The sequence below is a fragment of the Mauremys mutica genome, chromosome 4, assembly GCF_020497125.1.
Source record: "Mauremys mutica isolate MM-2020 ecotype Southern chromosome 4, ASM2049712v1, whole genome shotgun sequence".
Taxonomy (NCBI): domain Eukaryota; kingdom Metazoa; phylum Chordata; order Testudines; family Geoemydidae; genus Mauremys; species Mauremys mutica.
The window spans coordinates 154,982,383-155,036,605 of NC_059075.1; the positions used below are offsets into that span (position 1 = coordinate 154,982,383).

Here is a 54,223-nt window from a genome sequence, read left to right on the forward strand (position 1 = left end):
TGCGGCTCTCTGAACCTGACCCCTGGTGTTCTTGGTAACAGACCCTTGATCCCGGCCATTTGGTTTCTCTCTGGAGTCTCACTCCTGGCATTCCAGCCTGGCCTGGTTCCTCTGGCCCATGGCCAGTGCTAACCCCTAGGCTGCCCACAGCAGCTGGGCTAGCGTGGGTCACTTATAAAGGGAATTGAGGGCTTCCCCATCCAGCCCATATCTGATAGTTGAGCTGGCATGTGGTTTTAGAAGGGGAATTGACTCTTACTTTCAGTACTCCAAGCGACAGAGAATCAATGCACTTCCCCCACATAGGAATTTTCCCCAGAGATTAATGCTCCTCCCTTTTAAGGTGTTAATCGAAATGAAAAGATTAAAAGGTGTGGAATAGCAAGCACTCTGCCCACACAATGTATCTGATGTGTGTATTGGGTTTCTCTGGTACTGATGGAGATGGGGGGGGGCCCTCCCCGTCGGGCTGGGCGCTGCAAAGACACATAGGGAGAGACAGTCCCTGGGTACCTGGGGAAAGAGAAGAGCCCAGGGGAGGAGGAGGTGTGGGGGGCAGAAGGGTGTGTGGGGATACACCCCTCAGAAATGTCCATCTGTGCAGAGATCCCCAGCTGGCGCCAAGAAGCAGCCACCTCTGGGGCGAAGCAGCTGGAGAACAGCCACACAACAAGGCCTCACGGGAATGGGTCACCCAGCACTGAGCTGGAGCAAGGGACTCAAAGTGGGGATGAGTGAATCGCAATTTGGCCCGGACACCGGGGTTCAACCCCTGGCTCCTGGGAAAAGCGCCAGGGGATTTATGGCCATTTTATATCTTGAGAACAGGTTTTAAAAAACCAAAGACTAAAAAGGAAAGACCGTGCAGAAAGATAGAGGTATATTATACACAGATTTTGCAGACTCAACAGTGTTGATTCAGAAACAGATCTGGCGGAATTGGTAGAGTCCCCCTACCCTGAAAGTATTTATAATGCCACAATGGTGTTGTGGAAGTGGGAGTGAGATCTAGTGGTTAGAGTGAGAGAGGCTGCTGGGAGTCAGGACTCCTGGGTTCTATCCCCAGCTCAGGGAAGAGAGGTTTCCCGCATGTTTGGAAGAGAAACTGAAAAAGAGACTTTTCCATCCCATCGAAATCCAGTGGAGGCAGAGAGGTTATTTTATCTCTGTATTTGACACTGGTGCGACCGCTGCTGAACTAGTGTGTCCAGCGCTGGTGCCCACAATTCAAGAATTATGTTGATATATTGGAGAAGATTCAGAGAAGAGGCATGACAATGACGGAAGGATTAGAAAACCTGCCTTAGAGTGATGGACTCAGAGAGCTCCATCCATGTGGCTTAGGAAAGAGAAGGTTACAGGGTCTCCTGGTCACCGTCTATAAATACCTACACGGGGAACAAATATTTAGTAACGGGCTCTTCAGTCGAGCAGCTCCAATGGCTGCAAGTTGAACGCAGACGAAGGCAGCCTGGAAAGAAAGTATAAATTTTTCGCAGTGAGAGTAATTAACCATTGGAACAATTCACCGAGGGTCGTGCTGGATTCTCCATCTCACTGACCATTTTTAAAGCAAGACTGGCAGTTGTTCTGAAAGCTCTGCCCTAGGAGTTATTTGGGGGCAGGTCTCTGGCCTGTGTTATACCAGGGGTCAGACTAGCTGATCGCAGTGCTGCCTCCTGACCGCAGAATCCATGAACCTCCCAGGATAACCGTACCCTCATTGCAACCTGAGCTCTGCCGGGGCACTGTCCTTGGCCAGCTGTTCTTGACGCATTCAGCTGCTAACAAAACAGGGAAATGAAAATCACTCTGGGCTTCCCCCCAGTAACCTGGGAGGTTGCACGTTTTTATTGGGTTTTATAGGATGGCTGGGCTGGGGCAATTCCAGGCACAGCAGAATGAGAACGGTCACGCCCTCCTCGCGTGTTGAATTTGGAAGCAGAGCCGTAACTAGGCATTGCAGCGCCCGGGGCAAGCCAGCATATTTACACTCCCTAGAGGCGACACATGGAGGGGACCAAATTTCTGCCTTCCATTGAGCACAGAGGTTTTCAAATTTTTGCCAGCAGGTCAGAGGCTGGTGGGAGCTGCCCGGCCCACTCGGGCCCCAGGGTCTCCATGCTGTGGGAGCTCTGGTGCTGGCTGGCTGCCTTGAGGAGCTCTTGCCTCTGCCCTGATGGAGGCTGGCACTGGCTGGAGATGCCCCCTGGAGCTGAGCCTGGCTGTCACGCGATGCTCCCTGAGGTGCTTCCTGCAGTGCTCATCCCCGCTTGGGCCTCTGCCTCTCAGCAGCTCACCGCCCAGGGACCTGCAGCAGCAGAGCCTGGAGCATGTCAGGGGTGCAGCCCAGAGCTGTGCCACCCGCCCTGCCTGGGGAGCACCCGGACTTTGCAGAGGTGGCCCGGCTCGGAGAGCAGGGCAGGGAGGGCTGCCGGGTAGCCAGCCGGTGCCCCGGCTCCCACATCACAGAGAGGTAATTGCCAGAGTAGGCTGGGTGGCTCCCACCAGCTTCTGATCCGCCAGCTCCTGGGACGTGGTGACGGTGTCTCTAAAAGCCTGCTCTGGTGCGTCCACTCTCCACTCAGGGTTCAGTCAGTGCAATGGAGACAGCTGGGGTTGGGCAAGACAGGATGAGGTGAGGCTGGATCTTGGGTTGTCTCCACTGCCCACTGCCCTTATCATTTCTGGTGATGACTCTGGTGCAGAGTGAGGGTGGAGTGGGGATGTAGGAACCGGCCCCTACCTTCCATGGGGAGGGGAAAGAGAGACGGTCTGATGTGGGGAGGGAATTGGGCTAGTGAATACCGGGGCATGCAACCCTTTTGCCCTTCTTTGATCCCCCTGCCCATGTAGCCTGGATTTCTGCATTCAATCCTGAGCCACCTCCATTCAGGTCAGTGGGGATTGTTAACTCTGGAACCTACAGATGACAACTTGAATAGCAACAGTTCTAATATTTTTAACTGTTGCTGAGGATAGCAGGGCTGTTTCAGGAGAGTGGGTGGAGCTACTGGCAGCCATTCCCCCAGATACACAGTGAAATATCTGTGTAGAACCCACACCTCCCCTGCCTTCACACAGAGTAAAATCCTTCCCTTCTCTTCCTAGGTGCCCAGGGGAGTTGGAATCAGGCAGGTAAGACAACCACAGAGAAACACCAGCCTTATCTGCCCTGGGCATGTGGAATGAGAATGAGGTTGGGAGCCAGGACTCCTGGGCCCTATACCCAGTTGTGGGAAGGGAGCCTGCCCTATACCCAGTTGTGGGAAGGGAGCCTGCGTTTTGCTAGATTAAGTTTTAGACTTTTACATGTTTGTTTTCACTTTTATTTCCTTGTAACTCTTCCTAAGTTTAGTCCTTTCCCATTCACATCACTTTCCCTCTCTCCTATTGTTATAAATGCCTTTTATTTTATCACCCACCAGCTCAATGCTGTGTTTGCCGGGAAGGGTGTATCTACCCCCCAGTTAAGTTAATAAGCTGTGATGTGCTTTTGTGTCTTTAAAAGAACAAATGAACCTTACGATTTCTCTGAGCTGTCCAGGAGAAGGCTGGATGCTTCGGTTTGAGGGACATTTGGGAGTGGGGGTGTGTTGGGGTCACCCTTGCTGGTTGTAACCAAGGCTGGTGGAAAGCAGCGTGGGGCTGTGGGGTGTAGACAGGCTGCTAGGAAGAGTGCTGCTGAGCCAGGGCTGCTTAGCACATGGACATTCAGGGTGTGACCTGCCAGCTGGTAGGATGGACGTGAGCAGGCCAAGTTGGGAGGTAGAACCGCATCAAAGGTTACAGGTCAGGCAGTGACACAACCCCTCACTGGTCTGGATTTGCACTCCCAAGTCATCTGTCCCCCACCTAGACTGGGTTCATATCCCACACCAACCATTCCTTGCCCTTGTTGTAGATAGACCATGTCACCTCTGTTAGCACTGCAGTAAATCCCCCCTGAGTTTGTGGGCTGCAGTTTCCAGGATACCCTTGGGACGGGTGACAATCTGAGCTCAAATCCCTGCTCACCTGCTGTGACCGATATCGCGGCAGCCTGAGGGACTCTTGCTTCAACTTCAGACAGGTCTCTCTGGCCGTGGGAACCAGCATGGAAACGCTAAAGACCCTAACTTTGAGTTGGAGCAGATGATACGAGCCTAATAAATGGTCACCTCCCTCTGCCTCATTGCGAGTTCTATGCACATGGGGGTTTCTGGCTCACTTGCGGGGAGGGGGACACATCTGGATTTGCTTCAGAGTGATTCATGCCAAAGTCCCAGTGCTGGTTATGCAGCTCCTCGGTCTTTGGGAATGTCTACACTGCACGCTAAGCCCGGGTGTTACTCCCCACTCCGGGGTGCCACCCGAGGTACTGGGGTACCACTGAGCCCGCCTGTTCCACCAGCTTACACTGTCCTGCTGCGCCAGACCCTCAAGCCTCCTCCAGCGCACACACAGGTAGGGCCACACCCAGCTGCAGAAAGACACAGACACTGAGATCGGCTCTGCGTGGGAAGACTCAGCTAGGGAATTGTATTGTCTTTCTCTGCACAGAGAACTGTACAGCGTAAGCTCATGGAATTCACCCCCTCCCTCAATGTGGAGGAAGATATGCACAGATTTCCCCCCGCTCCCCGAGTTATGAATTCCAGAAACTGGTTTTCGAGAAAGCAAAAACAAGTTTATTAATTACAAAGGATAGAGTTTAAGTGATTATAAGGGATAGCAAACAGATCAAAGCAGATTATTTAACAAATAGAACAAGCACATAAACTAAGCTTAATACAGTAAAGAAACTGGTTACAAATAGAAATGTCTCACCCTAAATGTTGTTTTAGGTATTTCTTTCACAGGCCAGACACCTTTTCCAGTCTGGGCTCGGCTGTTCTCTCCCACTTTTGTCTTTGTTTCTTAGATGTTTCCAGCAGTCACCGTGGGCAGGGATTCAGTGAAGAGTGAAGACTGATTACATTATTCCCTTGTCTTAAATAAGTTGTACATATGGCAGGAACCCTTTGTTTGCCAGTGTGGTTCCCCTCCACCCCCAGTGGAAAAATACTGGTATTCTATCATGGAATCCAGTACCAGGTGACTTAATCACATGACCCTGCACTGTCAAAGCAGCCATGAGTCAAAGGTTGTTTCTAGCATCCCAGGAAGCTTCTCAGGAAGGTGGGAGATTAGCATCTTCAAAGTCCTATTGCTCCTCCTAATGACCCATCCAGGCTGATTGCTTTCTGTCCGGTGAGTATTCCTCAGGTGTAAACCCACTTATAATTGCTACATAGTCAATATTCCTAACTTCAGATACAGAAATGATACTTGCATCCAAATAGGATAATCATATTCAGCAAATCATAACCTTTCCAATGATATCTCACAAGATCCATCTTGCATAAAATACATCTTCAATACGCTATAATCATATTATAACCATTTTTTTATGAAGACTATGGGGTGTAGCGTCAACATTTTATTAACATTTTTATCAATTACCTGGAAGAAAAAATGATTGATAAAGATCGCAGATGACACAAATTTGGGGGAGTGGTAAATAAGGAAGAGAACAGATCATTGATTCAGATGGATGTGGATCACATGGTAAACTGGGTGCAAGCCAACACTATGAGAATGATTAAAGGATTAGAAAACCTGCCTGAGAGTGAGAGAGTGAAAGGGGGTTCCAAAGAGGATGGACCTAGACTTCTCAGTGGTAGCAGATGACAGAACAAGGAGCAATGGTCTCAAATTGCAGTGGGGGAGGTTTAGGTTGGATATTAGGAAAAACTTTTTCACTGGGAGAGTGGTGAAGCACTGGAATGGGTTCCCTAGGGAGGTAGTGGAATCTCCATCCTTAGAGGTTTTTAAGGTTAGGCTTGACAAAGCCCTGGCTGGGATGATTTAGTTGGGGATTGGTCCTGCTTTGAGCAGGGGGTTGGACTAGATACCTCCTGAGGTCCCTTCCAACCCTGAGAGTCTATGATTCTATGAATCAAGGAGCTCAGTCTATTTAGTCTATGAATCAAGGAGCTCACCTTAAGAAGGTGAAGGGGTGACTTCACCCCAGTCTATAAATACCCACATGGGGAACACATATTTAATAATGGGCTCGTCAGTCAGGCGGATTCAAGTGCTGCAACTTGATGCTAGACAAATTCAGATTGGAAATAAATTGCACATTTTTCACAGTGAGAGTAATTAACTTTTGGAACAACATACCCAGGGTTGTGGTAGGTTCTCCCTCACTGACATTTTTTAAAGCAAGATCGGTGTTTTTTTCTAAAATCTCTGCTCTATAAGTTAATTGGGAGCAGTTCTCTGGCCTGTGTTATACCAGGGGTGCGACTGATCACAATGGTGCCTGCTCACCTTAGAATCTATGAACCCGCTCATGCTAATCTTCTTCCCATTACAACCTTAGCTGTACCATGGCACTGTCCTTGGCCAGCAGTTCTTGGCACATTCGGCTGATAATAAAACAGCGAAATGAAAACCTTGATCATTGCACTTTTTGGTTGGTTTCCAGGACATCCATACTGGGGAAATTCCGGATAGAGCAGAACGAAAACAGTCGCACCCTGTTTGAGTGCAGAATTTAGCTGCACTTAGTTCCTTGAGTAGCTCATTGTGGGATCGGTCACAACTGTTCTCTCTAGATCTGGGAAGGGTGGAGGCAGAAGTCTTGTCTATAAAAATCTGCTCTGCCACATTCGTTCCCCATCTGGGCTTTGGTCGGAGCGATGGATCCAGCTGGGTTTGGCCAAGACAGGATCAGGCGAGGATGGATCATGGGGCATGTTTGCTCCCTCCTGGCCACGGCACTGCTGGCGATGAGCCTGGTGCAGGGTGAGTGTGGGATGGAGTGGAGCTGGGAGACGGGGCCCTACCTCCCATGGGGAGGGGAGAGAGATACTGGCTTGGGGAGAAGGGAACTGGGCTAGTGAATAACAGGAGGATCCAACACCTTCACGCTTCATAGATACCCCTCCCATCTAGCCCCTATTTCTGCATTCACTCCTGAGCCACCCCATTCAGATCAATGAGGATTGTTAACTCTGGAACCTAGAGATGGTGAGTTGAATAGCGACACTACTAAGACTTTTAGCTGTTGCTGTGGATAGCAGGGCTGCTTCAGGAGAGTGGGTGTGTAGTAGTAGGATTTTATGGTTGTATGTGACCCTTTTTAAATAGCAGGAAGGAATGGCCTAATGTGCCATTGGTAAAAATGAATGAGCCAGAATTTGTGTCTGGGCTGATTTCAAGGCAGTAACAGACCTTTTAAGGTCACCACTTTGTTGTAGCATTTTAAAATAAGTAAAGGAATGGAATTATTGTTGCTGGTTTTTTGCATTGCAACTTCATGTTTTTGTATAAAATGTTTTGTGTAATTTAGTTTTGTTTTGTGTGAATGAGGAATGTGCGTGTTAAGACATAAGCGTAAAGGCCATTACTGGACCGAATGTTCTAGGAAGGAACCAAAAAACAGACGCAGGGGTGCCAGGAGGCTGCAACACACCCCTATTGGAATGTCAAAAAAGGGCAAATCAACAACTCTGAAAATGAGACAGGCACCTATCAAGGGGGACAAAATAGCTGTAATCAAACCCAGCCTGGAATAACTCCCTAAAAAACTTTATTTAAAAAAACAAAAAAATAAAAAGAACAATTTAAAAACCAAGCACTCATCAAACAACAATTGATGACAGCATCATGGTGCAAAACTCATTGGTCCCAATGAAGAAAAATCACTATGTAAACAGGGTGCCTTGCCATAAAACTTTGGGTTCGTCCTGCCAAGACTTCCCTGGAGCATCGTGTCGTGACCGACAGAACCCGGTTCCTCCCTACCCATGATCAACTTCGCTGGCCACTAGATTGATCCGGACTCTGGACTGGTAACCATAATATCAACTGGTGAGATAGAGTGTGTGTGTGGTGTGATTCAATGCATATGCTAATTGTATCTTCAATCAACGTGGTGTATTGCCTTTTCCCCTGAAAAAGATCCTGTGTGCTTCTTACAAGCATAACATTTTTGCTGGAGAATTACGAAAGGGCGAAGACATGCACTGTAATTGTTGAAAATACTGCTAAATACTGCTAACAGGTATTCCATACGTAACAAGTGATCGATCATTCAGGTGTGCACACCCCGAGTCATAGACGTGCTGGGCAATAGGGGGAGCATTACAGTCCTCACTCCGACCCGGCTGGCGGGGAAAACTATACAAATAAGATCTATACAAACTGTCTAGGTATATCCACCCCTGGTCGTAGAGGTGCCAGGCCCTCAGGGGGAGAATCAGAGTCCTCGCTCCTACTCATCTGTCAGGGAAAATTGCCTAGGTGAATATACCCTCAGTCATAGCAGACTCGAGCCCCAAAGGTAGGGGGATTAGCGTTCCCCCGTCCGGCTCTGTCAGGCAGAGTTGTTAGTGGGTATAGACTGTGTTATGTAAGTCCCAGCACAAACGTGGGCAAATGAGTAGATTTCTGTAGGACCTCACTCTGAAGGATATAGGAGTGTGGGATAGTGTTGTGATTTCACAATTTAAAAAAAAATGGTTAAGAAAAGGGACCAGGAGGGGTGGAGGCTAATTAAGGAGCCCACCCTCCTGGCTAAATTGGGAGCGGAACAAAGCCCGTGTCCATGAAAAGGGACGGCTCAGCGAGGAAAGCAGGATCGGGCCCAGACGAGCAGGCAGGCAACAGATAAAGAGACTGGGAAACAAGCTGGTGGCCCAGAGGGCCTAATGGCAGGAGTAAGAAAAGGAGGAAGTGCAGGCAGATCCCTGAAACGATACTGGGAATGGAAATAGCTGAATCAATAAAGGTGCCGGTTTAAAAAAATAAGCAAGTAATTTCTTAAAAAAAAAATAAGATGTTACCTCTGAAGAGGCTGGAGGGAATTGAGCAGTTCAACTTCGTACAGATATTTAAAAAAAAAGGATTATACAAAAATGTCTTGGTTTCTTTGCAGCCATTCTGCAGGGAAAATGGGCCCTTTTCCGAAGGATTGTCTGTAAATAAGCCAGGCAAAAAGGCAATCTGCTTTGAATCATTTAACTATGAACATGTTAGTCGAATTTGCTAAAAAAACACAAGGGGTTTCAATTGGAACTGAACTGCCCCCAAATGTATCCACATGTAATCTAGGTACAGCTGTGTACAAGGATATTGTGTAAATATGTGGAGTGTTTAGAACCTAAACCAACACTCCTGGCTTGTAAAACTCTGCTTTGTATATTTAAAATAAATTGGTTTTTGTTTTGTTTTTAAATAATGCCACTAACGAAGTCACCCTTTAACTCCCCTGTGTGGCCAGTGCTAAAGGCAGACGGCCAATCCTGGCGTTTAACAATTGATTATAGAAGAATCAATAAGGGCACCATCCCTATGGCCCTATTGTGGCTGATATGACACAGGTCGTACAAAAAGTGCAAGCCGCATCTACATATTTCTCAGTTATTGATTTTGCCAACTGTTTCTTTGCCATCCCCCTACATCGGGACTCACAAGATCGGTTTGCCTGTACAATAAAGGAGCAACAATGGACCTGTTGTCGGTTGCCCCAGGGATATCACAACAGCCTGGCTATTGCCCACCGGCATGTTGTTGATTTGCTACACCAGTTGAGTCCACAAGAAAGGCCTTTTGTGTTTTCATATGTAAATGACATTTTAATATTTAGGGAAACTGAGGCACAAACTCAAACACTAACAGAAAATATTTTGGCACTAATTCAGGAAACAGAGTTCAAAGTAGCCTTAGACAAGGCTCAGCTGATGCTACCTCACGTTACATACCTGAGCATGGTCGTTGAACAAAAAAAAAGAACGGGTAAATCAAAGGAAGGTAAGGGCACTGGTAAAAATGCGGCCCCCAACTGACGCCCACTCTTTAAAAGTTCTACTAAAAGAATTACATTTTTTTAGACCACAAATTAAAAAATACGCTGCCATTAACTTAGAAGAAGAAGAAGTCATTCAGGGACATCTAGACCATGGATTGGCCCAGCATGCCGAGCTCCACACAATTGATCAGGTTTTAAGGCAATATGAAAATTCCCCACGGCCTGTGTATATTTATGCTGGCAGTGATTTTTGTGTGAAGGGGATACAGTTTTGGATACGTGATTGGCATAGGAATGGGTAAAAAGCAGCAAATAAAAAGAATATTGTATATTCATAGGAATGGAAATAAATTTACCAGTGGGTAGCAAAGAACCCTAAACAGTTAAAGGTGCGACATGTAATGGCACACAGTAAAGGAACGGGTTTGGAGGCCACCTGGCATAATTGGGTAGATACAATAGCCTGACAGCATGACATAGATAGATGGTTACAACTGGTATCTATCTATCTATCTATCTATCTATCTATCTATCTGTGCTAACACATCTAAGCCAACTAAACGCACTACAAACCTCCCTAACCAAGTTAAAAAAAAATAGAAAATCAGGAGTTACTTAATATTGTCCATCAGTTTATGCATAAAAAATGGAAGGGAGTTTAAAAAGGGTAAAGCAAATAGCAAAATAAAAGTGTATAAAAATAATGTTAAAATATGAGTGCGAAATTGTGTGCGATGCTTGCTGGAGGATTCTCTGCACCTTGAGGTCTTCAAACCACGATTTGAGGACTTCAATAACTCAGACATAGGTCAGAGGTTTGTTACAGGAGTGGGTGGGTGAGATTCTGTGGCCTGCCTTGTGCAGGAGGTCAGACTAGATGACCATAATGGTCCCTTCTAACCTTAAGTCTATGAATCTATGAAACCCATGATGCACCAACAAAGGCTTGAGCCATGGCACAGGGTTCAAATTAATGTTATTAATAAATTGCCAAAAGGAAGAATTCCAGAATTTATTGGTAATAATTAATTCCTTTTTAGGATGGGCGGAGGCAGTTCCTACTAAAAATAACAGCACCAGGGTGGTAGCCAAAAAGTTCTTTAATAAGCTAGTATGTAAATATGGCACCCCTGAAATAATCAATTCTGACAATGGGGGAAAAAATCTTTACGATAATAATACAAGTCTTGGGAATGGAACAAAAGCTCCATATACCACACCGGCCTCAGTCCTCAGGCCAAGCAGAGCGCATGAATTGCACTATGAAGGAAGCGCTCCAAAAGGTAGTAAATCACACACAAAAAAACCTGGCTGAATAAACTGCCTCTGACTTTGGCTGACATCCGCAGCAGTAATAAACTAAAAACAAAAATTCAACCCTTTCAAATTCTGTTTGGACGTCCAATGTGCCTAATAATTAATCCTAGTTACCTGGAAAAAAAAAAGCTGCTCTAATATAACCCAGCACAATTATTTTCAATGGCTCAAACAGTTACAAAAAAATAAAACCACCCTCCAGCATAGGGTTAATCAGACACATAAACAATAAAATTCAGAAACAAAAGCCCACAAAAGCAGCCCTGTAAGAAACAGGGAACCAGGTTGTGTACCTTAAAATAAAAAAAATGGGTCACTCACTGGAATCAAAACGGATAGGCCCTAACCCCATAGTGGACCGCCTCAGCCCATTGGTATAGAGTATTAAAAAATAAAAATAAAAAACCCCAAGTGGGAACACGTTTCACAAATTAAATTGTTTACATACATAATAATGTTTAAATTCTTTGCAGAAAAATATCCGAGGGGGAGCCGTGTTAGTCTGGATCTGTAAAAAGCGACAGAGAGTCCTGTGGCACCTTATTTCTGTTAGTCTATAAGGTGCCACAGGACTCTGTCGCTTTTAGAAAAGGACATCCCAGAACCTGAGCACGAGGCGCTGCTTAACCACCACAATTTTAATCCACAGAAAATGAGACTCCGGTGTAAGGTCTGGCTTCACCTGCTTCAGGGAACTTTTAGTGCCCAGATAATTAGAGCAATTATGGGAGAAGATGTAGCCGTCCTTATAAGCCGATATTTAAGGAATAATTCACTCCCCGCCAACCAATCATGGATTCCTACCCGTAATCAGGCAATCCTCATGGAATGGTATAATAAAAACGCTAGCCAAATCTTAAAACTCTTAAAAAATACCAATATGTATGCAAAAAAAAAAAATGGAACTAAAAGTTCACCTTATAAACACTACAAAAATACCAAACCACTGAAAAACAGGGGTTAAAATAAAAGGTCTTTCTGGGAATATCACCTGGAATTCCAGACGCTCACAATTACCATGTCAGTAAAATAAGCCTGTTAAGACAGGAACAATGCTAGCAGTTATTGTGGGATACTATCCAATATCCCATGGTACATTGAACCTATGGTTCCCGGACACGTGCACCAAAACCTGGACCAAAAACTATGCATTCAAAAAGGTTCCCCAATTAAAATAAAAAATAGACAAAATTGTTTGTGACTCAAAGTGATCCAGTAAAAGTCTCATTAAATCCACTATTAGTAAAAATAAAACCTGGTATAAATTGGACTCAGTTAAACGTGTCTAAAGTAAAACCTAAATGTTCACCCTCTGCCCTTCCTATTATAACAACCTAAATAATAACACATCAACCCTCCAATGGCCAAGCAAAACAAAATGTAGTTAACACCATATTAAAAAAAATGGTTTTAAAGCAAAAATTATAAATACTATAGACCTAAAGGTAATTCAAAATAAGTTACGTTCCTTGTCACAACTGCAAGATAGTCTCATTCACAAGCAGGTAAATACTACTACAAATTTGGTACGAATAAGTCTAAAAAACCTAAAAGCAACATAAAATACGTGGCGGTGGCTAAACGCCACCTCTTGGCTGCTCTATAAACAACAAAAATAAAAAATAAAACTGCCTTGGCCATAAAATGTACTAAAATGCAAATTCTTAGTTGAGTACCACTTAAACACAAAATATTTTGGGTCATATCTGGGAATGTTCGGGTGTTAACACGTCTTTTAAAACAACAAAAAAGGTCCTTGTTTAACACCTACAAATATAAATGGATGCAATATGTTTCCAGCATGGTTAAGCCTGATTTGTTATTAGGTGAAGTATTGTTAAAATTGCTCACCAACAGTCTGTAAAAACGAAAATATAAAAAGTAAGCCCACTCTCAAAATTGACCATGGAATCCTTTTGGCTACCCCGGATTATGGGTCAGTGGGCTAAAAAAAAATTAAAATTATTGGATACCTAAGTGCGTATGAAGTAAAGCTCTCAAAAATGGATGTGCTTGTCCCTACCTGTCACCACAAAACCATGCAGGAAAAACACATCATTGGAAATGTGTATAAAACAAACTAAAAAACGTGACACGTGGTTTGTACAATGAACAATGCGCATGTGTTACATCCTGGGAAACAGTATTTTAGGAGGATGCAAGTATTAGCCAACCCCCAATAAATAAATGTAAATATAATGCCCGTGTATTATAAACTAACAATCACACGTACTATTTACCAAAAATTAAAAACTCACAAAGCACTGTAATCGACACCCCGGTTAATTTCTGTTACCCTTGCCCTAAATGAGCATGATCTAACTAATCACTTGTCAAAACCAAAGGTGACTCAGATTTTACAACAAATACAAAAAAATATTTAAAAAGCCTGTCATTCAAATATTACATGCAAATAAAGACATGCTAAAAATTGCTAAATCTAAAAAACCCCACTGGTACGACGTTTTTATAGGCTGGTCCCTGACCTCTAAGGGCATATAGTCTATTATGTTTCACCCATTACTAGTTGTGTTAATATTGTCCTGTGTTTGCTTGTTAGAAATGTGTTATATGTGGTGTTACACAAAAAAAAAAAGTTTGTTAAATTAAAACAACAAGCTCAAATTGACTCTCAGTATATTGCTATAAAACTGTTTAATAAAATATGACCCACTCAAGAATTCTACATGTAGTAGTAGGATTTTATGTTTGTATTTATTTTATCCTTTTTAAATAGCAGAAAGGAATGGCCTAATGTGCCATTGGTAAAAATGAATGAGTCAGAATCTGTGTCTGGGCTGATTTCAAGGCAGTAACAGACCTTTTAGGGTCACCACTTCGTTGTAGGCTTAGCATTTTAAAATAAGTAAAAGAATGGAATGATAGTTGTTTGTTTGCATTGCAACTTGATGTGCTTGTTTAAAATGTTGTGTAAATTAGTTTTGGTTTGTGTGTGAATAAGGAATGTGTGTGCAAAGAAAGGCCGTCACCAGACCAGATGTTCTAGGAAGGAACCGAAAAACTGACGCAGGGGCGTCAGGAGACTGCAATACGCCCCTACTGAAATGTCAAAAAAGGTCAAATTAAGAACTCTGAAATTGAGACAGGCACCTAGCAATGGGGACAAAATAGCTGTAATCAAACCCAGTGTAAAATAACTCCCTAAAAACTTAATAAAAAAACCAAAATAATAATAATAATAAAAAAACAAGCACTCATCAAACAACAATTGATGACAGCATCACGGTGCAAAACTCATCGGTCCCAATGAAGAAAAATCACTATGTAAACAGGGTCTCTTGCCATAAAACTTTGGGTTCGTCCTGCCAAGACTTCCCCGGAGCATCGTGTCGCGACCGACGGACCCCGGCGCCTCCCTACCCGTGATCAACCTAGCTGGCCACTAGATTGATCCGAATTCTGGACTGGTAACTATAACATCGACTAGCAAAACAGTGTGTGTGTGGTGCAATTAAATGCATATGCAAATTGTTGTATCTTCAACAAACGTGGCTGTAGTAGGTTGAAGGCAGGGTACCTTGCCAGCTGGATCCGGGAAGGGCCAGTCCACCTCACTCGGTCCCTGGACTTCGCTTGCTGTGTGCGTGGGAGAAATCAGCGAGGCCTGTCAAAGTATGGCTCCAGCCTGCACTCAGACGGCGCTGCAATAGTCAGTCAGCCTAGGCCCTGGTGCAGGGCGGGGCAGCAAGCAGAGTCACTTGGCTCCAGCCTGCATGCGGGTGGAGCAGCAAATATTCACATAGTCCAGGCTCTGGTTCAGGGCGGTAAACAAAGTTGCTCTGCTCCAACCTGCCCTCAGAGTCAGTTAACTCAGGCCTTCACTCGGCTGGCCTGAGAGAGGGGGAGACTGTCGCCCACAGCTTGGGTGGCAAGGGGGACGCAGGTCCTCCCACTCCACTGCGTCCCGGCCCAGGGCCCTGAGGGTGGTGGAGGGGTCTGCCACCGCGTCAGCGGGGATCCAAGCCGCAACACGCTGACTCACCCTCTGCCAGCGTTGCAGCCAGACAGGGGTCTACCACCCCTGGGCCACTTCCACGCTCCCCCTCCCAGGGTGACTGCTGATCCGGTGAGGTGAGGTGATCGGCGGGGGCCTCAGTTGCCAGCAGTAGCTCTGCTGGGCTTGGGCAATCGGAGGTCCGGGCCAGTCATCTCTCTCCTGCGGGGCCGGGACATCCAGGGGTCCGGGTTGTCCGGGCCAGTCGTCTCTCTCCTGCGGGGCCGGGACATCCAGGGGTCCGGGTTGTCCGGGCCAGTCGTCTCTCTCCTGCGGGGCCGGGACATCCAGGGGTCCGGGTTGTCCGGGCCAGTCGTCTCTCTCCTGCGGGGCCAGGACATCCAGGGGTCCAGGTTGTCTGGGCCAGTCGTCTGTCTCCTGCGGGGCCAGGACATCCAGGGGTCCGGGTTGTCTGGGCCAGTCGTCTGTCTCCTGCGGGGCTGGGACATCCAGGGGTCCGGGTTGTCTGGGCCAGTCGTCTCTCTCCTGCGGGGCCGGGACATCCAGGGGTCCGGGTTGTCTGGGCCGGTCGTCTCTCTCCTGTGGGGCCGGGTCATCCAGGGGTCTGGGTTGTCTGGGCCAGTCGTCTCTCTCCTGTGGGGCGGGGCATCCAGGGGTCCGGGTTGTCTGGGCCAGTCGTCTCTCTCCTGTGGGGCTGGGACATCCAGGGGTCCGGGTTGTCTGGGCCAGTCGTCTGTCTCCTGCGGGGCTGGGACATCCAGGGGTCCGGGTTGTCTGGGCCAGTCGTCTGTCTCCTGCGGGGCCGGGACATCCAGGGGTCCAGGTTGTCTGGGTCAGTCGTCTGTCTCCTGCGGGGCCGGGACATCCAGGGGTCCGGGTTGTCTGGGCCAGTCGTCTCTCTCCTGTGGGGCGGGGCATCCAGGGGTCCGGGTTGTCTGGGCCAGTCGTCTCTCTCCTGTGGGGCTGGGACATCCAGGGGTCTGGGTTGTCTGGGCCAGTCGTCTGTCTCCTGCGGGGCTGGGACATCCAGGGGTCCGGGTTGTCTGGGCCAGTCGTCTCTCTTCTGCGGGGCTGGGACATCCAGGGGTCTGGGTTGTCTGGGCCAGTCGTCTCTCTCCTGCGGGGCTGGGACATCCAGGGGTCCGGGTTGTCCGGGCCAGTCATCTCTCTCCTGCGGGGCCGGGTCATCCAGGCCTCCAGGCGGTCTGCACTCTGCAGGCCTGCTGCCACCTCCCAGCGCGAGAGCTCAGGGGAAGCATCTGCTCCCTCCAGTGGCTGGCGCCCGACTGAGCTTCCGGGTCCCGCCTTTATACTTCCGGCCCCGCCCCTTGGCTACCAGGGGGTGGAGCTAGGGGGTAGGGCTCCACCCATGAGGGGGTGGAGCCACCCTCTTCCGCTGTGTCTGGGGCCAGACAGTCAACCTCACTACAGTGTATTGCCTTTTCCCCTGAGAAAATCCCATGTGTTTCTTATAAGCGTAACAGGTGGAGCCTCAGAACTGTGGGTGAAGCTATTGGCACCCATTCCCCCGGACACATCGTGTCAGACACCAGGAATGACTGTATAACCTCCCTCCCCCACAGACACACAGTAATGTCTTTCTTTTCTCTTTGTTTGCTCCACAGGTGCTCCAGCAAGTCAGAATCAGGCAGGTAAGACACCCACAGTAACATGTGAGGTTTATCTGCCATGGTCATTTGGAATAAGGATTAGGTTGAGTTTTTAAACGATACCTCACATGGCTAACTTTGTGCAGAGATGATTACAATAGCAGACCCAGGGGTATATTCTGTCATAATGTCTAAGTACTGGTGGTTAATGAGAGGTTTGTGAGGGGAAAGCTGCGAGCGGTGGGGAGGGGGTGCTGTTTCCACAGAGGCAGTGGATCGCTGCGCATTGCGGGTGTGCAGAAGACGGGGGACTGGGCGCTGGAGTGTAACTGAGTCGGGTGTGTAAATTGCTGCCTGCAGAGGGATAGAGCAGGGCTCACGGAGCGCCTGGGGTGCCAGCAGCTGGTGGCTGGGAGAGTTGCCCCTGGTGGGCACAGCAAGGGCTCCCTCCTGCTGGGAGAAGGGGGTAGTGGTGCAACCGGGACACTGTGGATCACCCTGAAAAGTGTCACAGTGCTCGTGGGAGTTGGAATGACACAGGCATAGGCGGCAGGTTCGTATAATTTTTGGTGGGGCCCAAAATGGTGGGGCCCCCCCCGCTCTCACCCTGTAAGCTGATATAAAATGAAGCTACAATGCGTCAGCACCACAAGATTACAAGGGTCAATTAAAAGTGGAAAGTCAGAAGCAGCACTTGCCTATTAATACCTAATATACAGTATTAAATTTTGTTGCACCTGTTGTGACAAAGTGGGAATGTTCTTAATGTTTTCTCTGAATACTGTGTGGGTGCCTCAGTTTCCCCTGCAAAGTGCCAACTGACGGTGTTGGGGACAAAGAGATCAGGTGGCCTCCTTGTCCGGAAGAGACACAAAGGCCAGATGGGGGAGTGTCAGTTTGGAGCTGGCTGGGGAAATCGGGAGAGGCCCAGAACTTGGGTCTGGGCTCCCCACCCCCCAAGATGGACCTGACTGAGGGGTCCTGTTTTCTGTACTTACAAGCTCTGTTTTAGACTGTATCCCTGTCATCTAATAAACCTTCTGTTTTACTGTCTGGCTGAGAGTCACATCTGACTGCGGAGTTGGGGTGCACGGACCTCTGGTTGCCCCAGGACCTGCCTGGGCAGACTCGCTGCGGAAAGTGCACAGTGTGGAAGGGCATGCTGAATGCTCCGAGGTCAGACCCAGGAAGGTGCAAGCTTCTTGCCCTGGAGACAGTATGCTCAGAGAGGAGGCTCCCCCAGAGTCCTGACTGGCTTTGTATGGAGTTGTTCCAAAGCATCCCAGCATCCCCTTCCACACCATGCGCTTCCCGGAAGTCTGCACAGGCACTGACACTCCCTCCTCTGGCCTTTGTCTCTTTTCCAAGCATTAGGAGGCCACCTGATCTCTTTGTTCTCCAACACCTTCAGTTGGCACCTTGCAGGAGAGTGGCCCAGGCCATCAGTTGCCTGGAGACAGGGTGTCAGCCATTCTCTGTGCAGACAGCATCACACTGGCCCTCTAGGGCTTTACAACAATCACACCCCCTTATCCCACCATCTAGATCCTTAAGAAATGCATTGGGGAAACTGAGGCACACAGACAGTATTCAGAGAAAACACCTGTATACGACCAGTTACATACTTTGAAGGGTGTAAAATAATCAAATATTGTGCTAAATACAATGGTACTCCAAACTGACCACCAAATTTAAGTTGCATGTTTTTCCCCTCAGGTGAGGGTTCTGGGGTGGGGCTGGGGATGAGGGGTTCACAGTGCAGGAGCGTGCTCGGTGCTGGGGGTGCAGGCTTTGGGGTGAGGCAGGGCTGAGGATGAGGAACTTGGGGTGCAGACAGGCTGCCCCAGGGCTAGGGCCAGAGAGGACTCCCCATCACCACCACTGGCAGCAGCAAGCTCCAGGGGAGGGTCTCCTCCTGCCCCCCATGACACACACACTCTGCACATGCTCCTAGAGCCCTTCTCAGGTCCAGAAAGCTCACTCCCCTCCCCTATGATGGGTACTGGGGGGGGGGCACAGGTGGCCTTCCATGTTGCTGCCCCTCACCATAACTTCACTGTGGATGGGGGATGGGGCTGCCCCTTGCCCAGCATGGGGCAGAAGTGGGGTAGGCAGGGTGGTGGCTGGCTATGGGGTGGGGGAGCAGGGTGTCATAAAATTCACCCAAGCCCCAGCTGCTCAGGTCTAGGAAGCCTCCCTCTCCCATCCCTCCTGTGGCGGGTGGGTTGGTGGGTGCTGGGGGAGGGGGCATTGCCTTCACATGTGGCTTCCTGCCTCCCCTGTGCAGCCTGCTGTGCCTCACTGGGGGGCTGGGACTGGGGCTGGGGCAGGGGGGGAATCATAGGGTCAAACACTCAAACATAATAAAAAATCATAGGGTCAAACACTCACGGAAGCCCCAACTGCTGCTAAGGTGAATGATGTCTGTCTCCTGGCCCGTTTGTGTCTCCTCCAGGTAAGGGGAGGGGAGGGGAGGGGAGGGGAGGCGAGGCCCCCTCCACTCCCCTCCCCCTCCTGAGTGCTTCAGCAGTCGTTAGCACATTCCTCTTACGCCCGTCTCCGCCACTCCGGATTCGGGGATCTGAACCCGACTCCCTTTCGATCGGTCGTTAGCACATTCCTCTTATGCTAATGCTTAGCACATTCCTCTTATGCTAATGCTGCAGCCCTTAGGCTACGGCACCAGCAGCAAAGGAGAGAGAGAAAGACATGCTGTGCGCTCTTTACATTCAGGCAGGAAAACTCTGGGGAGGGGGAAAAATCTAATATTTTCAAATATTGGTGGAGCAGAGCCCCTGATTATGAATATTCCTGGGGCTTTAGCTCCAAGAGCCCATATAAGTTGGCGCCCATGGACACAGGCAAGGTCCCACAGCACCATACCAGTGTTCCCTGCCCTGGAGATGTGGAAACAGACTGTGGCTGGAAACCAGGACTCCTGGGTTCTTTCCCTGGCTCTGGGAAGGGAAGGATTTGCTCTCTTACCTTCAGGGCATGCTGATAATTATTTACACTCTCCCCACTTTAGCTCCCTTGCCCAGCGATAATATATTTCCCTGCTTTTCTTCCCAGTCTCTGGCAAGCAGTTGGTCTCAGGGCGCATCTTCGGCGGTCAAGATGCCAAGGCCGGGGCCTGGCCCTGGCAGGTCAGCGTGCAGATAAACGGCTTCCACATCTGCGGCGGTTCGCTCATCTCCGAGAGCTGGGTGGTGTCAGCAGCTCATTGCTTCGCTCAGTGAGTACCCCAGGCAGGGCAGAGACAGTGACTGCAGCTGTTCTGGAGAAATTCCCTTTTCCTATTCACTGGCTTCCTGTTGCACAGTGTGGTGGTGTGGCTGTTCCCCAGCCGCTCCACCCCAGAGCCGGCTGTATCTCAGCACTAGGGGAGCTGTCCTTGTGAGGCATTGCTGGGCGGCTTTTCCCTAATCAGATTTTCTTGCATCCAGGTCTGGAGCCAGTGCATCGTATCGGGTACAGCTGGGTGAAAACCAGATTTTCGGTCAGAACCGCCTCCATGCGTTCGCACTGGTGAAGCGGATCATCCTCCATCCCAGTTATAACAATGTCACTCACCAGGCCAACATCGCCCTGGTGGAGCTGAAGAATCCGATTGCATTCACGGCCGCCATCAGCCCCGTGGGTCTCCTTGACACCTCCGTCCATGTGCCTGCTGGGGACGCCTGCTGGGTGACGGGCTGGGGGTACATTTCCCCACAAAGTGAGTAAGACTTGTACCTCTTAAGAGGGAGGGAAGGGTATGAAAAGGACCCAGCACCAAATGAAGGTTACAGGTTGGGAGAAGCCAGTGTCATATGTACACAGACAGACTGTGAGTTATAGAGTTACATGGTTAAACAGTCACCAGTACAGCTATATCCAGTGATGAGCTGCCAATTTTTTAACAACGGGTTCCCTCCTCCCTCCAAAATTTTAACAACGGGTTCCCTCCTTCCCCCCCCTCCGTGGGGGGGGTCGTGCCCCATCCAACCCCTCATGTTCCTTAACACACACACTCCGAGACCCCTGACCCATCCCCCCCTTCCCTGTCCCCTGACTGCCCCTTGCCGCCCCACCCAACCCCTCCTCTCATTCTCAATGGCCCCCCAGAACCCCTACCCCATACAACTACCCCTTCTCTCTGTCCCTGAGTGCCCCCACCACCTCATCCAACCCTGCTCTTTCCTGACTGCTCCCCGGGACCCTTGCCCCCATTCAATCCCCCTTTTCCCTGCCCTCTGACTGCCCTGACCCCTATCCACCCCCCCACAACCCACCCCCTCCCTGCCCCCTTACCACACTGCCTGGGGACCGGGTCCACTCTGCCAGAACCACGACCGGCGCCACTCGGCCCGACTCCCCGGGCCGGGCCGGCGCCGGGGCCCGGCCGCTCGGCCCGACTCCCCGGGCCGGCGCTGGACTGGAGGGAGCCGCGGTCTGGGACCGGGAGCTGCTGAGCCAGCCGCACCTCCCCTCCCCCTCCGCGCCCCAGCTTACCTGCTGGCTGCCTCCATGCTGCTTGTTCAGGCTTCCCGCGAACATCTGATTCGCGGGAAGCAGGGGAGGGGGAGGAGAAGGGGGCGGAGCAGGAGAGGAGAGGGCGGGAACTTTTGTTAAATTTAGCAGCCCTTAACAAGCGGTTCTAAAATGGTTGCTAAATTTAACAATGGGTTCCCGCGAACCCGTGCGAACCCGCTGCAGCTCACCCCTGGCTATATCGTTATTCAGCCATGGTTTTATGGTTGTACAATTACAGGTATATGGTGCAGTTATGATGGAGATCTGTGATGCGGTTCCCTCTCCGCTTGTGGTGCCCCTTGCTGGTCTCTCTGGGGATTAGCTCAGCCTTTCAGCTACTCCCTGCTCAGTGGTCTCTGCCCTCATCTTCTCTCCGTATGCGACCTCTCTCAGCACTGCTGCTTCCAGTCCATGGCTTCGCCCTACGGCCAGGTCACTGAGTTTGTCCACCTTTGAGGGAAATCACAGTCTTTCTGCACCAGCTGTCTGTCTGGCATCTCCAGTGCCCCGAGTCACTGTCCTACCAGCTGCCCTGCTCCCTCTTGCTAGCTACCTACCTGGCTTTCTTCAGTCCCCGCCTCTTCCTGTCCAGGATAGCCTGTTCCTCATCAATTACATAAGAGCAGCAATACTGGGTCAGACCAAAGGTCCATCTAGCCCAGTGTCCTGTCTTCCGACAGTGGCCAGTGCCAGGTGCCTTAGAGGGAATGAACAGAACAGGGAATCATCAAGTGATCCATCCCCTGTCGCCCGTTCCCAGCTTCTGGCAAACAGAGGCTAGGGACACCATCCCTGCCCAGCTTGGCTAATAGCCATTGATGGACCCGTCCTCCATGAACTTATCCAGTTCTTTTTTGAACCCTGTTATAGTCTTGGACTTCACAGCATCCTCTGGCAAAGAGTTCCACTGGTTGACTCTGTGTTGTGAGAAGAAATACGTCCTTTGGTTTGTTTTAAACCTGCTGCCTATTCATTTCATTTGGTGACCCCTAGTTCTTGTGTTATGAGAAGGAGTAAATAACACTGCCTTATTTACTTTCTCCATAACAGTCATGATTTTATACACCTCTATCATATCCCCCCTTAGTTGCCTCTTTTCAAGCTGAAAAGTTTCAGTTTTATTAATCTCTCCTCACACGGCAGTTGTTCCATACCCCTAATCATTTTTGTTGTCCTTTTCTGAAACTTTTCCAATTCCAATTTTTTTTTTGAGATGGGCGACCACATGTGCACGCAGTATTCAAGATGTGGGTGTACCAGGGATTTATATAGAGGCAATATGATCTTTTCTGTCCTATTATCTATCCCTTTTCTAATGATGCCCAATATTCTGTTAATTTTTTTCACTCCCGCTGCATATTGAGTGGATGTTTTCAGAGAACTATCCACAATGGTTCCAGATCTCTTTCTGGAGTGGTAACAGCCAATTTTGACCCCATCATTTTATATGTATAGTTGGGATTATGTTTCCAATGTGCATTACTTTGCATTTGTCAACATTGAATTTCATCTGCCATTTTGTTGCCCAGTCACCCAGTGTTGTGAGATCCTTTTGTTACACTTCGCAGTCTGCTTTGGACTTAACTATCTTGAATAGTTTTGTATCATCTGCAAATTTTGTCACCTCACTGTTTACCCCCTTTTCCAGATCATTTATGAACACGTTGAATAGGACTGGTCCCATACAGACCCCTGGGGGACACCGCTATTGACCTCTCCCCATTTTGAAAACTTACCATTTATTACTACCCTTTGTTTCCCCCTCTTATCCCATCACAGTTTACTTTTCTTAAGTACTTATCAAATATAAGTACTTTCTGAAAATATAAGTACATTATAACTACTGGATCACCCTTGTTCACATGCTTGTTGACCCCTTTGCAGAAGTCTAGTAGATTGGTGAGGTAGGATTTCCCTTTTCAAAAACCATGTTGAGTCTTCCCCCAAAAATTGTGATCATCTCTCTGTCTGACAATTCTATTCTTTACTATAGTTTCAATCAATTTTCTTGGTGCTGACATTAGGCTTACCAGCCTGTAATTGTCAGGATCGCCTCTGGAGTCTTTTAAAAAAAATGGCATCACATTAGCTATCCTCCAGTCATCTGGTACAGAAGCTGATTTACATACCACAGTCAATAGTTTTGCAATTTCACATTTGGGTTCCTTCAGAACTTTTGGGTGAATTCCATCTGATCCTGGTGACGTATTACTGTTTAATTTGTAATTAGCTCCCTGGCTTGCAGCCTAATTGGTAGCATGGGCCCATCTGGCCACCCCCAGCTCTTGCCGGGCAACTCTGGCGTGCACACCCCATCACGAAGTGTATAAAACCATGAATGGTGTGGAGAAAATGAATGGGGAAGCGCTCTTTACCCCTTCACGTAACACAAGAACCAGGGATCAGCCAATGACGTTAATAGGCAGCAGGTTAAAAAGAAACAGGAAATACTTCTACACAACACACAATTCAGCAGCGGAACTCAACCCCAGAAGCTGGGACTGGACAAAAGGGATGGATCACTTAATAATTTGCCCTGCTCTGTTCATTCGCTCTGAACTCCACCAGCCACTGTCGGAAGACAGTATACTGGGCTAGATGGGCCATTGGTCTGACCCGGTACGGCCGCTCTTATGGTTAAACAGCCATGGTTGTACTGTTACACAGTTATATAGTTGTAGCTTGTTACCAGATGTGCCCCTTACTTTGGGGTACGCTCATTTATTAGCATTAATCTCCTGGGGAGGTGGGAGGGTTCTGTAATTCTATCAATGTGCTGCTTGTGTCACTTGTGTGTTCATACGGAGCTCTGCTTCTCCTGTCTGCAAGTTCCCTCCCAATGGAGCTACCCTGCAGGACCTGGGTTCCCCTGGGCTGGGTTCTTCCAGCCCCAGAACTGGATGAACACACACACACTGACAGAGCAAGTCTGAGTGGACCGGGTCAATCAGCACTCTCAAGCTGACCCCCTTATATGTCCCTGGACTCAATGGGCTGGGCCAAGCAGCACTTTCAAGCTGCCACCCTTATATGCCACAGGTTCAGCACTTCCCTATCCCCACTTTCACATTACAATTGTACTGGCAGGAACCCACTGGATGAGCAACCCCCACAGGATTTTTGGGCGCTGCCGGGATCTTTAGCCTAGGTACAAGAAGCGTTGCTGCAGAGTGAACGGGGAAGGTAAAACCACAAAAGAGTAAAGTTCAGAGAGAGAGAGAGAAGGCAGCAACCAGCTTAACCATAAAAGTTATTTATTGAATAATAATGATAACGACACAAGGACGGTTAAACAAACATAACAGTTAAATTATTAAAGGTTAATACCTGAGGTAGAAAAGAAAACACAGAGAGAGAGAGGGCTCACCCACTCCACGAGGCTTGAACCGGTCGGGGTTCCCAGGTGCTGATGGTAGTTCAGGCTCCTGAGCGCTGGAGCCAGGCAGAGACCCCAGCATGAGCAGTCAGGAGAAGATGGAGTCCCAGTGGAACCGATGCAGAGTTTGGGTCTATGCATCAGAACCCTGACTTGGGCATAGGTGGGGGGTTTTTGTAGAGAAAATACAATGGTTGAAGGGAGAACACTAGATTTGTTTATGGGTAAACTGATGACTCCAGGGTTTTCTTTAGGCTAGACAATAGGAGCTGATCACTCTTCGCTGTGGGTGGTGGTTTCTTCCAGGGAGCTCACAATGCAAGTAGGCTGCTTCAGTACTTTGGATATCAATCAAGGATTCATTACTAGAATTGGTCTGATAACTGCTGAGCTGGGTGTGTGCAGGCAGGTTCACTAATATCTGGAGCAGAGATCCCCCATGATGCACTGCTTCCCTGCTTTTCTGGTCCCAGAGTTCAATGAGGTTCTCTGCTCTCCATTCTGTATGCTAATAGAGATGTCTCCCTGTCCCATCTTTTATGCAGATGAGGCTAGGGGAGTGGCCTCTGTTCTCCATTCTGTATGCTAATGGAGATGTCTTAACCGTGTCACCCTTGTCAGGAGGGGTCTAGGCGTGTCTCCCAACAGCCTTCACTGCTCTTTGCAAATCTTTTCTCTGATTGGTTTTGGATCAAGCCGAGCTGGGGGCGGGAGGGGGGTGTCTTTCATGAGTCAGACAGGCTGGATACTGCGTCCTGGCTCCCCAAGAACACAGAGGTGACTGGTATCAAGCTGAACAGTTATACAGGCATCATTATAAACAGGTCTGGAATGATTAGTGTATAAGTCAATGCTGATTTCACTCTACATACACAAACCAACAAAAAACATTTCTATTGGAAATAATCGAAATTAATAGATAGGTAAAGAATAATGAGGTTTGAGAACTTATTAGAGTTTGATTGAAGGCCATTTACTTTGTATTTTTTGACATGGGATTTTGATAATTTGTGTTTTAATGGTTATAAATCTTTAATTCTTTGACTCTCAGCCGCTACTGGCATTAAATAATTATTGCCTGACCACTCCCCCCATAATAAATAAAAATGAAAAAAGCTTAACCCCATCATTTTGCACAACTGTGAACATTTTAATTGATGAAAATCAAAAAGCTCTTAACAATAATTATAATTTGGTGGATAATATTTTTATTTATGTTATGGGGGATTTAATTCCTGGCACAATGAACAGATGTGCATGTTTGAGGTGTGTGTGTGTGTCCTAATATGGGTTTCCAACCACTGCTCTTGGTGTAGTTGGCACCTGTATATTTACTGATGCCGGCTGAAGACCAACAGGAAGCAGCGTCCAAGTCAGCCAAGCAGCTGGCACCAAGCAGTTTTAAATTACACACTTAGTTGGAGCACTGGCCTGAATCTGAGCAGCATCTGCTCAGAGAACCAAATCAGGGCAAATTGTTGTGTAAGCAAAGGGCAGAATTTTCAAATGCATCTACAGGCCACGGTGTCAAAGGGATTTAGGCACTTAAAGCACAGCCAGGCTCCTAATGGGGTATTCAAGCATAGCCATGCAGGTAAGGTGCCTAATTCCCTTTGATGCGCCATTAGAGTTTTGTTGCAAAGCTCCAGCTTTTGTAGTTGCCTCAGAGCTTTCCAGAATCCCACTGGGTGCCTTTCTGTGTCCACAGGTGCCCAACTCCCTTTGACAATCTGGCCCCAAGTGTCTAAAATAAGACTTAAGCTCCTAAATCAGTTCAGGGATGAAAAGATGAACAGAGCAACCCCTAAAATATGGGTTATTGCCTTTAGCAGGTGTTAAAGTTGGCCAACTGCACCCCACAACCCACTCTACTCCCAGTCTGGGGCTAGAACCCAGGAGACCAGCCCCCTGCTCTAACCACCTAGGCACCACTCCTCTCTCAGAGCTGGGAACTTCTTCTAGACCCTTAATGTGACAGCTTTTTATGTGATTTCCACTCATGCCAGGTGAGTCACCCAGCCCTCGGGCCTTTCATTTCAGCGAATTCTTCCGTAGCGGAGACGCTGCAGGAGCTGGAGGTGCTCACCGTAAACACCACGATCTGCAACGATCACATCCGGGAAGCATTAAAAATGCCTGAGGGCGACAACCCCGTCAAAGAGGACATGATGTGTGCCGGGCCCAAAGCAGGCTATAAAGGCTTTGCTTGGGTGAGATTCTCTAGACTCTGACTGCGATTGGGAGACCCCCTTTGTGCTGGGCAATACACAGACCCCCCCGCCCCCAAAAAAGATCAGGGTTCCCTTTCTGCTGGGTGGTGCACAACCCCCCACCAATAGTGACGACCCTGTTCTTCCTGGCCCATTGTCCCTGTTGGTGCAGTGCTGTGTCAGGGGGACCCACCAAACAGTGGGCCTGGATGGAGGAGCTGAACCCTGACTTCACTCCCCAGTGTCTAGACAAGACAGACACCCCTTGGCTTGAGGACGTGACCATAGAGTATAAAGTCAGCAGGGTTCGTCCATTCAGTCTGACCTCCTGGATACCCTGGACCGCAGCTGTACCCGGTTACCCCTTCCCTGAGCCCAGGGGCTTGCGTCAGGGTAAAGCATCTCCCAGAAAGGCAGCCAGTGGGGATGTGAAGCCATCAAGAGATGGAGAATCCACCACGGCCCTTGTGGACGATGGAGACTGGATCCCTCCCCTCCAACTGCATTTCTTTCCCACTCTCTAGGGTGATGACGGGGGACCCCTGGTGTGTAAGAAGGACGGGACCTGGTACCTTGCTGGGGTTGCGAGCTGGTTCCTGACGACGACAGTGAATGGGGTAACCAAAGTTGTCCCCGGTTATCCTGGGGTCTACAACCGCCTGAATGCCCACAACGATTGGATCAAGGCGAACGTGCCTGGTGTGACTTTCATTCCAAACAGTGCGACTCCAACTGGGGCTGGTCCCTCTGCCACCATCCTCAGGGTCCTTCTCCTCACTGTGTTTCTGTGGCTGACCCTGTGACCCCCCCCTTCCTAGATTGGGTCCCCATCCTACACCAGCCCTTCCTCGCCCTTGGTGCAGAGAGACCATGTCACCTGTGACACTAGGCTCCAGTAATCACACCCTACACACTATTGTAACAATCTTTGTGAGGTATCATTTGAAAACTAAAAATTGTCTGGTCTTTCATATCCTTGTGTGATGTATGTACGCAAGTGGTATTAATGGTCACTAAAATGTGTTCAAACCAGGTGTAGCAGGGGAGTTATTAAATAGGTCTATCTCAAAGAAAGGACTGTGTGTTTACCTCCATTTCCATACAAGCAGCACGCAGACCCAGCAAATTAACAAGGGGTGGAGGCAAACCTCACACTGACAAGTAGGGGAGAAGACAGCCTTGGGGTCGGGCTGGGTTTTACTTTTCCAAAGTATCGTTTGCAAATATTTACTGGGCTATAAAAACAGGGAGGCTGAGATAAGCAACTGAGTAAACTGATTGCATATGATATTCCTGCATTAGGAGCGTGTACGGAGCGAGGTCTTTTCTGCGAGCTAATGACATGCTGGTGATGAATGTCATTGTGAAATGTCTGTAGTAACACTATGGGGGAATTATGGACACACATTGATACTGTCTTTGAAAATGTGTGGCCAGACAAAGGAAGGAACAGTTCCTGCCCAGATGAAGGTGGGAGCTATTTACCTTTCTTTTAGGTAAATTAAGCCTGGTGGGATGAAAACAATGCAGCAGGGGGACGGGAAGCCCCAGGAAGGTAGAACACCCTGAGGCCGTCCTGCCTCTTGAAACAAGCTTGTTGAACTTTGGGAGATATAAGCCAGGTGAGAAGCCATCTTTGGCCTCCATCACTACACTCTGTGGCAGGGCCCCTCCTCCGTCTGGCCGGCATCAGCACTTCCCCCTGCAGTAAATCAGCCCCTCTCTGCACAGTGTTTGTCCGCCCCCTCGGTGGCTATTGATCAGTCGTCTCTGGCTAGGCCTGAGGCAGGCCCAAGCAGCGTCCTCCGCCAGACAAAAGAAACAAATTCACAAACACAAAATAAAGGGGGACCCCTTTCCCTGCCCCCTGGCTGGGGGGTGTTGTCCTGTTGTTGACCCCAGGGTGTCAGCCCTTTCCCTAGACAGGCACTTAGTTTGGTTGTTTCTCCTGCTGGGAGGAGAGCAGCCTCTCACCCTGGAGCAGCCAATCTCCCAGCCGCCACTGGTGTCCCTAGCTGAGCGGAGGTACCTCCTTCTCAGCTTATAGGGAAAAGGGCCTTTCTCATTCTAGGGCTAACATACCTGCCATCCACCGCCCTCCTGCTGGGCTGAGTCCTTGGGGAGCGGGGTCCTCCCTCTGTCATGCAGGTGAGCTGTGCTCGCCTTGCTACCCAAGAAGGGGGTCCTCCGTGACCTTCAGAACTGGCACCCCGTCTTGTTCCTCAGCTCGGATTACAAAGTCATAGCGAAGGGCATCTCGCTGCACCTGGGGTCCATGCTGGCAGACGTGGTCCATCCAGACCAGAGAGACACCGTCCTGGGCTGTTCTATCTTTAATAATCTTTATTTGGTCCGGGTCCTCTTGGAGCTTGGGTGTAGGGATGGTCTGTTGTTCACTCTCCTGTCCCTGGACCAGGAGAAGGTGTTTGGCAGGATGGATCACAGGTATCTCCTGGGCACTCTGTGGGCGTTAGGCTTCAGGTCCCAGTTTGTGGGTTTTCTCCAGGTGCTGTACACCTCCGCGGAGGGTTTGGTCTGGCTCAACAGGACCCTGACTGAGCTGGTCAGCTTCGGGCAAGGAGTACGTCAGGGCTGTCCACTGTCAGGCCAGCTGTATTCTCTGGCGATCGAGCCCTTCCTCTGTCTCCTCTGTCGGAGGCTGACGGGGTTGGTGCTCTGTGAGCTGGAGTTGTGGCTGGTCCTGTCGGTGTCCCCCGACGATGTGCTCCTCGTGGTCCAGGACCCGGGCGACCTAGTGGGAGTGGAGGCCTGCCAGGCCATCTACTCAGAGTCCTCCTTCGCCCAGTCAACTGGGTCAAGAGCTCTGGCCTGACGGTGGAGGATGGGTGGCAGACGAGCTCCCTCCCACCCGTGCCTCAAGCCATTCAGTAGAGCAGGGGTCTGCTGCTCTATCTCGGTGTTTCCTTTCCGCCACGCATCTGTCTCCATTGGAGCACTGGCAGGATTTGGAGGACAGGGTGTGTGAGCAGCTGCAGAGGTAGACAGGACTGCTCCGGTGCCTTTCCCTGGTTCTGTCCATGCTCTGGCACTGGCTGAACACCCTGAGCCCAGCTCTGGGTATCCTGGCCAGGTTCCAGAAGGAAGTTCTGGAGTTTTTCTGGCCGGGCTGCACTGGGTCTCTGCGGGGGTTTTGAGTCTTCCCCTGGAGGAGGGAGGGCAGGGCCTGGTCTGCCTCCACATCCAGGTCCATGTCTTCCATCTCCAAGCCCTGCAGAGACTCCTTTATGGTGCAGGTAGTCCGGTGTGGAGCACGTTGGCGCACGCCTTCCTGTGCCTCCTCCGAGGGCTCCGATACGACCGGCAGCTCTTTTTTCTCCACCCGAGGGGTCTGCCGCGAGCCCTGTCCGAGCTGCTGGTCTTCTACCGGGACCTCCTCCAGACTTGGAAGCTGCTATCAGCAACTAGGGCCCATGGCAGCCACCGAGGGGGCGGATCTCCTCGCAGAGCCTCTGCTACGCAACCCCCAGCTCGGTGTGCAGGGGGCGGAGTCCCTCTCGGTGCGCCAGCGCTCGGTCCTGGCAGGAGTCACCAGAATCGGAGGCCTCTTGGACGACGACCTGGGAGCCTGGGTGGATCCCCTGGTGCTCGCTCGGCGCATGGTGATCTCCACCCTTCCTAGTCCCCGGAGTCTTCTTCAGGAGGTGAGGGCAGCCTTATGCCCACTGTTCGGGTTTACCTCCAGCTCCCTCCCTACCCCACACCCGGGCCCTCTGGATCTCTTCCCCTATGAGCCCTATGAGCCCCCCTCCCTGGCGGCGGGGGGGGGGCGGGGAACAGCTGTGCATATCTCTCTATCGGTGTCAAGTATCAGAGGGGTAGCCGTGTTAGTCTGGTTCTGTAAAAGCAGCAAAGAATCCTGTGGCACCTTATAGACTAACAGACATTTTGGTGTTATACAGGGCGGACAATTTATGAGTTTACCCCGTATAAGCTTTATACAGGGTAAAACAGATTTATTTGGGGGTTTTGGACCCCACTGGGAGCTGGGTATCTGAGTGCTGGTGACAGGAGCACTGCTCAAGCTGTTTTCAGTTAAGCCTGAAGCTTGTGAGGGACGTGGTTCAGGCTTGGATCTGTGTCTGCAGCAGGCCAGCGTGTCTGGCTCAAACAAGGCAGGGTTCTGGAGTCCCAAGCTGGCAGGGAAAACGGGCTGAGAGGTAGTCTCGGCACATCGGGTGGCAGTCCCAAGGGGGTCTCTGTGACCCAACCCGTCAAAGGCACTTCGATACCTGTAGGAAGATTTCTCATGCCTTGTTGGAGAAGGTCTATGTATGGGACATGGTCCAGTGCCGAGCAAAGATAAAGGAGCTGAGGCAGGCCTACCAGGAGGCAAGGGAGGCAAACCGTTGCTCTGGTGCTGTCCTGAAGACCTTTCACTTCTATAAGGAGTTGGACGCCATCCTTGGCAGTGACCCCACCTCCCCCACCAAGAGCCCTGTAGCTCCTACAGTGCAGCTGGAGGCACTGGACAGTGGACTTAACCCAGAGGATGAAGTCGTGGACAAAGAGGTCGGGTTTGAGGACAATGTGGAGCACACAGCAGGGTTGTCTGGTGGTGCAGTGGTCTAGCCAGTCCCAGCAGTCCAACTCTGGTGCAGATGATGCAGAAGAGGAGGGCTCTGGTAAGCGATCTTTTTAAGTCAATGCTGCTCAGTTATCTGTGAAGCAGAGCAGTCCTTTGCTCTGCATATTGTAGAAATGGGTGAAGAGATAGAAATGTGCAAGACTAGCCGTGTTTGATGGTGCTCCGCATTCCCTTGGGCAGCTAAGCAGTGGGGCAGAACAGTGTGTTGATGCACACCGAGATTGCACGGGAACCCTCCAGAGAGCGCTCTAAGAAACGTTCTTGGAGGTACTCACCAATCCTCTGCCTAAGGCTCCTTGGCAGAGCTGCTTTGTTCCTTCCCCTTGTAGGAAACTTTCCCGCGGCACTTGGCAATCCCTTGTGCGGGGACCAGAGCGGTACACAGGCAAGCCGCACAGGGACCCGGTCTGAAGCCACACGCATGTAGAAGATGCTCCCTTGCTTACCCACAGGAGTGAGATATCAGCTACAATGGCCCCCGCCTGTGGAAAACGGGGACCGAATTTTCAGTATTGTCTCTAGTCGACCGCAGCGATCCTCTTAAAAAAGACACCTAAAGCCTTTGCCCCATCTTCAATGCCCAGCTCCCCCTGGGCCCAAACTCACCATGTTTCGGGTGTTCCCTGAGATGTGTGCTTGCCAAGGGACAGTGAGAAAGTGACTGGTAGGTGACAAGAGGTGTATTTTACTATTATCATTCAATGCTCTGCATGAACTAACAATTAAGCGTCTGTGTATTGTTTCTTGTGCTTCTGCAGGTGTGGCCTTCAGAGGACCCCCCTGCACACTGATGGTGCACCTCTACCAGATAAGGAAGTGACCAAGGTGAAGCAAGGAGGATATGTTCCAAGAGGTACCCTAATCCTCAGAGTCTGAGGAAAGAAAACACAGGGAGTGGAGAGAGACCCTGAACGAAAAATTTAAGATAGAAAGGCAGGATAGAAAAGAGAGTGAGAAGCGTATTGTAAAGGGTCAGGACCAGGTGATAAAAGTGATGGAGGAGCAAACAGAAAGGCTGAAGTCCCTAATCATGCTGCAGACAGAGCACATGCATGCTCACACCCACCTTCCTACTGCAGTCAATACAGAACTGCTTTCCGTGCCCTCCCCAAACTCCTCCCACACATTCCTTGCAACTTCCCAGAACGTCTCCGTACTCCGTTCACTCCACCCCTTCGGACAGCTCCCAAAATGATAGTTGGACTTACACACAGTTATGGGAGCCTACACTGCCCTGCACGGTTCTATACACACCTATGCGCAGTTACAAATATAGTTATACTCACATCTTTAACAATAGTGTTGGGGTCTGATGGGTCTCTTACGGATCGACTTTCAGTAGAGGGATGGTTCCTGCTGGAGTTTCCCATAGGGAGATCAATTTTCCTAATCTGGGCACCTCCTTTTATAATGTGATTCTGACTACACCTCATTAGCATTTGTGCACATAGTGCACCCTGCAGTTAGGGCACGTGTTAGAAAAATGTGACTACCGGGTATCTTGTCATTTTTCGCAATGTCACCCATTGGTACATCTTTTGTTAGCTTGGTGAAAATCCCTGTTTCACCACTCAGTGCTGTGCTGATCAGAGTATTGAAAGTCATTAAATTAAACTGCATTAAAACAAAACTCATTTTATGCAACTTCAGGGTCAGTGAAAGTTCTCAGCTGTAAGCCTGAATGTGCAAGAAGCAGAGAAACAATATCCAAGAAAAAGAGCTGGAATTTTGCATCTTGATTTCACCTAGGCCTTACTGAGGACAGCAGCAAACACCTGCCCTTTGCGAAGGAACACAGCACCGTACCGCAGCACAAACCCCACGGAGCACAGCAGGGGCTGTCCCGGTTCTCCAGCTCTAGCCCTGTTTCATTACAAACTTCCTGTCTGTGATGATGTTCTGGTAACAAGGGGCAACCAGCTGTCAAAGGTAGCTGTTGCCATGGCAGCCAGGGTGCTAGTCATTCTCCCCAAGTACGAAAATGAACCGGAGGGAGGGAGAGCTGAGTGGTGGGTTCTCTCTGATGTCACAAGGCTACTGCTCAGGCAGCACCAGTGGGCAGCAAATGTGTGATGTGTGTGTGTGTTTGGGGGGGGGAGGCTTTCCCAGTGTTCCTGTTTCCCCAAATTTCCTAAAGAAGCCAACAACATAACTACCCAGAATACACAGTAATGGTGATTCCACCCGCATGATGAGTAGTCGCTGAAATTTGATTCAAATCCCGCATGGCATGTTTAGAAACAAGGGTTCCAAAAAAGGAAAGACCTCGTTAAACAGAAAATGTTGATGCTCTGGTGCATTTGTGGTTGTGTTAAAATTGAATACTGTGACTTTAAATGTTGGGCAGGGTTCCTGGGTGTGCTTGCATGCTGGGGAGCTTGGTAGGGCAGCACACAATCGGGGCGTAGCAGCAGCCAGTCAGCAGGTCCCCAGTGAGTTGTGCCTCTCTGTTATAGGCAGTAGCCTGCGTTCTCTTCCTCTGAGTTTTGGGTTCTTACATGTTGTTGTTCTGGCTCCTAAGAAACAAATTAGCGAGATGTTGGGAACTTCCACCAGGAGTATTTTATATTTTCTCTAACTTGTCTGCTTGTGTGCTACAAACCATGAAAGGCACAATCTCATCCAAAATAAAATAAACTTCTCAAGCCAAATGTCCTTTTGAAACAAAAAATGGAACCATTTCATTCTGGTCATGTTGATCTTACTGAAGCGCTTCACTTTTCATTTCCCTTTCACAGGGAGGAGCCTAAATTAGGTTTCCCTAAATCCATGATTGGAATAGCGACGCAAAGCCTCACTAGAAGCCAAGCAGCTCGGAAAGAATGGGATGATCACAATACAGTAGAACCCTGTTCATCTGACCCTCCATTATCCGGTTCTCAGTATTAACCCCAACAACCAGCGCACACAGGTCCAGAAGTGGGCAATCTCTCCTATGGTCCCTAGATGGCGCTGCAGCCGGGCACGTTCCCATTCATCCGATTATCCGATGTTTTAGTTAACCAATCTGGCCCTGGTCCCAACTCGATGGGATAAAGGGGGTTCCGCTCTCCTTGTGAGCGATTGTTTGATGCAGGGGATCTGCTGCTGGTGTTATTCCTTGTGGAAAAGTACCAATTGCAAAACTGATGGGAGGGGCCTTCTGAGGTAGTTGGGAGGGGTCACGCTGTTACCTGCAATGTACACAGGCCCCACAGCAGGGACGCACCTCAGACTGTGCATATAAACAGCTTAAAAGTGCATCACAACAGTGAAGCCGTTGTCAAGATGCTATTCTGTGCAGAGGATTGTAAGACAGCCCCTGTACCTGATCTGAGGCCTGAATGCCATAGGGATATCCCACTTGAGAGCATTGAGGTGTGTGAAGAGGTCACCCTAAGTGAAAAAACAGTGGTCATGACTGCGGTGCAGCTTCACTGGCAGGTATGTTCAAGCAGGCCAGGCCTGACTCACAAAAGTTGCCAAAGATGATGTCAAGGTTAGACTCAGGACTCTCAGTTTGTCAGAGCACTCTGTTTTATTAGCACAGCTCTCTGCTAATAACACCCAGATAATGTGAGCCGCCATACAAGACCCAAACAGTCTTATTTATACAGGTGCAAACTAAACAAAGGGACAAAGAGAGCAAAATGCATCTCCTACTTCCTTACTAACTTTTATTGATCTAAGGCTAATATGTCACCAATATCCCTTAGGTGGAGCAATTGTTCTAAGTGAATGTCTGCTTTCCTGACACCTGGATCGCAGCATTGTTTTCATTTCTACTTAAAGGCACATCCAGCATTCTTCAATTCATTCTATTTCTTTAATATAATTCATTTCACTTGCACAATAAACACTGGGGGATCACAACCTGCACCCAGCAAAGCATCCCATAGAGCAGGTACATTGCGGCAGCAAGTTCATAAGGAGATGGCAAGCCTGCTGGACAGGGAATAATTAAAGAATCAAACAGTCCCTGGGATGAGGAGGTCGTTTTGCTGACGTTTACAGGGAGCTCCTCCCGAGTGTGGGGGCAGAATGGGAGGAAGCACGAAGGGGCTTGTTTGAAGATTTAACAAGGGAGTGATGGGGGTTAGCATCATGGGCCATGTAACTGCGAACACTGTGTGCCCTTAGCCCAGGGGTGGGCAAACTGCCCTGTCTGCAGGCGCTGCCCCTGGAGCTCCCATTGGCTGTGGTTCCCACCAATGGGAGCTGCAGGGGCGGTGCTTAGGACACAGGCAGCGTGTGGAGCCTCCTGGCTTTCCCTAGGCATAGAAGCCAGATAGGGGATGTGCTGCTGCTTCTGCGAGCCACATGGAGACACGGCACTCGCGTTTTTGTCGCTCTTATCTGGACTCTCTGCAATTGGGTCACATCTTTCCTGAAAAGTGGTGCCCAGAACTGGACACAAGACTCCAGCTGAGGCCTAATCAGTGCAGAGTAGGGCAGAAGAATCACTTCTTGTGTCTTGCTTACAATGCTCCTTCTCTTACCTCCATATTACAAGTGGCAAACAGAGGCAGAGGGAGACTAACCCCAGGTTTTTAAAAGGTATTTAGGCCACATACATCCCATTGGTTTCAATGGGAATTAGGAACTGAAATCCCCTTAAAAAATCTGGCCCTAAGTGGTTTGCTCAAGATCACAAAGGAAGCCTGCAGTGGAGGCGGAATTTAAACTCAGACCCCTCAAGTCTTAGATGAGTGCCATAACCTCTGGCATCCTTCCTTTCTCCTGTGTGTGTCTAATGACGTGTTTCTGTCTATCTAACCCCAGACATAACCATGTCTCTGTCTATCTAGCCCCATAGAAAAACATCCGTCGGTCTAGTGTCTACCTGTCTGTCCCCGAACAGAACCACCTGTCTGACTATCTAGCTATAAAAACACCTCTCCATGTGCACCTCCCTTTATTTAATTGTACAGGGTTTTCAGGTGTGGGCTGTGGGAACTGAGATAATAGTGGTGGCAAACGGAAATAATTACAGTCTGAGCATCTCCTCATTATATCATCTGCTAAGTTAACCAACGTAGTTCAGAAGGCAGTGGAACAAGCAGGGGGAGGTGTCTATATTGCAGAAATCACATATCGGTGCATAAAGGAGAAGCTGTAACACAGTTACTGGACACTGTTTTTCAAGGGACATGGCACCTTCCTTCATTATCAGGCTTAAGTTCCATTTCCATATTGTTTTGTCCTGTAAATCATAGGATGATATGCAGAAATTTCTGCACAATGACTTAATGGGTGAGAACTAGCTCATATCTGCACTCCAGTACTGATCAGAATTTCCTAAGACAGCCTGGGCAAAGAGTGACATTATACGATATATAATGGCCTCACATCACAAGGCCAAACCTCCTCCTGTTATGGGTGCTGCAGAAGGGCCCATTTGCAAAAACCCCCCTCTACATTCCCCCTGTCAGAGACTGCAGCCATGGGTGACAAGTGAATGAGCTGAGATCTCCCCTGTGGGAATCCGAGGGGCTGCACATTTGGGGTTTCACAGGGACGGCGTCTGGCAGCCATTGACAGAGTGTTCCTGGGAGGAGATTTTCCATCTCTCACAAAGGGTTTCTGTTCCCCCAGATCTCAGCCGCTCAGCAGAACGCGGGAGAGCCGAGTGCTGATGGGCTAGAGGGGTCCCAGGAGTCGCTGTGCAGCAGGGGCAGGGTCTGCAGTCACCATGGGCCACACCCTGCGCTCCAGACAACCCAGGCTGGTTCCCTGGATTGCAAAGGGGACTCTGCTTGGGGAATTGGTGCTGGTGCCTGTGTCCACAACTGGGATGTTTTCCTGCGGCTACTCCATGGTCCAAGAAGCGCCATGCAAGCAAGAGGAGAATGGACATTAGAGAGTGAGGCTGGGACCTCTGCGGGGCTGCTGCAGTCGAACATCCACAGCCAGAAGAGAGACGATGGGAAACGTGCTTTGCTGGCTGGCCACAGCCGCAGCAGCTGTCTCAGAAAGCTCTGCTCATGCTCCAGCCAACAGAGGCAGGACCAGGGGCGGCTCTAGAAATCAGGCTGCCCCAAGCAGCGCGGTGCGCTGCGCCGCCCTTCCCCGGTCCTGCGGCGGGTCCCCTCTTCCCGCGGCTCCGGTTAAGCTCCCGCAGGCATGACTGCGGCAGGTCCAGCCGAGCCGTGGGACGAGCGCCCCCTCCGCAGTCATGCCTGCGGCAGGTCCACTCGTCCCGGGGCTCCGGGGGACCTCCCGCAGGCATGACTGCGGCAGGTCCGCCAGCCCAGCCTCCCGCCCTCCCCGGAGGCAAGGGACGCCCCCTACATTTTGCCGCCCTAGGCACCAGCTTGTTTTGCTGGTGCCTAGAGCCGCCCCTGGGCAGGACGAAGAGCCACACAGGGAGAGCCTGGGTTGCAATTTGCAAGTTGCAGTTTTTTCAGTGGATTTTGCTGCCCTGACCGTCTATTTCCTGCAATGTGCACATCCAGCCTCCCTGGCTGACCTCAATGGGAATTAGTTTCTCCGTGCCCACAGGACAGGGCTGGCCTTACCAGGAGGCGAACTGAGGCGGCAGCCGCAGGTGCCAGACTGTGGGAGAGCACCACTATGACCCAGAGCGTAGAAAATTGTGTCTGGTGCTGGTGCATGTTTTGTCTCTGCTGTAGATGCACAGAGCTGGTGGAGTGCTGTGCTGGAGGAAGGGGGCACAAGAGACATAACAAGCAGACAGTGCTGGTGCAAGGATATTTTGTGCCCTAGGTGAAACTTCCACCTTGCGCCCTCCTCCCCCCTTCACTCCCCCCGGAGCATCGCTTATTATAAACTTTCAGAAATGAATACTGCATAATGTGGCCTTGGTCGTTAGAATTAATACACGTTCAGCTTGAAAACGTATTAATTTCATTAATGAGTCTACATATAGAATACAAATAAAGGAATAACCTGACAGTGTTGAGATTGTTGTTTTCACTTTGCATAACGTAGCCTGGCTCTTAACATAAATCACATACATTATACACAGTGCACTGTCCCTTCCTTCCTTCATTCTTCCGTATCAAAGTCTGCCACATTTTATTCTACCTTTAGAATATCCAATTATTGTTGATTAATAAAGTTTATAAAATTAGAGCCTTTCATGGGGTCAAGTATCTGGGGGTTGCCGTGTTAGTCTGTATCCACAAAAACAACAAACGTGTTGGACTAGGACTGACCTGAGGGATAGGGGCTGCGGGGGAACAGACCAATGGGGGATACTGTGATAGGCCGAGTCACTGAAAAACCTGCCTAGGAGGGTTAACTGCCAGCAGGGCTCACTGCAAGCAGCGCAGCAGAGAGAGTGCCGGCACATGCACCCTCAGTATGCACCTCTCTGGCCACGTCACCATGCGAGTTGCCCCCTTTGGGGGTATCTCAGTCCCTCTTGACAGATGGGCTCAGGCAGTCTTCCTGCTCACGTCCTTGCCGGTGTTACTTCATCAGTGGCTGGTCTGGGGACCGGGGACCACCCTCTACTCTGGGTCCCAGCCCAGGGACTCTCTCATTAGCAGCCCAGGTGCAACCTTCCCCACACCTCGCTGCTTCTCCCGCGAGCCTGGCCTACTCTCTGGCTCTCCCCTTCTCTGGGCACACCAAGCCACACTCCCACTTCTCAGGGAGTGACTGGAAACTCCTTCCCTGCCACCCTTCTGTTGCCAGCTTCCTGGCTTATATAGGTCCTGCCTCTCCCTGCCCAACGGAGCCTGTTCTACTTAAATCCCTGTTCCCTGGCTCCTTCTCCAGGTACATCCTGGGCAGTTAATTGGCCCACTCAGCCATCTTAACCCTGCCAAGCCGTGTGCAGGGTGAACTCCCCAACACAGGAGCAAATATTTAACAATGGGCTGTGACGTTATCTGATTACACTATAACCATATAGACCATTGTTGCAATCACTGTTAAATATTTGCAGCAAATCTTGTGCAAAGGTTGTCAAGTGAGGTGTCTACGAAAAGGTTATAATTTGCTGGTTATGATTATGCTAGCTGAATGCATGTATCACTTTTGTATTTGAAGTTGTAAGTACTGGCGCTATACCTGGATTTCAAATGTTTACTCCTGGGGTAACGCCCACAAGGTAATGCTCAGTACATCTTGGAGGAACCGTTCAAATTAAGCGGTTCATGAAGAAACACTTGGTTGACAATCGACCATGGAAGATGCCCATCTACACTGAGTGGACTGTCATGTAAACATGCTGTCTGGAGGGTAGGTAATGGCTTCCTGCAATGACTGAGGGAAATTGGGCGTGGACAAGTGTCTGACCCATGTCTCTCCAAACTCCATCTTGTCGCTGTAATTTTCAATCCTGCTTCTTACCTCTGGAGGAACTTTACTACAAACTGAAGCTCTGAATGATGGACTGAATGACCCATCCCAGCTGTGGATGTATTCCAGAGACTTAACTTAGTCCAGCAATTTATTCCATCATTACTGCAAGCCTGAACCAAGAACTTTGCCATTGCTATATGTGATTGATTCCTTCAACCAGTTTTAACTTTCTTTCTTTCTTTCTTTCTTTCTTTCTTTCTTTCTTTCTTTCTTTCTTTCTTTCTTTCTTTCTTTCTTTCTTTCTTTCTTTCAATAAACCTCTGGTTTTTAGATACTAAAGGATTGGCACCAGTGTGATTTTTGGGTAAGATCTAAGTTCTATATTGATCTGGGTGTGTGGCTATTCCTTTGGGATCAGAAGAACCTATTATTTGATTAGATTGATTGTAAAGAACTACGCATCTCTGAATCCAGTGGTTTCGGTGGTGATATAAGAACTGAAATGCCTTTATGTTTTCTTGTTAGCCAGCCTGGTGAAACAGGAGTTTGCTTTTGTCGCTGGTTTGGTCTGTCTTAGAATGGCCACCAGTTCTGGGTTGTGTTTGCCCTGTTTCATCCTCAGTTTGGCATTCTCAGTTGTGACCCACTTTAATTGGCCTACTCAGCCATCTGAACCTTGCCAGGCCTTGTGCAGGGTGAACTCCCCATCACAGGAGCAAATATTTAATAAAGGCCTCTTCAGTCTAGCACACAAAGGTCTACCAGGATCCAATGGCTGGAGATAAGGTGTAAAATTTTTAATGGTGAGAGTAATTAACCACTGAAAAAGCAGCAAAGAATCCTGTGGCACCTTATAGACTAACAGACGTTTTGCAGCATGAGTTTTGCAGCATGAGCTTTCATGGGTGAATACCCACTTCTTCTGATGCATCTGAAGAAGTGGGTATTCACCCACGAAAGCTCATGCTGCAAAACGTCTGTTAGTCTATAAGGTGCCACAGGATTCTTTGCTGCTTTTACAGATCCAGACTAACACGGCTATCCCTCTGATACTTAACCACTGAAAGAATTTACTAAGGGCCATGGTAGGTTCTTCCTCACTGACAATTTTAAATCAAGACTGGCAGTTTTTCCAAAAGTTCTGCTCTAGGAGATATTTGAGGCTCATTCTCTGGCCTGTGTTATACAAGGGGTCAGACTGATCTCAGTGGTGCCATCTCACCTTAGAATCTATGAACCCCCCTGATAACCGTACCCCCATTGCAACCTTAGCTTTGCCGGGGCTCTGTCCTTGGCCAGCTGTTCTTGGCACATTCAATTGCTAATGAAACAGAAGAGAAAATCGCCGTGCGCCTCCTCGTGTTAACCTTGGCCATTGCGAGTTTTTGTTTGGTTCTTCAATCTGCCACTCATGGGGCACTTACAGGCAGACCAGAACGAGAACTGTCATGCCTTGCTCGCGTGCCGAATTTCGAAGCATTTGTTTCCTTGAGCAGCTCATTGTGGGATCAGTCATATCTGTTCTCCCTAGCTCTGGGGAGGGCGGAGGCAGGAGCTGTGTCTATAAAAACCTGCCCAGGCGCGTTCATTCCCCAGAGAGGCTTTGGTCGGAGAGATGGAGGCCGCTAGTTTTAGCTAAGACAGGACCAGGTGAGGCTGGATCATGGGACATCTCTGCTCCCCACTGGCCATAGCGCTGCTGGCAACGAGCCTGGCTCAGGGTGAGTGTGGGGTGGAGGTGAGATGGGAGACGGGGCCCTTCCTCCCATGAGGAGGGGAGAGAAAAACCGGCTTGTTGGGGAGGGAATTGGGCTAGTGAAGAAGAGGTGGATCCAATCCCTTTGCCATTCATAGAACCCCCACCCCTCCGCCATCTAGCCCCTATTTCTGCATTCACTCCTGAGCTACCCCCTTCAGACCACCTGTTGTTGACTCTGGAACCTACAGATGATGAGTTGAATAGCAATGCTGCTAAGATGTTTAACTCTTGCTGTGGATCGCAGGGCTGTTTCAGGAGAGTGGGTGGAGCCTGAGAACTGTGGGTGAAGCAACTGTCACCCATTCTCTCAGAGACACTGTGCAGACTGTGTATAATGTACAGCAATGACTGTGTATCACTCCCCCCGCCCTTCACATATTAATATCTGTGACTTCTTTGCTCCCTAGGTGCTCAGGGGAGTCAGAATCAGGCAGGTAAGACACTCACAGGAAAATGCCATCCTTGCCTGCCGTGGGCATGTGGAATAAGAATGAGGCTGGGAGCCAGGGCTCCTGGGTCCTATCCCAGTCATGGGGCAGGAGAAAGGCATAGTTAGAACAGGGTTGATAAATTGGTATTATCAGGATTCCCGGTAAGGGTTAAGGTTATTTTGGGGTTAAGGTTATCACTGGATTAGGGTTAAGGGTATCATTGGGTGAAGGTTATCATTGGGGTTATGAGAAAGTTTATAATGGGGGTTAGGGTTGAAATATGGGCTTTCTTGTTTGCTTGCTTTTCCACAGAGTGGCAGAACCAGGGTGAGTTAAAGTTTTACCAGGACAGTTTGTCTTAATTCAATTTTCTTATGTAAATAACACTTTTACCTTTAAATGCCCTGAGGCTGTGCTCGTGAATTGCAAGGGAACCCAGGTGTTCTGGTTGCATTTCACCTCCCAGAATTAGTCTGTGATTTCAATGGGATGCAGAGTTCTCTCTCTTTGGCTTCTAGTCCTCCTGATAATACCTCAGCATAACCCTGATGATAACCCTATACCCATTATAACCTATCATAACCTTAACCCTAACACTATGATACCCTTAATCTTAATCCCACAATAACCTTAAATGCGTGATAACTGTATCTTTACTGTCATGAGTAATCTAACCTCCATGGTAGCCTCAACCCCATAATAATCCCAGCCCTGCCTGCTCTTTCTTCACTCCCTAAGCGCTTGGAACATATCTATACCCAAACTCACCCAGCCATGTACTGGCAGGGACATTATATCTGAGTCCAACCAGTGACAATGAAAGGGGCTCGTGGGATCTCTGTTCAAAGCTAAGTTTGAGCTGATTGCCGTGGTTATTGCGAGACGTTTGAGCATGGAATCAGGTTTACATAGGATGTTGTGCTCCAAATCTGATGGGGAGTCTGAAAACTGAGCAGCCATGGAGACAGCCTCTCTTCACTGCTTGGATGAGATGTGGGTTGGAGATTTAAAAAGATGATCCACTGGAGAATCCTGGAAGACAGGGACGTTCCCCTGGTGTTATGTGGACTGGTGATCTGTTAGGTCCCTCCAATTCTTGGCTCTGGGAGCCAGCCTCACCCTGATGTACTGTGAGAGCCTCCACTCGTGGAGCCTTCACGCACAGCCTCTGGCATGTCAGCTGCCCCTTGGATTGTGTAACCCAATGACACTAGCCAATATCTCTGGTCCCAGACACAACCCTAGGAACCTCTGTCTAGTTATGCCCACTGGCTGCTGCAAGCTTATATGAGTTTGTCATTTTAACAAAGAAATGTATATGTACCAGGCTTGTTATCCCAAGGGGAGTCTCTGACATGCTTCAAACCAAACGCACTGCTTCAGGGAGAACAAACACATTTATGACAGACTTTACATGATTATAAGTCAAAGCACAAGAAGTAAGATTTGGTCAAATGAAATAAAATAAAAAACGCATTCCAAGCTGATCTTAACACTTTCAATGCCCGTAGAAACGTAGATGCTTCTCACCCCAGGCTGGCTGGTTGCCCTTCAGTCAGGTTCTACCCTTTGATCAGCGCTTCAGTCGCTTGGTGGTGGAGTCTGTCGATGGAGGTGGAAGAGGGAGAGCCTGGCAAACGTCTCTCCCTTTTATCATGTCCTTTCTTCCCTGTTGGCTTCCCCCCACCCCGCCCCCGCCTTCAGAGTCAGGTGAGCATCACCTCGTCGCCGTCCCAAACTGCCCAAAGGAAGGGGGGTGACTCACTTGAGAGTCCAACCGATCCTTTGTTGCTGCCTAGGCCAGTGTCCTTTGTTCCTGTGAGGCTGGGCTGGTTTTGTCGCATCCATGCCCTGATGAGGTGTGAACTGCCCCTCTGCTCCTGGAGGGTTTTGCCTGGGCCTGCTTTAAGCCACGAGGACACATTTTCAGCCCCATAACTATATACATGAAATTCCAGCCTATAACATCACTAGGGCATTACTGTAACAACAATTACTGTGAATCCTGTGGCACCTTATAGACTAACAGACGTTTTGCAGCATGAGCTTTCGTGGGTGAATACCCACTTCTTCAGATGCAAGAAGTGCATCTGAAGAAGTGGGTATTCACCCACGAAAGCTCATGCTGCAAAACGTCTGTTAGTCTATAAGGTGCCACAGGATTCTTTGTTGCTTTTACAGATCCAGACTAACACGGCTACCCCTCTGATACTTAACAATTACTGTAACATCGCTATAACGACAATGCTCAAGTCTGACATGACAGACTTCGCATTGGATACCACACAACGATATTATAAGGATGAACATGGGGGTGCAGGGTGTTCCCCTGAGATACAGAACGTCACAGGGACCTTATGACTGGACAAGAGCAGAAGGTTGGTCCATTACAGTGGAACCGAGTGTGGGTTGTATCCCAGCTTTATGGGCTGGACAAGGGCTGGGAGAACTAACCATTGGGTGAGAAACGCCCTATCAGACAGAACAGCACCTTGCGAACAGGTACAGGCTGTAGCCTGTGTTTTATGTTTTTCTTCTGCTTGTGTCCTTACATTTCCACGTACTGTTCCTTGCCTTTAGTTTGAATCTCTGCCGCAACCTCTGCTAAATAAACTTCAGCTTGGTTTTACTATAGGCATGTCTAGGTGTCAGAAGCTAAGGAGAGGGTTGAACTGAGGGGAGAGCAGGGTGCTGGGGGGGTGCTGTTTCCACAGAGGCAGCGGATCGCTGTGCATTGCGGGTGCGCAGAAGACGGGGGACTGGGCACCGGAGTGTAACGGAGTCGGGTGTGTAAAGTGCTGCCTGCAGAGGGATAGAGCAGGGCTCATGGAGCGCCTGGGATGCCAGCAGCTGGTGGCTGGGAGGGTTTCCCCTGGTGGGCACAGACTTGCCTCCCTCCTGCTGGGAGCAGGGAGTTACCACAGAAAGTGCCACAGTGCTCGTGGGAGTTAGAATCAGGCAGGTAAAGTGCCCAAAGCAGAACATTAGCATTAGCTGCCCTGATATGTGCAACCAGCGTGTGGCTACAAGCCAGGACTCACGGGTTCTAGCCCCAGCTCTGGCAAGGGAGTGGGGGTGGATGGATTACAGCAGGCGAGTTGGGAGTCAGGACTCCTGGGTTCTTTCCCAGGCTCTGGGAGGGGAACAGTTGCTCTCTTATCATCAGGGAACACTTATAAGTATTTACACTTTCCCCACTTCAGCTCCCTTGCCCGGGGAAAATGCAGTTTCCCTCTTTTCTTCCTAGGCTGCGGCAAGCCATTGGTCTCACTCTCAGGGCGCATCTTGAATGGTCAAGATGCCAAGGCCGGGGCCTGGCCCTGGCAGGTCAGCGTGCAGAGATACGGCTCCCACATCTGCGGCGGTTCGCTCATCTCCGAGAGCTGGGTGGTGTCAGCAGCTCATTGCTTCGATCCGTGAGTATCCCAGGCAGGGCAGAGACAGTGACTGTGGCTGTTCTGGAAAGACTCCCTCTTCTTCTCCACTGGCTTCCTGTTGTGCAGCATCGCTGTGTGGCTGTTCCCCAGCCGCTCCACCCCAGAGCCGGCTGTACCTCAGCGCCAGGCGAGCTGTCCTTGTGAGGCATTGCTGGGCGGCTTTTCCCTAATCAGATTTTCTTGCATCCAGATCTGTAGCCAATTCATCGTATCGGGTGCAGCTGGGTGAAAACAGGATTGTCAGTGAGGCCCCAACCCAGATGTCCTCATCGGTGAAGCGGGTCGTCCCCCATCCCAATTACAACAGTAGCACTTTCCTTGCTGACATCGCCCTGGTGGAGCTGGAGAAGCCAATTGCCTTCACGGCCTCCATCAGCCCCGTGTGCCTGCTCGACGCCTCCGTCCGTGTGCCTGCTGGGGACGCCTGCTGGGTGACGGGCTGGGGGAATATTCGCCCCCAAGGTGAGGCAGACTCGTAGCTGTTAGAGAGGGGAAAGGCAGGGGAAAGACCCAGCACCGGGTGAAGGTTACAGGCGGGGTGATTGTAGCCTCATCGGTACACAGAGGGACTGAGCGTTACACAGCTAGTTCCATGGTTATACAGGCACAGTTGTGTGGTTACAGAGTTATAAGGTCGGGAGTTGAGAGAGTTCTTTACCATCACGGATGGAGTGGAAGAAAGCAAACGGGGAAGTGTTATTTACCCCTTCAGATAACACAAGAGCCAGCGGTCACCCAATGAAATGAATAGGCAGCAGGCTTGAAAAAACAAACCAAAGGGAGTATTTCTTCACACAACCCACAGTCAACCTGTGGGACTCGTTGCCAGAGGGTGTTGCAAAGGCCAAAAGTTCAAACAAGAACTAGATAAGTTCAGGATAGGTCCATCCAGGGCTATTAGCCAGGATGGGCAAGGATGCAACCCCATGCTGTGGGGGTACCTAAGCCTCGGACTGCCAGAAGCTGGGACCTGACAACAGGGGATGGATCTGTCAAAATGGCCCTGTTCTGTTCATCCCCTCTGAATGGCACCGGCCACTGTCACAAGACAGGATACTGGTACAGGTGGAGCCAGTATGGCCGTTCTTATGTTCTTGTGTTTAAACAGCCACAGTTGTACAGGTCCCCAGTTATATAGTTATACAGGTCTGGTCATACAACCACAGTTTTGTGGTTAAACAGGTACAAATGTACCGTTACATTGGTATACAGCGATAATTATATGGTTATCCAGGTAAACAGTTGTACAGCCGCACAGTTATGCAGGCACCATTCTACACGGGCCTGGAAGGGTTTGATTTTTGTCCGTCAGTGTTGGTTTCATAGAGAGACTGACAAAAAATATTTCCATTGGCAATCACTGAAATGTACAAGCAGGCAAAGGAGGAGACATGCTGTTTGAGAACTTCTTAGCATTTGATTTAAGGATATTTACTTGGCCTTTTTTGACATAGGATACTGACAATTTGCATTTTAATTTTTGTACAGCTTTGATTGACTGTCAGCCTTTACCGTCATTAAATTATTATTGCTTGCCCCATATTTAGCAGGTAAATAGGTCCAATGGTCTGTGCTGGGATGTTAGATGGGGTGGGATCTGAGCTACTACAGAGAATTCTTTCCTGGGTGCTGGCGGGTGAGTCTTGCCCACATGCTCAGGGTTTAGCTGATCGCCATATTTGGGGTCGGGAAGGAATTTTCCTCCAGGGCAGATTGGCAGAGGCCCTGGAGTTTTTTCGCCTTCCTCTGCAGCGTAGGGCACGAGTCACTGGCTGGAGGATTCTCTGCAGCTTGAGGTCTTCAAACCACGATTTGAGGACTTCAGTAACTCAGACATAGGTCAGGGGTTTGTTCCAGGAGTGGGTGGGTGAGATTCCGTGGCCTGCATTGTGCAGGAGGTCAGACTAGATGACCATAATGGTCCCTTCTGACCTTAAGTCTATGAGTCTATGAAAATTGAAATCAACAAAATGAAAAAAAATACTTAATTCCATAATTTTGTGAAAATTTAAATGGATAAAAATGAAAATAACCCTTAAAAAGAAACGTCAAGAATATCCAATTATAAAGAAATGATCATTGGATTCTTCCAAGCCTATTTATACAGATACGCAATTGTGCCGGCAGCTTTATATGGTTAGACAGTGAGATAATCGCAGCTCTGTAGTTCTACACCAGGGACGACCCCTTTTTTGGTATGATGCTAAGAGATGATTTAGTTACTCCAGTACCTCAAGCTGTGTGGATGCTCTGATTTTGCTCGAAAGCCATGTTATCTTCACCATTTCAGAGCAGGGTTAAGCTAAACGAAAACTAGCCACTCTTGGAGCTGTCTGTTTCTGTGTGTGTGTCTGTGTGTCTGTGTGTGTGTGTAAGAGAGAGAAAAAGAGCATTTAAGGGATTCAGTTCCTGGCACAATGAAGGGATGTTCCTATTTGGGGGCAGTGTGTGTGTGTTTGTGTATTTTTGTTTGTGCGTGTGCGTGTGTGGTGTCTGTGTGTATTTTTGTTTGTGTGTTTGAGCAATGTCGCCATCTAGAGGGTGCAGCTCACATGGGGAGTCAATTCCTGGCGCAATGAATGGAGGTTCATGAGCGTGTGCCCTAATGTGGGTTTCAAAGCACATCTGTGGGCATAGCTGGCATCTGTATATTTACTGATGCCGGCTCCAGACCAATAGGAAGCCGTGTCAGAGGTGGCCGCCAGCTGGCACCAGCAATATCAGAGCACACATCTAATTATATCTTCACGGCCATGTGATAACCTGGCCTGGAACTGAGCAGCATCTGCTCAGAGATTTAAACCCATTGAACCAAAGCAGGGCAAACTGTGTGTAGACAAGGCTCAACATTTTCACATGCGCCCTACAGGCCTGAGTGTTAAAGGGGTTTAGGCACATAAAGATTCAGATAGGCTCCAAATTGGGTTACTCAAACGTCACTGTGCAGGTTTGGTGCCTAACTCCCATTGACTCTCCATTAGACTTAGGTTCGAAAGTGCCAGCTTTTGCAGATGCCTATGAGCTTTCCAGAATCCCCCTGGGCACCTTCCTGCGCCTATTGGTGCCTGAATCCCTTTGACAATCTGGCCCCAAGCGGGGCTGCAAAGCTGAGCAGAGCAACACCTAAAATACCTTTAAAATCTGGGTTATTGCCTTTAGCGTGAGTTAAACTGGCCAACTGTCCTGCCCCCCCACCACACACATGCACACTAGGCCCTACTCCCCTTCCAGAGCCAGGCATAGAAATCAGGAGATCTGACTTCCAGCCCCACCTGGTCTAACCCATTAGACCTGGTACCCCCCTTCCCCGCCCCCCAGAGTTGGGAACTTCTTATAGATTCTTAATGTGACAGCTTTTTATGTGGCTTCTCACGCCACGTGAGTCACCCTGCCCTCGGGCCTTTTGTTTCAGCGAGTTCTTCCCTAGCGGAGACGCTGCAGGAGCTGGAGGTGCCCACCATAGACACCACAATCTGCAACAATCTCTTCCGGGAAGCATTACAAAAGCCTGCGGGTGACAACCCCATCCAAGAGGACATGATGTGTGCCGGGCACATGGAAGGCTATAAGGGGACGGCCCCGGTGAGATTCTCTGACTGAGATCGGGGCCGCTTTGTTTTGGGTGTGGCACTGACCCTGGCTGATATGGCAAACCCCATAGTTCCTAGCACGTTCTCCCTGTTGACTTGGTGATGTGTGTTGGGGGGACCCACCAAACAGGGGCCCAGATGGAAGGGCTGAGCCCTGAGTTCATTCCCCGGTGTCTAGACAAGAGTATCGAGCCCAGAGAGTACAAAGTCAGCGGGGTCCATTAAATCATCCATTCTGACCTGTATGACCCAGTCTACAATCTCACTGGGTTCCCCCTTTACTGAGCCCCAAATCTTATGTCGGGATAAAGCATCTCCCAGAAAGGCAGCCAGTGGGGATGTGAAGCCATCACGAGATGGAGAATCCAACACTGTCCTTGTGGACGATGGAGACTGGTCTCCTCCCTTCCAACCCTATTTCTTTCCCTGTCTCTAGGGTGACTCCGGGGGACCCCTGGTGTGTGAGGAGGACAGGACCTGGTACCTTGCTGGGATTGTGAGCTGGCTACTGAAAACAACAGTGAACAGTGTTGCTGCTGGTTACCCCGGGGTCTACAACCGCCCGAATGCCTACAACGACTGGATCCAGGAGAATGTGCCTGCTGTGAGTTTCATGGTGGTGAACTTCACTCTGAACAGTGTCGGTCCCTCTACCACCATCACTATGAACAATGACGGTCCCTCTACCACCATCACTACGAACAGTGCCGGTCCCTCTGCCAGCACCCCCGAGGTCCTTCTCCTCACTGTGCTTCTGTGGCTGACTCTGTGACCCCCAGGGCCGGCGCTTCCATTTAGGCGACCTAGGTAGTCGCCTAGGGTGCCAGGATTTGGGAGGGGCGGCGTTTTGCCGGGAGGGAGGCAGGCAGCTCCGGTGGACCTGCCGCAGACATGCCTGTGGAGGGTCCGCCGCAGGGGCGGCTCTAGAAATCAGGCTGCCCCAAGCAGCGCGGTGCGCTGCGCCGCCCTTCCCCGGTCCTGCGGCGGATCCCCTCTTCCCGCGGCTCCGGTTAAGCTCCCGCAGGCATGACTGCGGCAGGTCCGCCAGCCCAGCCTCCCGCCCTCCCCGGCGGCAGGGGACGCCCCCTACATTTTGCCGCCCTAGGCACCAGCTTGTTTTGCTGGTGCCTAGAGCCGCCCCTGGTCCGCCGGTCCCACGGCTTCGGTGGACCTCCCACAGGCACGCCTGCGGCAGGTCCACCGGAGCCGCGGGACCGGCGGCGAAATAGGTAGAGCCGGCGCTGCGCCTAGGGCGCCAAAATCCCTGGTGCTGCTCCTGGTGACCCCCCTTCCTTGACTGGCTCCCCATCCCACACCAGCCCTTCCTCACCCTTGGTGCAGAGAGACCATGTGACCTGTGACACCAGACCCCAGTATTCACACCCTACACACTATTGTAACAATCCTTGTGCAAAATGCACCTTGTGAGGTATGATTTGAAAACTAATAACTCTCTGATCGTTCCTATCCGTGTGTGATGTACGTACGCAAGGGCTGTTAAGGCTTAGGGACATACACTGCAGTGGTCACTAAAATGTGTTCAAACCAGGTGTGGCAGGTGGAGTTGTTAAACAGGTCTCTCCCAAAGAAAGGACTGTGTTTCGCTCCATTTCCTAAGCAGCACACAAACCCATCGAACTAAAAGGGGCGGAAGCAAAAACCTCACACTGAGAAGCGGGGGAGAAGACAGCCTGGTGTCTACACTCAGCGGGAGAGAGAAGCTCGGGCTGGGTTTTACTTTTCCAAAGATTTACTGGGCTATAAAACGGGGTCTGAACCTCCAGTGATAAGCTACCGAATTAACTGGCTGTGTACGATATTCCTGCATTAGAAGCGTGTACCGAGCGAGGCCTTTTCTGAGAGCCAGTGACATGCTGGTGATGAATGTCTTTGTGAAATGTCTGTAGTAACACTCTAGGGGGAATTATGGACACTCATTGGGGTGACCAGATGCCCCGTTTTTAAAGGGACAGTCCCTTATTTAAGCCCTCCTGCAGGTGTCTCGACTTTTTCTTAAAAACGGGCAAATTGTCCTGTATTTTCTGACTTCCCCCCATCAGTACTGGCGGGTCCTGCTGCTGGCCGGATCCCTGCTCACCAGGCGCCCACCTACCAGTGAGTGGGGGGGGGTCCAGTGGCTGACGATGGGGATGGGTTTGCGAGGCTGGTGGTGGGGCGAAGCTGCAGCGTGTGGAGCCGGTCGCTCCCCATGCTGGTCCGTCAGCACAGCCCCTGGCCAGCAGGGCCCTGCCCCCTTCCCGTTTCCGGCTGGCGCAGGCTGCGCGCTGTGAGTTGCGGTGACTGGCGTGGGCGGGGAGGCCCCAGGCGGTGGCCTGTTACGTGTCGCCTCTGCTGCCCACCCATCGCCCCCTCTCGCTGTCCTCTCCCTGCTTTGCCCCTTCGCCACCCCCCCCCAGCCCCGCTGCTCCTCCATAACCCCCCGGCAGGGCCCGTCCCGCTCCCAGCGCTGTGCGGAGAACCAGCCCCTGGTCGGAGCGCTCAGCTCACCAGCAGCCTGGCCGGCAGGCTCCTTCCTTCCTTCCCCCACTGCCTCTGGCTCAGCCGGCCCCCCGGGAAAGATCCACTGGCCAGGAGGAGCCGAGCCCTGCATGTGCCAATGCCCCGCACAGCGCTGGCAGGGGGGAGCCTCTCTGCCGCTCAGCTAAGCTCTGGAGTGGTGGGCGGGGGGAGTGATTTCCAGCCTGTTCCCGTCCCGACCCTGCAGGCTTCACAGCAGCCCCCCAGACAGGGGCTTAGCCCCCTCTTCACCCTCCCCCCTTCCCTGGGTCCTGCCCCCAGGGAGTGTGGGGCTGCTCCGTCCCCTAGGCACCGTCCCCTCTGGCCGGGTTCCCCGAAGGCCCTGCAGTCAGGTTCCCTGGGCCCTGGTGCACAAGGCCTCCCTAGGGCTTAACCCCTTCCTGCCCCCGCGGTCGGTGGAGGCGGCTGGGTTATGGCGGTGGCCAGCAGCAGCCGCTAGGTGTTAGTTGCCTGTCGACACTGTGCAGGCAGGAAGGGACTGGAGCTGGTTCCAGCCACAGGGGATGGGAGTGAGCAGAGGCCATGAGCTCTGTAAAGACACGAGCCAGGTCATCCCTTTCCCCCACCTCCTCCCCTGGGCTGGAAGCAGCTCCTGTCCTTCCCTTCTGGCCACATTCTGGTGTGAACCCTGGCAGAAATCTGGCACGGCGGGGGGGAGGGGGGGACGTGACCCTATGTGCCCCCCACATGTTGCCTCGGGAAGATGCAGCACCAGGTACCAGTAGAGGTGGGTCCGTCCCGGGGGCCCAGCCAGGCATGGAGGGCGGAGAGCACTGGGAAGGGAGGGTCGGGTCAGTCAGCCAACCCCCCTATTGAGAGAAGTGTGTGTGTGTGTCACCCCTCCCCTTGCGTGTGTGTGGGAGTAGGGGGGTGTGTGTCACCCCTCCTCTTACGTGTGTGTGGGAGTAGGGAAGTGTGTGTCACCCCTTCCCTTGCGTGTGTGTGGGAGTAGGGGAGTGTGTGTCACCCCTTCCCTTGCGTGTGTGTGGGAGTAGGGGGGTGTGTGTGTCACCTCTCCCTGTGTAAACCCTAAAGCCTTAAAGACCAGAAGGTAAATAAAAAAGAATCCAACTGCACAGTATTTCATAGAATATCAGGGTTGGAAGGGACCTCAGGAGGTATCTAGTCCAACCCCCTGCTCAAAGCAGGACCAGGCCCCAGACAGATTTTTGCCCCAGACCCCTAAATGGCCCCCTCAAGGATTGAACTCACAACTTAGCAGGCCAATGCTCAAACCACAGTTCTTTGTAAGAGGAGCTCAGTCAACCTGATGTTAATCTGAATGTTTGTGCTGCATAGTTCTGATTTGATTGCTGTTGAATTTGCTTGAAGATGAGTAATTTTCCCAGGGGTCCCATATTCAGCACAGGGAAATACGGTCACCCTGACACTCCTTGATAATATGTTTGAAAGCATGTGGAAGGAGCAGTTCCTGCCCAAGCGGGGAGGCTATTTACCTGTCTCTTAGGTAAATTAAGCCTGGTGGGATGAAAACAATGGAAGCCCCTTTTACACAGAGAGGGACGGGAAGTCCCTGGCAGGAAGAACAGCCAGAGGCCGTCCTGCCTCTTGAAACAAGCGCGTTGACCTTTGGGAGATATAAGCCAGGAGAGACCCCATGTTTGGCCTTCTCACTACACGCTGTGGCAGGGCCCCTCCTCCGTCTGGCCGGGGTCAGCACTACCCCGCTGGCGGGGCTGGGGACGGCAGTAATTCAACCCCACTCTGGACAGGGCTTGTCCGCCCCCTCGGTGGCTATTGATCAACGGTCTCTGGCTAGGCCTGTGCCAGGCCCAAGCAGCATCCTCCGCCCGACAACAGAAACACATTCACAAACACAGAATAGAGGGGGACCCCTTTCCCTGCCCCCTCCCTGGCTGGGGGTGTTGACCCCGGGGTGCCAGCCCTTCCCCTAGACAGGCACTCAGTTTGGTTTTTCCCCTGCCGGGAGGAGATCAGCCACTGACAGCCCCACCAGTCAACTCCTGCACTCCTACAGCACCTCCCACCGGCCAGCAGCCCCACCAATCAGCTCCTCTCCCTCCCTCCCAGCGCTTCCCGCGTGCCGCGGATCAGCTGTCCGGCGGCATGCAGCAGGCGCTGGGGGGAGTGGGGGTGGGATGCACTCAGGGGAAGGGGCCGAGAGGGGTGGGAAGAGGTGGGGTGGGGATGGGGCCTTGGGGGAAGGGATTGAGTGGGTGCGGGGTCTGGGGCAGCGCCGGGGTTGAGCACAGCGGGAGAAATGAGAAAGCCGGCGCCTGTGGGGAAGGGTGTATCTACCCCCAATTAAGTTAATAAGCTGTGACATGCTCTTGTGTCTTTAAAGGAACAAACGAACCTTACGCTTTCTCTGAGCTGTCCAGGAGAGGGCTGGACACTTCAGGGCACAGAATGGGGAGAAATGGAAGACTGGGGGGCTGGTGCTGGGGTCACGCCTGTTGGTTGTAACTAAGGTTGGTGGAAGGCAGAGTGGGGTTGTGGGGCTGTAGAATTTGTTGGGTTTTGGGGGGTTTTTTGAGAAAAAGTTTTTTTTTTCATGGAAAAACGGGTGTTACGGTGTCCTCACGTGAGGATAATTGTTTCTGTTCAAAGTGGCAGTGGGAGATTTCTTAGAAAAAGGTGTTTTACTAATCAAAGTAGAAATGAAAGAGTAAAACCAACTTATTTCGGGAGCAGGTAGCATTGTGCCCGGTGCTGGACAGACTCTGGCCAAGAGTTCAGGGCCCCCTTTGTGAGAGGCGATTCATAGACCCTAACGGAGACC

The 54,223-nt window shown here is 50.2% G+C and overlaps 1 protein-coding gene across 1 annotated transcript; it reads left to right on the top strand.

The window, feature by feature from the left end:
• Positions 1-6,541: 6,541 nt before the first annotated feature.
• LOC123368197 (serine protease 27-like) lies at positions 6,542-27,919 on the top strand. Its single transcript, XM_045012778.1, has 6 exons — positions 6,542-6,834; positions 16,760-16,786; positions 19,817-19,979; positions 20,191-20,462; positions 26,676-26,845; positions 27,370-27,919. Exons 1-6 carry the CDS (start codon positions 6,729-6,731, stop codon positions 27,646-27,648), a joined length of 1,017 nt encoding a protein of 338 aa, XP_044868713.1. The 5' UTR covers positions 6,542-6,728; the 3' UTR covers positions 27,649-27,919.
• The last annotated feature ends 26,304 nt before the right edge of the window (positions 27,920-54,223 follow it).

Excerpts from the sequence above, each read along its gene's own strand:
- LOC123368197 (XM_045012778.1), top strand. The coding sequence starts at position 6,729 with ATGGATCCAGCTGGGTTTGGCCAAGACAGGATCAGGCGAGGATGGATC. Across the intron at positions 6,835-16,759 it reads GGCGATGAGCCTGGTGCAGG|GTGCTCCAGCAAGTCAGAAT; the intron begins GTGAGTGTGGGA and ends TTTGCTCCACAG. Across the intron at positions 26,846-27,369 it reads GCTATAAAGGCTTTGCTTGG|GGTGATGACGGGGGACCCCT; the intron begins GTGAGATTCTCT and ends CCCACTCTCTAG.